At 32.7% G+C, this 72,089-nt stretch overlaps 1 protein-coding gene, 1 non-coding gene and 1 pseudogene across 2 annotated transcripts; 2 read left to right on the top strand and 1 right to left on the bottom strand.

Moving 5' to 3' along the window:
- Positions 1-5,751: 5,751 nt before the first annotated feature.
- Positions 5,752-6,053, top strand: LOC127557116 (biogenesis of lysosome-related organelles complex 1 subunit 2-like; annotated as a pseudogene).
- An 8,406-nt stretch (positions 6,054-14,459) lies between these two features.
- Positions 14,460-52,779, bottom strand: ARSF (arylsulfatase F). The gene is made up of 10 exons (XM_051990562.1): positions 52,745-52,779; positions 52,409-52,558; positions 50,778-50,899; positions 31,612-31,743; positions 26,819-27,242; positions 25,428-25,564; positions 23,453-23,587; positions 17,778-17,940; positions 15,544-15,665; positions 14,460-14,855 (listed from the first exon to the last, which is right to left on the bottom strand). The coding sequence occupies exons 1-10, from the start codon at positions 52,777-52,779 to the stop codon at positions 14,494-14,496; spliced, it is 1,782 nt and encodes a 593-aa protein (XP_051846522.1). The 3' UTR covers positions 14,460-14,493.
- LOC127558404 (U4 spliceosomal RNA) lies at positions 47,789-47,929 on the top strand. Its single transcript, XR_007952801.1, has one exon. It is a non-coding gene; the product is annotated as a U4 spliceosomal RNA (small nuclear RNA).
- Positions 52,780-72,089: the final 19,310 nt, after the last annotated feature.

Raw genomic sequence — 72,089 nt, forward strand, 5'->3', positions numbered from 1 at the left:
GTAAGAACAATGTCAAAAAGACTTAAAAAGGGAAATTTTGAGTCCAGTCAGGAATATTGGACACAACAAAAAGTTTGGATTTTTTGTCTTTGTTTTTCTTTATTTTGCCATGCTGGAGAAAGGAGGAATATTAAAGAAGGGGTAAAACTGCTACTTGAGGTTAAAAAGGGAAAAAAGGGAAAATAGTGATAACAAGAAACAGGGGAAAAGCATAGTTGCCCAATGTTTATTTAATTTCTTCTAAGGAGGAGAACTTTGGACTGGAAAAAACAAGACAAAACAGAGTATTAGGAATTACAACAAAAGCTAAATAGAGAAATTATAAGGAAATACTTCCCTGTCTTTCCTAAATTAAATATTATTAAATGTTTCAGTGCTGAAGAAAACAAATGTCTTATTTTTTTTTAAAAAGGAAAGATAATAGTTTCAAACAGTAGATGAATGATCTTGACTTTTTTTGATGCAAAATTACAGATTGCAAAATCTAAGTGATGATTAATAAACACTTTGAAAAGGAAGTGGTAATCAAACAATAGATAACATTTCTTTTAATTATAAAGTGGCCCATGTAATGCAATAGATATATTTACATAACAATATATACATATATGTATGTATATTATTCTAAGGTTTGAAAAAAAAGCTTTATATTTTGATAAGATGTCTCACAATGCAATACCCCCATAGATTGTGGTTGGACCTATATTCTTTCACATTGTTATTGATTACTTGTATAAAAATGCAATTTGCATTGTCAACAAGTTTGCCATTGACATAAAGCTGGAAGAAATAATTAACATGTTGGATTGAATACAGCAAGGATTTTTTTTTAAATCCTGAAAGGTTATAACATCTTAGTTGAATTTAGTGAGATAGGTTTCAATAAGAATATATGTAAAATATATTTCTGAGCTAAATTTATAAATTCAAAAGTACAAGATAAAGGATATTTAATTAGAAATTTATCTGGGGGGAAAAATGATGTGGGGATTTAGTGTACTTCAAGCTGAAGTTGAAGCAGTTCTTAGTTAAAGCAGCCCAAAATGCTAATATGACCTTGGTTCTACATTAATAAAAGCATAGCTTCCAAGAGCAAGGAAATGAAAGTCCCACTGTACCCTTACCCACTTAGGTTTGACTATAGATGTTACTGAGTCTTGGAGGAATAGGACCTTTTATAACAAGAATATTAACAAACTGTAATTTTCTAAGAGAGAGAAACCAGGATGAAGTAGGGACTTGAATGCATAGCCTGTAAAAGAGAAAATTTGGGGGACATCATAATTGTATTAAAGTATCTGAAGGACTCTCATGTAGAAAGAGAATCTAATTCTCTATTTGTCCACAGAGTAAGAAACCAATGGTTGCAGTTGGAAGATGCACAGAAGGAAATTTGAGTTTGCTATCAGAAAAAAAAAATATGTTGAGTTAATACAAAAATTAGTACAAAAGCAGTGTACTTGATGGGAAATAAGGGAAATGAAACATGATGACCATTGAAGCTCATCTACAATTCTGTTATTCTGTGGTCTCCACAAAAATAAAAAATAAAAAATAAATGGATTTATTTGCAATTAAATAGATAACTTCTTTATTGTAAAAATAAAATTGGCTACCAGGGTCCCTGGTCATTTCCATGAATTAGGAAGAAAAGATAAATTGACCTTTAAGATAGGTGTTTTAAAAGAAAACTTGCCAGAGTTCATATATTTTAAGCTTCTTCCAAACTCTATGCTTTTTTTTAAATTATGGAACATAAGTATGAGAAAACAAAGAGCAGAACTCACATTTCCTAAGAATCTAGTTTGCTTCTGATTCCTTAGACAGATGTTATCCTTCAACTTAAAGTTTCATAATGAGATATGCTTTGAATAATCTTAATTAATAAGTTATTAATTAATAAATCCAATATAGAAGTTCCATATAAGTAAACTCTAGAATAAAAAATTTGAATATAGAAGATTATTCTCAAAACTTAACTAGCCAACCACAAATTTTCACAAGAAAGCAGATAATATCCACTAATTATGATAGTCAACTTTTCAAGAATTTGAGACTTGTTAATTAGCAAGACATAGTTTTCAAGAATTGACCAACAACTCTGTATCAAAAAATGTAGCATACACAAATTACCTTATGGCCCACAAAACATATTCATAATTAATTTCTGGATTGGTCCTGCCTTGGCTCATATACCTGACTTTTGTGCCATGATAATTTCTGAAATGAAGAAAACACTAATATTGTAGTGAAAAAGAACCATGATTCTTCCTTTGAATTAGGGAAAACCCAGAGAAATATCTTTCAAGAAAAGTTTTACATAAATGAGAATTTTTTATTTTGATAGGGAGTTCTTTCTGTAATGCTTTAAATTTACAAGATAAAACATCAAATCTTAATGAAAAGTTGAAGCAGATATCTCAAGGAAGATACATTTTCTGACTGTGCTCTTCTCCTAAGGACATATTTCCTTTACTTTTTTTTTTAATCTCTTCATTTTTATCTGAATAGATTTCATGCAACTTAGAACTATTGATTCTTAATTGCTCCATTGGCACAATTATAAGTAAAGATTTGTCTGAAACTGATGAAGTTATCATAGCACCAAGATATAAGGAACTCCACTGGAGAAAATATGTTTGTTAGGATACCAGAGGTCAAGTTAAAATAATAAACTACAATGGGTCAAAAGCTATGGGAAATTTGCAGTTTCTCCTACACTCTCAGAGTTTCATCCAGTTATAGCTTGACCTTAGATTTTTAGTTGTATGTGATTCTTTCATGTTGTAAATTATAAATCTTTAGGATCTCTAATTGATATATTAGATTTTTATTATATTCTTCAGAATATAAAAAGAAAACAGGGAGTCCTGTTATTTATTTTTTTCTTTTCTTCACACATTTTAGTAAAAAAAAATCCTATCATTATAGATTCTGACAAACTCTGTGTTTATTCCTTAGAATATAATTTTCTTGATCTAAAATGTCTGTCTTTTTAAAAAATTCCCCAAAGATTAGACAGCACTACCTCTAAAATGTATATATCTATGCATACACATTAATATGTTTTTTAAAAGGAGATTTTAAGTACTTTCTTTTTTTAATTATAGCTTTTTATTGACAGAACACATGCATTGGTAATTTTTACAACATTGTCCCTTGGACTCACTTCTGTTCCAACTTTCCCCTTCCCTCCCTACACCCTCTCCCCTAGATGGCAGGCAGTCTCATACATGTTAAACATGTTAAAGTTTATCTTAAATATAAGATATGTGTATAGATCCGTACAGTTTTCTTGTTGCACAAGAAAAATTGGATTCAGAAGGTAAAAATAACCTCAGAAGAAAAATAAAAATGCAAGAAGTTCACATTAATTTTCCAGTGTTTCTTCTCTGGGTATAGCTGATTCTGTCCATCATTGATCAATTGGAACTGAATTAGATCTTCTCTTTGTCAAAGAGATCCACTTCATCAGAATACATCCTCATACAGTATTGTTATTGAAGTGTATAATGATCTCCTGGTTCTGTTCATTTCACTTAGCATCAGTTCATGTAAGTCTCTCCAAGCCTCTTTGTATTCATCCTGCTGGTCATTTCTCACAGAACAATAATATTCCATAACATTCATAAACCAAAATTTACCCAACCATTCTCCAATTGATGGGCATCCATTCATTTTCCAGTTTCTAGCTACTACAAAAAAGACTGCCACAAACATTTTTGCACATGTGGGTCTCTTTCTCTCCTTTAGGATTTCTTTGGGATACAAGCCCAGTGGTAACACTGCTGGATCAAAGAGTATACACAGTTTGATAACTTTTTGAGCATAATTCCAAATTGCTCTCCAGAATGGCTGAATCCATTCACAACTTCACCAACAATGCATCAGTGTCCCAGTTTTCCCACATCCCCTCCAACATTCATCACTATCTTTTCCTGTCATCTTAGCCAATCTGACAGGTGTGTAGTGGTATCTCAGAGTTTTCTTAATTTGCATTTCTATGATCAATAGTGATTTGGAACACCCTTTCATATAAATAGAAATAGTTTCAATTTCATCATCTGAAAATTGTCTTCATATCCTTTGACCATTTATCAATTGGAGAATGGCTTGATTTCTTATAAATTAGAGTCAATCTCTATATATTTTGGAAATGAGGCCTTTATCAGAACCTTTAATTGTAAAAAATGTTTTCCCAGTTTATTACTTCCCTTCTAATCTTGTTTGTATTAGTTTTTGTACAAAAGCTTTTTAATTTGATATAATCAAAATTTTCTATTTTGTGGTCAATAATGATTTCTAGTTCTTCTTTGGTCACAAATTCCTTCTACCTCCACAAGTCTGAGAAGTAAACTATCCTATGTTCCTCTAATTTATTTATAATCTCATTCTGTATGCCTAAATCATGAATTCATTTTGATCTTATCTTGGCGTACAGTGTTAAGTGTGGGTCCATGCCTAATTTCTGCCATACTAATTTCCAGTTTTCCCAGCAGTTTTTGTCAAATAGTGAATTCTTATTCCAAAAGTTGGGGTCTTTGGGTTTGTCAAACACTAGATTGCTATAGTTATTGATTATTTGGTCCTGTGAACCTTACCTATTCCACTAATCAACTGGTCTATTTCTTAGCCAATACCAAATGGTTTTGGTGATCACTACTTCATAATATAGTTTTAGATCAGGTACAACTAGGCCACCTTCATTTGATTTTTTTTTTTCATTAGTTCTCTTGAAATTCTTGACCTTTTGTTCTTCCATATGAATTTTGTTGTAATTTTTTCTAGGTCATTAAAATAGTTTCTTAGGAGTCTGATTGGTATAGCATTAAATAAATGGGTTAGTGTAGGTAGTATTATCTTTATTATATTCGCTTGGCCTATTCAAGAGCACTTAATATTTTTCCAACTGTTTAGATATGACTTTATTTGTGTGGAAAGTATTTTGTAGTTTTGCTCATATGATTCCTTACTTTCCTTTGGTAGATAAGATTCCCAAATATTTTATGTTATCGACAGTTATTTTGAATGGAATTTCTCTTTGTATCTCTTGCTGTTGGATTTTCTTAGTGATGTATAAAAATGCTGATGATTTATGTGGATTTATTTTGTATCCTGCAACTTTGCTAAAGTTGTGGATTATTTCTAATAGCCTTTTAGTAGATTCTCGGGGATTCTCTATGTATACCATCTTATCATCTGCAAAGAATGATAATTTGGTTTCCTCATTACCTACTCTAATTCCTTTAATCTCTTTCTCAACTCTTATTGCCAAAGTTAGCATTTCTAACGCAATATTGAATAGTAATGGTAATAGTGGGCAATCTTGCTTCACTCAGGAAGTCCTTTTAAAAAGTTTTATTGATACCTTTTGTTTTTTATAGCATAGATTTTTCACATATTTGCTATCTTGTCATAAGTGCATCCTTATAACAAAACCAAACAAAATAAAATTAAAACCAAACCCACCAATACAGTAAACTTATTTGACAATGTACACAACATACTACACCTATGGACATCCCCTCCCCGATATTTCTACTGAAAATAGGGAAGTAACCTTTATCAACTTTTTTTTTGAAAATTATCTGCTTCAATCCCTCTGAGTTTATCTGTGTTTTAAGACAGAGACATCACCTTTTTCTACTCTCTCCTTTCTTCTTCCTCTCTCATTCTCACTGTGTTCTCCATCCTTTCTCCTTCTCTGGACTAGATGATTCAGTGATTACAGAATCCACCAAGATTGACATCATGGGGTTATGTCAGGTCATCATCTCCAAAATGTCTACTTATCTGACAGACAAGCTGAAAATCACCAGTGAAGACTGGGAAATATGAACCAATTTACTAGATCGAAGTATCTGGAAATGAAAGATACTGCATTAAAAATAAGTTTCTGGTTTAACCAAAAATATGCTACACTTCAGCCTTATCTGGATCAGATCACTTTAATTGAGGAGCAAGTAGTAGCTCTTGAGCAGGCAACCTACAAGTTGGGTGTATATTCAAAGAAACTAGAAGCAAAGTACGAGCAGCTAAAAAGAATTTTTTAAACATCACTAAACTTAAACTAAAACTTGAAATTTAACTACAAGAATATTTCATATGAGCTGAAATACACAAGATGGAATTTTTCAATCTTTTTGCTTCAGTTCCATAAAAGGTAATTCTGCTGATGATTGCAACTTCACCTTTGGTTGGGGTATAACTTTGTTCATTCCTTGATGTTTTCCTAAAATTGTACCCCTTGAAACTCTATCTTATTATGTGTTTCAATTGCATATCCTGGACCAAGGCTTGGAAATCAGGATCAACCCTGGCTAGAGCAGACACATAAGAGAGGTTCTGGTCTCCCTGTCTTCTCCCTACATCTTTGACTTTTTTGTTCTGAATGTGCCTTTTTCTTAGCCTGTTCTTAAATTTAAATAATAAATGCCAATTTGTCATACACACACACACACACACACACACACACACACACACACACACACACACAAAGAGAGAGAGACAGAGATAACAAATACAAGGCCTATAAACCATCACTGGGCCCATAACAGGGCCTGTATACATCCCAAACCAATTTATAAAGGTAATTGGTAAACATTTAACAAAACAAATAAAAATACAATAGAACAAATGATTTTAATATGTGGGGGTTTTATATCAAGATGTAGCATGTGAAGATCTTTATGTACCGTTTAAAAGCCTCAATTTCTATTTGAGTTTGACATCACTGATTTTAAAGGTTTTTAATTTACATTATCATCATCAAGCATTATGTTTCTCTTGGTTCTATTTACTTCACTCAAACTTAATTCATGTAAATAATAAAATATGTCTGATTTCTCATTTCCATAGATGCTCTTTTTTAATTTTTGTGAACTTGACAATTATTAAGCAACCCAAACATTTCAATACAAAAAGGAGTCATATAAAAAAACAAAATCTCTGCTATATCTTTTTAAAGAAAAGCATAAATAGATATGTATATAAGCATTTGAACATATATACACTGTTATATGTAAGTATAAACTGTATATGCAATATGAAGATATACATACTTAGATAACATGTTTATTATATCAGTATGCACATTATATGTGCCCATAACATAAATATATGTATATGTATATGTATACATACATATATATATACATGAGTGTGTGTGTGTGTGTGTGTGTGTGTGTATTAAAGAGGTAATCACAAATTTACTCTATTTATATCCTCTTGTACTTCCAATTTGTTTCCGGTTTTTGATGGGATCTTTTTTCCCTGTTCTTTTGTTATCACATAAAGTTCTGTTATGAACACTTTATTATAATGGAGACCTTTCTGTTTTTGATATGTTTGAGTATTTATGCCCTATGATTCTTTTCATAGGACCATAAGTTTAGAGTTAAAAGAGAACCTAAATGCTGGCAAGTACCTCATTTTGCACTGAAATGCCTAGTATTAAATGACTTGATGTAGGCCATACAAGTAGGATATTAAGGAAGCTGAGATTTTAACTCAAAACCTTTTGACTAAAAATCAGTGTCCTGTATTTAATGGTACAACTATACACCTATGAGATTATTTGGGGATTAGACCTACCCACAAGATGGACTAGTAAGAAACAACTGATGACTGTCTCATGACTAGTTGAATCTTCTAGGTTGCCCAAGAATTTGTGGTGTCAGGAATGTGAATACTTTAGTTTCAGTCCAAAAATAAAGATTCAGAAGGTGTTTAAGGATGGGGAATAAGCTTTTTCTTGAGTCCCTAAGAGCCTTATCTATCCCTAAGAAGTTGCTTTGAAATGACCTACTATCTGTGTGGCTCAGATCAACAAGAGAAGAACTGGGTATCTCAATATATCCAATTGAGTAGGACTAAGGTAAAGTCCAAAACTATAAAAAGGCTTGAAAGTCTACTAGATTTCAGGATAACTTGGCTGTCTATGAGTAAGATAGTGTGGCCAGCTGGCAAAACTCATTGCATTTTGGGAAAGGTCATGACAAATGAGATACAGCAACACCAAACTTTGGAGAAGTATACTTGAAAAAAGGTGTTAACTCAGAGAAGTTGATAAGACAATGGTTATTTAGTTTAGCATAGTGATTAATAGTTCTCTAGTTCAGTATGATTGATTTAATCTTACCACAAGGTGTTTACTCAGTGGAATTAATATAATGATTATCTAGTTTACAAGTATTTAGTACTTAGTATAGTTCTACAAGTTGACACCTTATTCTACAAGATTGACACCTATGATGATGTACTTATAATAGAGTATATAAGAGCTAAGAGATCTGGGAGGAAGACAGATGCTAAGATAAAGTCCCTCCTGGTGGCTCTCCTGCCTCCTATATTCCTCCACTGAAACCAAGACCCATTCCGGAGGATCTCCAGAAAGCTAGGCCAGCCTCAAGCAAAGGAGACAAACTGCGAAGGAGATAATAACAGACTGTGAAAAAGATAATAAAGACTTTGGACTTTATTCTTGACTATTCTTATGGTGATTATTCTGCTCAAACCAAGGTAAGTCCAAAGGCTCTCCTGAAAGCTAACCAGAACATTACAGACTTAGAAGCATAATAGAATAAAAAAGAAGAACACTAGAGTATCTGTAATATTTTCTCTTCCCTCAACATTTTAGTTTCTATAAAAAAAATTTTTACATAATGTACAAATACCTTTAACCCTACAAAAGATGAAGACCCAACAGATTATCTAACTTTTCAGAACTTCTCCCTCTCTGTTTTTCCTTTCTTTGTGAGCAGATAAACATTTTACTCTTTCTTTCTCTCTCCTCCTCTCTGGATGCAATTTGAATCATCCTTTCCATGAACTCTTATGTCCATAACAGTCTGAACCACAGCCTGACTCAGAGTATCTCCAGAGATATTCATGCATTCACTATGTGGCTTTTGGATGAATTTGTATATTGTAGTCTTTTTATGAGCAGAGAGACAGATCCTCATTGTAAAGTGACACCTCTATGCTTATTACAAGTAATTAAACTTACCATTGAGCAAAATCACAAGGGGGTAATATCCTTGGAAACTTCTCATTCCCCTGCATCCCAAGTTTATAATTTCAAAAGATCAAAAAATGTAGAGAGGAAAGGACTTTATAGAAGTAATCCAATGTCCTCATTCTGCCTAGTGACCTGCCATCAAAAGAAATTACTTTAAGTATTTAGTAAATATGATCCGATTCTGCCTTAAAGAACTCCTACTTTCTCTATATTTATAAACTTCTTTACAAGTTTCTTCCCATACGAATCTTGAATCAAGCAAAGATTCATGTAAATCAATTAATTACCTTTCACAGATTTTGACTACAACAAATAAGGTTGTTTTTTATAATGACTTGTTATTATTTCATCAAATATATTACCTCTTCTAAAGTATCTATGGGTCTGTTAAATAATCAGTAATCTGATCCTTAGTAGTAAATGCATCATAAAGATAAAATAAAATTATTATACAGCAAATTCTGACTTTAAGATTATGATCTATAACTATAATAGGCTGTTTACTTCTATTTAGGGTAAATAAATTAGCAGATGAAAAAGGAGGGGGAAAGGATTCTTGAAGAATGTAGTATTTACATTGAGTTTTGAATTGGGAAACCATTGATTCTTGAAGGAGAAAGTGAACAGGGAAAGCTTTTTAGGCACAGGGGATAGCCAGCACAAAGTCACAGAGAGCAGATGTATTGGAATTGCTGTGTATAAAGTAGCCGATATGGTTTCACATAGAATATGTGAAGTTGAAAAAATGTTAAAATACTGGAATGATAAGAAGCCAGAGTATAAAGAGCATTCAATGCCAAAAAGAGAGATTAGCTACAATTTTTTTTTTAAGTTGGGTATTAGCAAAATTACTTTGGCTAGAGGAAATGAGAATTGAAAATAGAAAAGTCATTATGAGACTGTAGAGAAGAAGACTATATGAAACATATTATGGAAATAAGAACAAGAAGACTGAGTAACTGATTGGTACAAGGTATCCTAAAGGTCTTAGTACACTTTTAAACTACTAATACTTAAAAGTACACTTAGACTTTTAAGATACCAAATACATAGGGTAAGAATGTTAAGGATGATGCTGAGGTATTAAACATAGATGATTAGGAGGATAAGGGTACCTCAGATGGTAATAGGGAATTTTGAAATACCAATGAGTTGGGGAAATACATACATACATATACACACATATGTCTTTATGTGTATGTATATATACATATATACCTAACTTTAGTGATATGTATCATATATCATAAATATGATATGATATCACACATCATATTATATGTGTGAAATATCTTTCTTTCTTCAAGATGAAGTTCAAGAATCATCTTTTTCATGAAGTACTTTCTGATTCTCCATTAGTTCCTATCTGTCATTATCCTTGTTGCATTAACTACTTTGTATTTATTTAAACATAAATGTTATATATAATGTATACATTTACATAAAATATATTCTAGTAAATATAAAATTTTAAATATATAATTGATGCTTATATATGTTCTTGTTTGTTTCTTCCTATAAATTCATTAATGGTAAGAATAGTTACATTCTTTGTAATTCTGTCCTCAGAATTTGGCACTGCATGACACATAGTAAATGCTTGTTTGATTGATTGATAAAGTTTTACCCACTGAAGTTAATATAAGAGCTAAAATAAAATATTTGATGGAATAAGCTATCTAGTGATATTTATATGTACATATATATATATACATACTCTATATAGGATATTTAATATATATACTTATATATGAGACCTATATATGTTCTCTTTCTACATATATATTTACTTCTAGAGATTCATAATTAGATACATAATACATCTATTTATATATCTGATAAAATATATGTAAAAAATGTGTATATACATATATGTATTTCATCAAATATTGAATTCCATTAAAAATTTTAACTTCTCAATAGTCTATTCATCCACCTTGATCTACTCCTCTGCTTATACACAGTATAGGCTTATCCTTTATTTTTCCACTTGCAAATGTTCCACTTCTATGTCTACAACCTATAAAATTCCTATTACATTTGGGAATATATATATGTATATATCATATACATATATACATATTTATATACATACACACATGTGTATATATGTGCATATATGTATTTAGAATGTGGGACACTAAGAGGGAGAATATAATAATTTTGGAGAATCAGTCCAGATAGATTTGTAATGAATAGGTAAAGGTAGACTGAGGTAAGTAAGCTATCAAAAGATTGAATATAATTCCTTCTTTTTGTGGATACCTTCATTGTGTGTACTGTGGAGACTCAGGATGCCCTCTTCACAACATACAAAAGCAGGAACATATATGTCCTGGGGATTGGTAGCCAGGAAAGAGGAAAGAATCTGGCATTTTCTGTATACAACATTGCTTAGAGATGGTTGAAAATCAATAATGCTGTTAAAAGGAATTCAAGCAATCATCCTTTTCAACTTTTTGCACTTAAAAATAAAGACACTAGTTAGAAATGATTTGTTCAATGTTTGTTGTTAGTTCGTGATTCCTACTCAGGTACTTAATCCTTTGATTTTTAAATTGTTAATTCTTTTTACTACACCATAGATATCTCTCCAGTGATCTACCAGTGTACACAAAAGCATTTCATGAAATAGGTGAGGGAAAAGAAGGTTCTTTTGCATAATTTTGTTTCAGGAGTTTATAATTTAAATGTAGAATTCTTGATTAAAAAGAAAACAAAAACCACCTTATGTTTAACAGATCTCCCTTAAGTATATTGTGCCATTCTGCCCTCTAGTGATAAAGTTTGTTAAAACTTAACTCCTGTCTAGTTCTATAAATTACATTACACCATAGCAAACAGGGAACGTTTTCGGAATATATGTTACACGAATAAAATATTTTATACCTTCACTCTATGTGATAATATACTAATAATAATGAAATTAAAAGTTTGTTTTTAGTGAAGAAGAGGTAATATAAGACAACAGGGGAGAAAGATTGTAAAATTCAAAATAGTGTAACGGGAAAGGATTGTTGTTTAAAATAGTGTAACAACTTATTGCAATGGGGAAATATACTGATTTATTTGAGAATAGTATGGAAACATTTTTGTACATATGCATAAAAATCATTCAATCATTATCTGGAAGGAAATACAGAGAAATCAGCTTTTTTTCCTCCTCACTTTACACATGAGAAAGCTATTGTTCTCAAAGTATCATTATAATCTGAGAGCTAAAAACAGAACCTCAGATATCATTTAGTTTAACCTCTTAATTTTAGAAATGAAAAAGAAAAGCCCTGGAAGACTTAGTGACTTTTCCAAAATTACACAGGCAATAAGCATTACAGGCAGTAGATGAACCCAGATCTTCTAACTGGAGAACTGTTGCTCATTTGACTATATTTACTCTCATTCCCACATTGTTTTGGCCATGTAAGTCAGCCATTTGTTAATAGCAGAGGTGAGATTAAATACCAGACCCAGATCTATTAATTTTCTACTAAATGATATTGCTGCTAAAACAATGAATACTAAATTCAAGTACATTGTCCTAGTCTTGTTTCTTCCACTTACTGATTGTATGTTCTTGAAGAAATTACTTTGTCTGTCTAGACTCTAGTTTCTTCATCTTTTAAATAAAGAGGTTCTAATTCAAACACTCTATGATTATATAACCCAGTTAAATTGAAGAAGAAATAAGAGAAAACATTCAGGACAAACTAAAGTTGCTTTTGACAGCTTAAAAAAGTAGAAGAAATGATTTAGTCTATACTCTTTATTCTTTCTATTCTCAGTATATATAAATAACTCTTTCATGCTTTCACTTGGCAGAAAGAAAATCTCTTTGTCCATGGTAAAATATGTTCATAACTTAAAAATTGTCCCGCAAATGGATATTTATGTAAAGTACCTTTTGACATGACATTTCAGTTTGTTAGCAACACCACTATTTCCTAACATCGCTGGGGAATGGCTGTATTTTTTTAAAACTAATTTTGCATTGCATGTATTGAAGATCTTTTGGGGGAAGGTAGCACTCAGTCATTTGGAAGATGACTTGGAGTGGTGTTGATTTTCTATGATTCCTTTAAATATTTTGTAGTAATAGTGTTTGTGTCTTGCTCATTGATTGACTCTCTCTTAATTGCTTTTAATCTTATTTATCTTCTTAAAACTTTCTACAATACTCCATCGATGAGTAGTCTGCATAGGAGACACGCATACACCCTAGAAATTCTTACACCTTTTGAATTCATCACATTTTTAAGAAAGCAAAATAAAAAGTCTAATAACTATTCACTAGTGGGATCCAAAAATATCAGTGAGTGAACAGAAAGTCACATCATCATGAGATCATTGATTTTAAACTGGAAGGTTCCTTGGAAAGCATGCAGTTTAATGTGTTGATTTTATAGATATAGAAACTGAGGCTCAGAGAGGTTGAGACACATGACCAACACCATATTTGTAGTTAATGGCAGCCATGAAATGGGAACTCAGTCTCTTAACTCATAATGGACACTTTGTCCATTGGATCATGTTGTTCCTGAATTTTAAAGCTATTGACTAAATCATCACTTTACTGGAAGACTAATCATTAATCATTAGCATTTAATTGTTGGTGGAGTTGTGAACGAATCCAGCCATGCTGGAGAGCGATCTGGAATTATGCCCAAAAAGTTATCAAACTGTGCATACCCTTTGATCCAGCAGTGTTTCTATTGGGCTTATACCCCAAAAAGATACTAAAAAAGGGAAGGGGACCTGTATGTGCCAAAATGTTTGTAGCAGCCCTGTTTGTAGTGGCTAGAAACTGGAAAATGAATGGATGCCCATCAATTGGAGAATGGCTGGGTAAATTGTGGTATATGAATGTTATGGAATATTATTGCTCTGTAAGGAATGACCAGCAGGATGAATACAGAGAGGCTTGGAGAGACCTACATGGACTGATGCTAAGTGAGATGAGCAGAACCAGGAGATCATTATACACTTCGACAACGATATTGTATGAGGATGTATTCTGATGGAAGTGGATTTCTCTGACAAAGAGACTTAACTGAGTTTCATTGGAGAAATGATGGACAGAAACAGCTACACCCAAAGAAGGAATACTGGGAAATGAATGTGAACTATTTGCATTTTTGATTTTCTTCCCGAGTTATTTTTACCTTCTGAATCCAATTCTCCCTGTGCAGCGGGAGAACTGTTCGGTTCTGCAAATATGTATTGTATCTAGGATATACTGCAACATATTTAACATATATAGGACTGCTTGCCATCTTGGGGGGGGGGAGGAGGGAGGGAGGGGAAAAAACGAAACATAAGTGATTGCAAGGGATAATGTCGTGTAAAAATTATCCTGGCATGGATTCTGTCAATACAAAGTTATTATTAAATAAAATAAAATTTAAAAAAAAAATCATTAGCATTTAGAAAGAAACTGTTTTTTAATGGTAAGCATCTCATTTTATTTTTAGTTATAATTACATAGTATAATTTCCAACTTCCTTATCACAGAGACAGAATGGGAAAACACCACAGCATGGCCTCAGCCATAGTAAATCCTTGTTGTACAAAGTAAGCTGCTCTGGGACACTTGTGAGTGTCTTTTGATGGTTCTTTAATGCTTTTTCTGCTGTCTCTATTACTGTTTTATAGAAAGGCTCAGTGTCTTGGGAAAGGGGCTTAGATTCAGAAGGATCCTTTGAGAGGTCAAACAACAAAGGTGGATCATGATATGCAACATTTTCTCCTACACATTGACAAAGTAATTTATCAAAGCAACCTATTTCTCCTTTGGGCTGGAAAACTGGAGTCACATAATGGACCTTCCAAACAGCATCACCTAGAGATCAAGGGGAACAAAAACCATATATATTTTGTTAGAGAAACCACATCTTACATAACCTACTCCATTTTTCTAGGTATAACACTAGTATTCCTTTGTTTATATTACAACAATTTTTTCACATATCTCCTTTCCAAAAATTGATGAAATGATCATTTCCTTGTTTCTAGAAAATCATATTATCATTTCCTTCTTTGTGGAAATAATACTTTGATGCAAAGCTATAACTCTTTTGTTCTTTTCATTTGCTTTCAAAATAGCATTTTATTTGATTCATTCATCAAAATAAATATTATTTAAAATTATTTCCAATTTCTTGGACACCTTTCAGAAAGGCATAAAGTTTAGGAAAGGATTTTCAAAAGTTTTCACACATATTTTTGTTGTATTGCATCAGATAATATTGTAGAATGTTCAAACTTAACAAGACTTTAAAGGTCAACCAATCCAAACACCTTTTTCTGAAGTGAAAAATAAATAAATATGTAATGTATAGCTATATAAATTTGCATATGTATCGTCTTTGGACAAGTTTTATTTGTGTGTGTGTGTATGTGTGTGTGTGTGTGTACATAAAACTAGCCCCCATAAAAATAACATATTCAAGGTCACCTATCCAGGACTAGGACTACAATTCTGATACCACTTTAGTCCATTTTCCACTGAATGCATATTTTATACTCACTGTTCTTTGGTTTCCACCGCATAGCATGTAAAAATGGGCCACAGTAGTGGTACATGAATTCATGCTCTGAGTGTTGAGTTTCTCCCTTCAATAAGGGCATTAAATCTTGTCCATCAATCACTCTGAGATAATAAAAATAACTGGTTTTATAATCTTTAAAATATCAAAATGCTACAAAGTAATTTTAGAAGATTACAAACTATTGGAGAAGTCAAAACATAGACATTAAAAGCACAAATTATAGAAACCTACAAATATATATGTGATTTTTAAAGACTAATACTCAGTAGTATCTACTGTGGCAAAGTTAAACCATACATTAATATCCATGTTATTTGATTTTTAAGCGAGATCTTCTGCCTTAATTAACTTAGTAGGTATTAATAAACCCCAATGTGTTTGATTTCCCATAAAATCATCAAATTTCAGAATTTATTTCACAAACAAAACTTTTATATATTCCTATGCCTGTGACTGAAACAGCACAGAATTTTAAACTACAAGTAATTTTTTTTGTTCAATTAATTTTATACAGTGCCCACTTCTTGATGCTTGCCATGGTATCAATCTTTTTAGTGTGACCTCCCAGATAATTATATCTGCCTTGGTGATGTCATCACACCTGCCTAGCCTGTACATAGCTTGCTTCCAAACTGTACTTTCCCAGATATTTTGGCCTGCTCAATCTGCACTCAGTTTGCAGTAATTTGTGTCATTCTGATCTGGCACAAACCCCCACTTCATTTTGCTCATTGGTTTTTTTTTCTTAAAAATTTTAGTGCCATTCCAAATTCTCTCCCTTTCTTCACTTCTGCCTCACCCATTAAAAAGACAAGAAATATGATAAAGATTTATTTTCTATAAAGATGCTTATGATTGATGAAGTCTATTTGTAATTAATATTCTACAATGTCTGAAGGCTAAATTTGGAACCAGAATTTACATTTTTTTCTGAAACCTTAAGTATTCCAAGTAAAATTCTGCTTTTCTTTTATGTTTCAGTCCTAGTAGGAATAATGTACAAAGAAAACAAACAAATCTAATTTTAAAAAATTATTCAAGTAAAATAGGATCAAAAACAGCTCATGACTGTGAAATTGCTCTCTCTCTCTCAACCAGAGATAGTGTTCTAAATAATGGCTGTTACAAATATCCAATGATCCCATATATTCCCTTATATTCATCTTTGAAAGTTTTATCAACATATTTATAATTTGTGTATCTGAGGAATCAGTATGATTCAGACGAAAGAGTATTGTCTTTAGAAGTAAGATGATAGGTTCAAACCTTAAAACTCATGATACCAGCTCTAATCTTTCTATGAAGTCCTATTTTTAGGCAACTATGTTTGATTATTCCTTCAATATTCTGAATAGTAGCAGATAGGTTATGTGTATTATGTGGTTTTATAACCTTTAAAATATTTTTTTAAATACTGAATCTAGAACAATGTACCTACTTAGTGGATTAGAGAATTATACAATTATTTTTATTAAATACACCACTATAAGTAGTAATTATTTTATTAAACCAATTATGATTTAACTTAATAAAATAAATACATATTGAATGAATGAACACCCTATTAACAAAAATATAACCTATTTAATTTTTTCCTTTGTATTCAGATAGGTACTAGCAATACAACTTCCTATGTTGAGTAAAAAACAAATTTAAAAAAAATATCTCTACTTTCACCTGGATTCTATGTAAAAGTCAGGGATATATGCAAATATTAATAGATCGGCTTTTTATTTGGACTTGCAAGGATTATAAAATAGTTTCTACTATGACTTAAAGCACCAACTTCAGTGAACAGGAATAACCAATTGTTAGTGCCAGTGGTCATTAAAATCACCCTTTTTCTTATTTTATGATGGCTTTGTATCTTGAACACTGAAAACTGTAAGAAAAAATTATCTACCCATATAAAAGAAGTTAGTCTTATTTTCTATAGTCACCTGTCCTATTCTTTCACGTGTTCATAATAATTCATAAAAATATGATTATTGAATCAAGGTTCATTTATGCAAAGCTGCCTTACATTGGTGGAAAGTGATGTACCTTGCTTGACTATATAATCAAAAGATATAACCATATGTAAAGGAAAAATAAGAAGATATTTGAAAAGGAGAATTCTTTGCAAAGAGAACTGAATTTTTAAATTTTTTATTTCCTTTTATAAGAAAGTAAAAATGATGAGTATTTGTTTTTTTTAAATAGTATTTTCTTACCTATCCTGAGGTAAAGGTGCTCCTACTAGTGCAGCTAGAGTTGGGTAAATGTCCATCAAACTTGTAGGTTCCTTGATAACTTTTCCAGCTGGCAACACTCCTGGCCACCTAATAATACCTGGGACTCGAATTCCACCTTCCCAACCTGCCATTCCTTTTCCACCTATATGTTAAGAAAAACATATCACCAAATCCATCTAAAATATTCTTAGCAGGGATAATGCTTATAAAGCAGCATCAAATTTATAAAGACGTATTAAGTGTTAAGTATTAAGACTTTTAGAGCATTCAATATACATACATATATACATATATGTATAGGTAAATACATGCTTGGTATAAGCTTGTGTGTGCATGTATGTGCTGCATGTGTGTGTATCCAAATATCAGTCAGCTAATAAGCATTTATTAACCACTTACAATGTCTGGCATAGGACTAATTGTTGGGAATATAAAACAAGACAATAGTCCCTGCTTTCAAGGAGTTTCTATTCCAACTATACCTTTACAATTTAACTTTTTCCTACCTTTCCAGTCACCTTATATTTGAATTACTTCCAAATACTCTATGATTTTGCAAAACTATTCTTTCTGTAGTCCATTTCTTTTCACTTGACCTTTGCCTGGAATGTTCTCCTTCCTTACCTTTACCAAATGGCTCCCTTAGCTTCCTTCAAGACTTAATTTAATTTCAACTTCCTCAAGAAGTCTTTTTTGCTCTTCCCTCACTGCTAGTGACTTTCCTCTTACATTAGTTCCCATGTATCTGTATCTAGTTTGCTTGTACAAAATCATTTATATACCTCCTCAGTTGGAATACTGAGATAGTATACAAACTGAATTTTGCAAATTAAAGAGAAACAATTTTCGATGTGCAGGAAGGAGTTTAAAGAGAATATCGGCTTTGGGCATTGATGGTGGGGCATAGTGCCTTCTTCCCCATGGGTCCTAGGAAGGAGTTTTACCTTCATAGCTGACTTACAAGGTTAGTATTTTAGTTAAATTACTTGGACTCTTCACTTAGGTTTTAATATATAGTTTTCAAATAAGCCTCCAAGAGGCATAAGGATGATAATTAGGAGGAAGTAGAGCATAGAGACCTGTTGGCCAATAATAATGAATGGTTGTTCTACAAGTTGGCCTCCAATTCAGATAAGTGTGACTAGATTGGCAGCGAGGATTCAGAATAAAGTTTGGGATACTGATGTATTTAGCACATATTTATATTTAGCACAGTTCATATGCTATTTCTCCCATTAGAATGTAAGTTTCTTGAGGATAGTTTTTCATTTGTGTTTTCATATTCCCAGTGCTTAGCACAGTTTTCAGCATAATCCCATAATTCATGCTTATTAATTGATTAAATTTGATTCAATAATTCCTTTCACTCAGTTTAATGACATGTATAGTTTGGTGTTGAATGCTAAAGGAGGTAGAAAGGTGAATAAGACTTGGTCCTTAACTTCAAGGAACTTAAAATGTCCCTCCTTCCTTGAAACTTTCAAGCTATTCTGACCTCTCCATGTAGCTAATTTTCTATTATAATTGTGTACATGTTTCATTCTTGTTCACTCCACATTAGACTGAAAAAATGCTTGAGAGCAAAGAATGTGTCTTACCCCACTCAAAACTTGGAAGAGTGCCTTTATCACTTTTAATAAATCTTTGTTTAACAAAATTGACTTGTAGGGGGATGATAAATACTCAAATCACTATAATGCAAGGAACAATGATAATAAAATTAATAGATTAGCATAAAATTTTAGAGCATTTCAAAAATGGATAATATCCTATAGGGAACAATAAAGACTTGATAAAGGAAGTAGGATTTAAGTTAGGCTTTAAGAATTAAATAAGACTTTGAAAGTAAAGATGAAGGGATGAAAAGGGCCTCAAGGCCTATTCAAACAATTGATAATCCAATAGAGCTTAAATATAACATAGGGAAGCAAGAGGGGATGGAGGTAAATAAGGTTAGATTGGAGCCAGAACATGGAGAGGCTTAGATGCTAAAAAATAAATTTGGATTTAAATTGTTAGTTAATTAAAGATCTTTCTGCTGAGTATTCATACCATCAGAATTGTTACTATTCTTACAAGGTGCTAAATCAATGGAATTGAGGAGACAATGGTTAAATCTAGTTTAGAACTGATTTAATCCTACAACAAATAATGGTTTCCTAGTGAAATAATGATTGGTGTATACTCAGTGAGGAACATATAAGGAGAAGCTGTCAGGGCCATAAAGGGCAAGCCTATTAGAACCTCCCACAGGAGGAGACAGATTCATTCCATCTTCCACCTTTGTGCTGGCTGGAGTCTGAAACTGGCAGAGGCAAAGGACTAGTGGCAGGAGCTCTCAGAACCAAGAAGAGAGATAAGCCTCTAAGAAAACTAACTGGGCCCAAGGAAGGAGGCAAGACTTGAAAAGAGACAATAAAGGATTTGGACTTTAACTCCAGGCTGCATTTGGGATGATTACACTGAACTGAAACTAAAACTGCCTCCAGAGGCCCCCTAAGAAACCTGCTCCCAGAGAATATTACACTTTAGAGAAGAACGTGATTAGGAAAATTAAATTTTGATTACTGCAACCAAAAGATTACAAAAGGAATAGAGCAGAGATGGAGAGATTGACTAGGTATTGCAATAGGACCATGAAAGAAAAAAAAAAAAAAAGGTACCACTGGCAGTAGTGAGAATGGAAAAGAAGCATTATCCCTGAGGGTACTTGAGTGGGATTATCCCTGCAAGAACCCAAGTCTAACCAAGTGAAAAGTCATGTCCCCACAAGCTTTAGTTCCTTAAGAGACAGCATGTTCATGGCAACTATTATTAACTGAATCTCCGACCTTACAACTACTAAGGTTTTTTTCTTTTTTGAGTGAGTTGCTTTAAACTCCACAAACTCAGTAGATCTCAGGACCTTTAATAGATTTTGCCATTTTGATATATTAGCTTAAATTAAGTAAGTAATGGTGTAATTAAGGAGTGATAAACTAGGAATTTGCAGCCCACTATTGAAATTCTGGCTCAAGGGTTAGCCCAAATTTCCCCTTAACAAAAAGACTTATTATATTATTATTGTTGTTGTTATTGTCATTCAATATCATACATATAATTATACTAATAGATAGCATTTAATTTTTACAAAGTATTTTACAAATAACTCTGGGAGCAAGGTACTATTGTTATAACATTGTTATATCCAGAAAAACTGAGTATAATCCTTCAGGAGACAAGGTGGACATTAATGAAATAGAGGATTTTTAAGCATTAGTGATGAAAAGACCAGATCTGAATGGAAAATCTGATTTTCAAAAACAGGATTCAGGAGAAGCATAAAGAGATAAACAGGAATGGGATTTCATAAGTAACTTTATAAGGCTTATCTGGTTACATTCCTACATGAGAGGATGATACTTGTAATTAATAGAACTTTCTCATTATTATGGCAGTTAGAAAGAGTATATATAGACAGAGGGCACAGTTGTGAGTTGAATAGAAAGAAGAATATTTAAAAAGATAAAATTAAGGGATGAGAAAGAAATGTACTGGGAGAAAGGGAAAGGAAAACATGAAATGGTATAAATCATCTGCCATAAAAATAGGCAAGAAAGTGGAGGGGTAGAGGAGGAAACAGGGAATGAGTGAACCTTACTCTCATCAGAGTTGGTTCAGAGGCAATAACATATACTCTCAAAATGGATATAGAAATCTTACTCTGCAGGAAAATAGGAGGGGAATGGGACACAGAAAGCAGGGAGGGTGATAAAAGAGAGGGCATATTGAGGGAGGAAGTGGTCAGGAGCAAAACACTTCTTAGGATGGACAGAATGAAAGGAGAGAAAATAGAATAAATTGGGGGAGGGGAAATTCAGTTCACAATAGTAATCATAAAAATAATTTTAAAGCAACTTTCTTTGATAAGGCCTCTTTTTTCAAACACAGAAGGAACTGTCAAATTTATAAAAATAAGAACTATGCCCCAATTGATAAATGATCAAAAGATATAATCTATGCCCAAAGGGATATAAATTCATGCATATTCTTTGACTTAATAATACCACTACTAGACATGAATATGAAAAGCGATTTTTTTAAAAGAGAAAGGGTTTGTATGTCTATATGTATATGTACAAAAATATTTATAACAGCTCTCTTTGCCAGGAATAAATTGGAAATTTAGTAGAAGCATATCAATTGGAGAATGGCTGAATAAATTGTGGAATATGATTATGATGGAATATTATTGTTTTATGACAAATGATGAGCAGAATGCTCTCAGAAAAAAAAAAAAAAAAGCCTGAAAAGTCCTCCATGAACTCAAAGTGAAATGTACTGAATAATAGCAATGTTCTGGTATGAGCAGTTGTAAATGACTTTGCTATTCTCAGCAATACAACGATCCATGACTATTCTGAAGGACTTACAATGAAAAATCCTATCCATACTCAGAAAAGGAACTGATTGTGTTTAAACACAGATTGAGGCTTTCTGTCCCTCCCTTCCTCTTTCTCCTCTCTCTCTCCCTCTCTCTCTCTCCCTGTCTCTCTCTCTCCCTGTCTCTCTCTCTCCCTGTCTCTCTCTCTCCCTCTCTCTCTCTCTCTCTCTCTCTCTCTCTCTCTCTCTCTCTCTCTCTCCCACCTTTTATTTTTGTTCAACTTTTTTTGTTGTTATTGTTAGGGTGGGAGATTTATGTTTTCTTTCACAAAATGACTTTTATGGAAATGTTCTGATAACTTTACATGTGGTTTCTTAATGGGGGCTAGGAATGAGGATAAGGGAAGAAATCTGGAACTCAAAAATAAAAAAAACTGTAAAAATATGTTTTAAATGTAATTGGTGAAATAGTTCATAAATAACTTAAAATGAGAAAAAATTGAAATGTATGTTATAGGTAGTTTTTGTTCATGAATATGCATAAATTGAAATATCTATTAGTGTAAATAATTTACAGGATAAATTTGTTTGATTTCAGGTACACAGCCCTAAATATTCCCTAAAGGTCCCAAATTTTACCATTAAATAACATCTCAAAAGGAGATAGGGAGAGAAGGGTGGATGATTGTTCTATTTCCAAGCCATTAACATCAAACATTAAGAATTTTGCCTTAAAAGACAACAAAATAATAACAATATACTTTCCAGTGTATTTAACTATAGAAGTTAAAACCAAATTAAACACTTTCTCTCTCTTACTTAATGTTTCCTTTCCAGGACTCTGATTTTTCTATTATCACTAGAAACTAGGTCAAGTATTATACCTAATCATTAGAGGCATCTGCAGACATCATCCCTACTAATTCCTTTTACTGGATCCTCTTTTTTACTGTTCTTCCTCTTTTCCCATTGTCTGGTCCTCTGCTTATCTTCCTCCACGTTCTTTACCCTCAATATTTCCTAAAGTACAAAAATAAAATGTCTAAACTAGAAAAATCTCTTTTATAAACAAATGTTTGATTGTCCTTTATACATTCTGAAAGCAGATTAGAAAAACTTTGTAACAAACCTCTCCAGAATTGCTTTGTTTTATTTTGTTTTTCCATAGCAACATCAAGTAATTTCAGTCACCTTGTTTTAATATCTGCTTATGTTGTTGACCAAACGGAACAGAACATCAAAAAACTTAAGCCTAAAACAGTCCTCCAATGTTGACTCTTCACTCTTCTTACCTTTATATATTCCATTAAAGCCCCCTGTATGAATCTTTCCACTCATGATCTCCAGATGTCCTCCATGGTCTGAGGCAAAGTACACAATTGTGTTGTTTCGCAATCCATTTGCATCAATGGCATCAAGAATTTTGCCTTTAAAAAGAAAAAAAAAGATACAAATGTAAATGATTGCATCCATAAAGTATAAAACTTTATGATGACCTAATTTTGTTTTGTAAAGCTATAAAAAGAATCAAGTATACAAGTATCTTCCCTCTTTTAATTATTTTCTATATATCTTATATATTGCTCACTTTGTATAGATTTCGTTGCATGCTGTGTACCCCATTGAATTGTAAGCTCCTTAAGGGAAGAATTGCATTTTCTTGTATCCCCAGCACTAAGCACAGTCTTGACATATAGTAGATGCTTAATAAATGTTTATGGTTTATCATATAAATGACAAACCTTTCTACAAAGGAAAATTGTTTACAAAAGTCATCTCTATTATCAAGTGACAAAAAATGAAACTTCTTTTGAACCTGTAAAGTCATATTTTATTGAAACTGCTATAAGGCTAATATATGTATACATGTATATGAATTATCCAATCTGATATGAGATAAAAATGATGTTATGCAGGACACACAAGATATTCTACAAAATATCATTACTATATTACTAAGTGAAGATCTAACATTTACAAACTCCCTCAGCTTGCTAAACTGATGCAACTACTCCATGTGTTTAGCTGCCCAGATTTAGTTATAAATTGTTCCCAATTATTCCACAATCTCTCTAATGCAATTCATTTACATGTTAACACAATTTTCCTGAAGTAGCTACCCATGGTCCTTCATTTGGAATAATAACATCAACTAAGCAAGCTGTATCAGCTCCATTATACTTAGATTGGTCATTTCTTTTCAAAGTATAAATTCCACTTTATAGTGGGGGTTGTTGTTGTTTTAATTTATGGAACTCCTAGGAAGGAAATCCCTCTTGCCAATATGCCAGCTTATGTGTCTTGCAATTTATAGACTGAGTGTTGCCCGGGACATTAAATACCTGAGACATTAAATAACTTGCCCAAAATCACAGAGCCTGAATGTGTCATAGACAAGACTTTCACTCAAGTCTTCTTAATTCTGAATTTAACTCTCTATTCCCTTACCCCCTTCCTTCCAATGCTGTTTGGCAGCAAATCCATAAATAGATGAAAGATAATTGTGCATATATTTTAAACCAATATTTTAAACAGCCTACCAATTATAGAGAGATGAAATTAAATTCTCTATACAAAAAAAGATGATCTTAGTGATTTTTTTATTTTATTAAAAAGCTAATGGGTTTCTAATATATAGGAATGAGAAATGAAAAATCAATTTTGATAAGTAAGGCTATAAGGAAACATTGAGAACAAATGGTAGTCCCAAGTTCTGGTCCTGTTCCAAAAAAGGACACCCCCTGCAACGTAAGGCAATAAAATCATATGAAAAGATATAGAGATGAGAAGCAATAGCATACTAATGAAGACTTTTTTTCCATACTTATGGAAATTATTTCCATAATTTTCAATAATTATGTTTGGGTAAATTTTCACTTTCAGGCCAACTAATTAAGAGTTTTCATTATATATCTTATCTACTCTCATGCTAATTGATAGCAAGTCAGTGTCCATGGAGAACAATTATCTGTCTTCTCTTTCCCTGCCCTGATACAACCCAGAAATCAGAGCAGTGATATGAGATGCAAAGTGTCTCTTGCTATTAAGGATTCCCTATAGCCACAACTAATACTCCCAAATCCTCAGAAACTTATTCAGTCTCTCCCTAATGTGAACAAGGGGGAAAGGAAGAGAGAGGAGGAAGATGCTGGGAAGAAAGAAACAAGAAGGAAGGGAGGTCTTTTCAAGGCAACAGATGCGAAGAAGAAGGTGACTGACTGCTGAAGGGAATCTACCTAATTAAGTCATAGGTTTTTTTTCACTTACCCACCAGAAAGTCCATCTCTTCTACATTATCTCCATAAAGGTGATTCTTGCTAATGCCAATAAACTCATTTGTTGTGGGAAGAGGTATATGGACATGCAAAAAAGAATAAAATAGGAGGAAAGGTCTATCTTTGTTTCTAAAAAGACAGAAACAAATGGAGTTTTGCATGAGATTTTAAAACCAGTTTAACTACATTCTTAGATTAAAATATTGTCATACATACATTATAAAACTGCGATTAACATATATTTTTTTTTAATTCTCATATTCACATCTATTATATTCTTTTTGGTTTCCCTCTTATAATTACAATAAAATTTTATATTAAAAAATTGGGGAAAGACTATTGATCAACATTTATTCCATAGAAAACTGAAAAACTTTGGAAAATTCTTCTATTTAAGGATTATAGACAAACGTCAATAAAAAACCTTTCTACAAATTGTTCATATTGTAGGAATATGATGATAGTGGTGATGTAAATACAGATTTTAAGCTTGCAAAGTGATTTGCATATATTATCTTAGTTGAGTCTCACAATAAACTGTCACACCATACAAGCAAGATGTGGGGATTTTCCTACTGATTCTTCCTTCTTCCTTCAGAAGGAAAACATGGTCAATCTATCAAAGGTAGATTACACACCTTTCTTGGTATGCCTATGTCTCAAACTATTAAAATTATAATCATCTGAATTTAAGCAAAGCGCTTAAGGGTTGTGCCCTTGGTCACGTAGCTAGAGTTTGAGGTACGATTGTTATTTCAGGTTCTCCTGGTCATGGAACTTTCCCTAAGCTACATCCTCATCCCTTCCCTCACAGAAAAATAAAATAGAACCAATCCTTTGTATCTTCTGTAGTGCTTATCACAAGGCATTGCATGTTGTTCTTCAATAACTTGAAATAACTGTCATAATCATATGTCATAGGGAATGATACCAAACTGGTCATCAGGGACACCTGGATTCATATTTGGCCATGAATTTCTACTAGCTATGTGACCCACTTAACCTTTCTTATCCTCAATTTTCTGATCTATCAAATGGGTATGTTTATAGCACCCCCTCACAAGATTGTTGTGAGGTATGTAGAATTCTATAAATTTAAAAGCATCGTATAAATGTCAACTTTTATTAATGTGAATATCACTTGAATGTTAGAAGATCAAAAGATTGGAACTCAAAGATAAATTTAAATTTAATTAATTATGAAATCAACAAAAAATCCTATGCTCTTTTTACAGGACCACAGAGCCATTCTACTTTCACAGTCAAGGGAGTCAGAGAATTCAAAGCCAAAGTAAAAAACTCATTATAGTAAAGAATCTAAACTAAAACCTGAGTAAGCACAATGCCAAGGAAAGAGACCTCTAAAAAAAATGTAATTGTTACCTTTTGATAAAAGAGACTGCCTCCTTTAGCATAATTAAGCCAGCTCTTTCAGCCTTCATAGGTTGTTCTACAATTTCTTGTTGTCTCATGAGAATGCAATTCCAGTACAGAGAAGTGTCAAAACTGGAAAACCAAGAAAAGGCCAGAAGGATGCCAAATAAAATAATGCAAATAATAAACAACCAGGGGATGGAGACCAAATGAATTAGTTTTCCCACAGTCAGTGTAAGCACAGCAATGATGATTAGCTCCATGCAGAACCAAAGTTTATTTGCTATAGCTAATTCTGTGTCACGTGAAGGATCTGGCCAACAACTCCCAGAGAGTGTATGTGGCATACCATAGAAATAGTCAAAGCCATAGTGGTTAGGATGATGGCAGTAGTCATTTCGGTATTTACAATTTAGACCTTGATGCCATTTACCTAAAAGTAAAGATAGAAAAGAGAAAATATTATTAAAGGCATTCTTGGTGAATCTTCCTTTTCTTGAAGACAAAATAAGAAAATGGAAATCATCAAAAACTATATAATTAGGCATTCAATAGGCAATGAATAAATGTCTATTAAATTGAATATGTGCAAAGTCATTTGTCTCCTTAAAAAGCTTTCCTTCAGCAGATTCATTTATTGCAGTGTTTTGTTTTGGGTTTTGCTTTTTTCTTTTGTTTCTGCTTGTCAGAACACATGTTCTGACATCAGAAAAATGTGTCAGGACACATTTTTGATGCAGTAATGGAAAGAGAACTCAATAGAAGAGAGATTAGAGTATTTCACAATCCATCATGTAAATAGCAACTTCTTATTAACAATTGTTTAAAATGTTGGTGAAAGGACCACTACATAAACATAAACATGAATACCAAAAGAGATTCAGAAGGAAAAAAAGGAAAATGACCTATATATACAAAAAAGCAGCTCTCTTCTTAGGGCTAAAAGAAATGGAAACTGAGGGGTATAAAAAGTAATAGCAAAGTTCTGGAATGACCAGCTGTAGACTGACTTTTCTATTCTTAGTAATAGTCTGAAGGACTTATGATGAAAACTCCTATTCTTACCCAAAGAAGGAACTGATTATATCTGAATACAGATTGAAGCAGTCTCTATTTTCTCTCTCTCCCTTTCTTTTTATCTTAATTTTTCTTGAGGATTTTTATTTCCATTAGGATGGAAGACCTATATTTTCTTTCACATCTTGACTTTTCTGGAAATGTTTTGCATAGCTTCATCTGTGGTTTCTTAATAATGGATAGGGGTAAGGGAGAGAACCTAGAAATCAAAAATTTTAAAACCAAATATTAAAAAAATTGTTTGTTTTAAATGTAATTGGGGGAAAATATTTTTTTTTAAAAATCTTCAAAAAAAAAACTTTGGTTAATGACACCAATTCATGTTTCAGCAGAATGTGAGTTCTGTGGAGAGAGGGGTAGTTTTCATTTTCATGTTAGTTAGTTAGTTAGTACCCATTACATAATATGTGTTTCACTAAGCATTGTTAATTTGAAATAAGAATCAAGATAGCACATATTTCAAAGGACAATGGACAAATACACGGCTAGGATTAGTAGATTGTAGGATATTTCTAATAAAACTTATATAAATAACATAAATTTATAAAAAAAAGTTATATAAATAAAAGTTATAATTGAAGAAAAACATCAGAATGGAAGTGGTCTTATCAAGAAATAATTTTATTTTTATACTAAACTGGATTTGTTAATTCATCTATTTGGGAGTGCCCTCCAATTATGCAAATCACAACCTATCCATGCACATATATCTTGTAAGACACTTGTTCATGTTGTTGCAAACATTGAAACTAAAAAGAGTAGAGGACATTCCATAGCTTATTTTTTATTCTGGCTCATATTAATTTGCATGCTAAACCAAAGGATTTTGGGGAAATGTCTATCCTTGAGAGGATAGTTATTTGCCTAGGTATACAACCTAAAGAAAATACTTAATCAAACCTAGGAGCACTCTCTCAGCCTTTTGTTAGCTGGCACATGGTAGTTATGATCAAAAAGTTATGAGGCTACTTTTATTTAAGAGAAGTCCTTGTCACTAAATCCTATACTAATGAGTAGACTTGAACTGAGATAACTGACAATCCTAAACAGTTAAAGCTAAAAAGCTGATAGCAGGAAGCAATTCCCAGCAGAAACCATGAAAGTGAGACCAATGGGATAATACTTACTGAATACCAATGAAGCAATACTTAACCAAGTTTACATTATCGCATTCACCAGTAGTCATCACAAGACCAGTAAGGATAGAAGCAATAAGATTTTATACTCAGTATGGAGCAGGTTCAGTGAGGGCAATGTGATGACATTACCAGAAGAGTGAATTGTCATATTATAAAGATTATACATTATGCCATTCTTTTTAACTACACTATTATAAGCCTTTGCAGTGAAATAGCTTTGTCATCTGACTTCTTAGAGGAATTTAAGTATATCAATGAGAATTTATGAGCTATAATTTTCAGTGGCCACATAATAACTTGAACTTGGGATAATTGTTCTGGGGGCCTCTTTTGAAAGAAGGGAATTATAAAAAGATAAACAAAGGCACAAAGAACTTCATGGAATTTCCCCAAAATACACAGGAGGGTGAGTTTTCAATAGAATTAAGAGTCAAGAACTCCAGTTCTTCCTCTATATGATATGCTATATGATAAAAAGTCTTCATTTCTTAGAGAAATATAATGAAATACTGCAAAGAGACCATAGAGACCATGTAGCCCACTCATCATAATTTAACAAAGGAAAAGCCTTGAGACCTAAGTGATGAAATGTCTTGCCAAATTCATCCAGGTTGGGACTTGCATCTAGATCTCTAGCTTTCCAAGTAGTTTTCATTTTCTACTCCTCAAAGATTGCTTTGTTATTCAAAGGTAACAGTTGCTGAGTTGCTTGACTTGGCTTTATTTTTTTCCTTTATTGTTTTTTAAATGGACATTGTATTGTCTTATCTAGCTTGCAGGGATTTTGGTGAGGATTAAGTAAGAATAATTAATATTAAAAGGCTATTTAACAAGTGTTGTAGAAATGCAAGTTGTGTTTGTACTCGTTCCTATACTTATTCATATATAGATAAACATTAGCTAACTGAAAGACAAGAGACATAATTATATATATCTCACATATCTTATGGATCTATCCAAAGAATATTGTGAAAGGTATAAGGAGGCTGGGAAAGCAGGGAAGAGAGTAAATTATCACAGTACATCTGGAATGGCTTTCTTTTCTAAAAATCTGTGAATAATAGTGTGATATAATAAAAAGTGTAATTTAAGTATCATTTTTCCAGTAATAATCTGTATAACCTTAGATGAGTTATTAAGCCTCTCTGAGCTACAATTTCTTTTCCTGTAAAATAAAAGAATTTGATTAGCTGACAGCTAGAGTCCCTCTCAGCTTCAACCCTTCAAGCTTTCGTTTTCATAGAGGTAAGATTTCATTGAAATTAAAAAAAAAAAAAAAACACTTTTCTTCTATGACAGCATGGGAGAAATGGAATGGGAAGGATTGGTTGGCTCTGTAAATAAATTAAATACTATATTGGTAAGACAGGTTATCATATGTGTGTGTCTTTGTGTATAATTGTGTGTGTGTGTGTGTGTGTGTGTGTGTGTATGGGGGGGAGGGGAGGGAGGGAAGAGAGTGTATGTGTGTGTAAGGACTAATGATCTTGTCCCAATTCCTGATTCTCAGAATCAGGATAGAGTAAAATCCTTCATCAGGTAGCCACCTTTGACTCTTGGAGATAGCATAAAGCATCATACCATCTACAATCCATGTGTCAATGAAGCACATATCATATTGTAGGTGCAGCAGAGAAATCAGGTGGAGCTGTTGGAATATAAGGTTTCTTAAAACAAAAGAGCTTTGATCCTGACTTCAAGACAAGTGATGAATTCAAATGGGCAAAAGAGAGGGCATTTAAGAAGTATTAAAAAAAACAATGTCTGGAGCAAAGAGAAAGCCTCATGAAGACATTTTAATGTAATTTGAGCCAGCATTTGGGTTAATGAGAGGTACATGGTGAGTGTGAGCAGGTTATAATTAGTAGTTACAAAAGAAAATGGCAATAAAAAACATTCTCAAAGAAATGGATAAGAGAAAGTGAAAGTGCAATTTTATTTGCTTGAAGGAAGGGAGAATGTATTCACATTTCTTTGCTTCTTCTGGGCTTAACCCTATGCCTGTCATAATTTAAGTGAGAAATAAATGCAATTGACTGACAGGTTATGTGGTAAAAGTGTGGGGATAACTGACTATTGTCGAGCACATCAACCAATTAATCAATAATGAACTTTACTGAAATAGTCAGATGCCAGGACAAAGTGAGAAATGCCATCAGGACAATGGACAAAACTTCTGAATCAAACTGATGAAAGGTGAAGAATAATGATTATCATAGTGAAAAAGTATTAAAGATTTAAGACTTGCATAGTTATAGGGAGTATCTACAATGAGGAGATCTCAATTGTATATATTTTTAGTGTTTCTAATGTTACACTAAAAGAAAACAAAGAAATATTTTAAGTTAAACCAAGATTACATATTTGATTATACATTTGCACACTCCTAGATAAATTGAACAATTATTTTCCATTTCTCAATTCATTAATGTCAATCAGCCCTTTTAAAATAAATGGTCTTCCTGGCATGCACAGCCTGCTAATAATAAAATCTCCTAGCTCTCATAAAGTTTTTGGAAGAGTGAAAGGACTGGGAAGAAGAAATGGAAAGAAAAACCCATTTTGAAAAAAGTGATTTCCACATACCTATTAGTGCTGTGCTGTAACCATACTTCTTCAGGGTGGCTGCAAACGTGGTTTCATTCCGAGGGAGCCCTCCACTGACCCCAAGTGAATTAAAGACACTACGCTTACGTGAAACAGTTCTAGAGACCATCCCTGAAATTAGAGTAAAAAAAATCATGGTCAGCCCAGCCATGTGACCACAGTTTTTATTAATTTTTAAAACTTTTATCACTGAAAGATCATCATCACATTTAATATGTACTCTATCTAATATGTTGTTTATATTCACACTGGCAGTAGAAGCAATCAATATTTCATGATGCATTTGGATGAACCAGAAAGTTTTTCCTCACCCTCCTTCCATTCCTACTGCAAATTGCATTCCTTTTTGATTGTTTTTTGTTTGTTTTTAATTTGTTCAGATTCACTCAGCTGAGAACTTATTCTTCAAATGAAGATCAGCTAATCTACAACTTGTAGTCTTAAAAGAATTTGAAATGAGAGGTTAATTGCCCCCAGATAACACAATCTGTACCTTTAGTGGTAGAATTGAATTTAGATCATTTTGACTGAGAGACTGGTCTTCTATCAGTATGTTTTTTTTATAATATAGATGAAGGATATATATATCCTTCCAAATCCTGATAGTCCTCATAGTATTAGTGACATTAGTGACTAATTAGTGACACTAATTAGTGATAATAGTCACATTAGTGATACCAATTAGTGACATTAGTGACAGTAACATGTCATTAGTGACAAAAAAGCTTTATTTCTACCAAAAGATCAGTTGCAAAGAGATAGGAAAAATATGGCTCTTAAATATCCTAGATATTTCTCCACTTTCTCTTTTTACTCTCTATCTCCCTCCATCTGACTTCCTTTCTTCCTTCCTCCTTCTTTCTCTTATTTCATTCCTTCTTTCCTCCCTCCCCTTTCTCTCTCCATTTTCCTCTTCCCTCTCTTCCTCCCTTCATTTTGATGAGGTCAGGGTAGCACTTTTTAGTTCAAAATAAACATATGATAAATTTACAATGACCATCCTCTTTGCCAAAAGGTAGATTTTTTTTTTTTAAGGAGGTAGGTTACAGATAAAATAAAGGTAAAATAGGCCTCAGGAGTGGTAAATATGAAATAGAGCTGGGAGAGAATATAGTTAGCAAGTAAAAAGCAAATTCTTTGGGGAAATCACAATTAATCAGGAGAAAGGAAATACTCTGTGAGATGGAAGTAAGTCACTGACTGTCAGTTTAGATCCATAAAGAAGCTTAGCAGTGTAGAGGGCTGAAACTATTGGGTTGATGCATTGAGGTCGGGACTGCTGAGCGCTTGAGGTTAACTACTGATTGGACAATACTCTATGGGCATATGCTTGGAAAATGGCCCTTTCCACTATCTGTATTGGCTCAATGATTGGTATATAGAGGATTGTAGGAGGGACTAGGGGGTGGAGTAAAACGACCTAGAGAGTCACTCTTGGTGGTAGATGAGGGAGAAGGCAGTTCTGGAGAATCTGCTTCCTTTCCATCCTGTTCAATCCTGCATCTGGGGACCGAGAATAAAGATTAAGGACTTTTGCTTATCCTGACTTTGGCTGATTCTGGGGTGTCCTGGGTGCTAGCGTGGTCGACACATAGCATACTAATTAGAGTTAGCTAGAAAAAGAAAAAAAGACACTGTGGGGAACAGATCAGGTGAAAGACCCCCTTCCCGATCCAATTAAATAATCAGAGACGTCATAAAGTATGAAGAGAAAGCATTTATTTAATCCCTGCAGGAAGAGTCCCAGACATATTTGGGAGCCATCCCATGCTTCTGTCATATGCTCCTGGAACCTGACCTGCTTCTGGCTTGTCCAGGGTTTAAAAGCAAAAGACCTGAGCCTTCTCATTGGATAGAAGGACATAACCATCCTTGACCAATGGTCACCAATGTTGGCTGCCTCCCACAGGGCATGTCACTTCTTGCAACTTCCTGCATCTCCAGGTTCAAAGTTCATCCCTCCAGAGATCAAATGACCTCCCAAGGTCCATTCTGGGAACATGAGACAATACTGAGAAATACTTCATCCCATTAGTCCCATTCAACACCATTAGAGGTAAGGCACTATGAGCAGTGAGAGAGGGAATAACCTCATAGTGGGCTTAGTCCTGAAAAGGATTTATCAAAGAGCTTCACCATCATCTTTTATAAGGGAAACACAGCCTTGGGGTTTCTCAGGAAAACCAAGGAAGTAAAGGCAAGAACTTGGAGGAAGGGATCACGTTGGAGGAAGATTAAAGAGGAGCCAAATGGAACACCTGGCAGACCAGGTCCAAACCTATCTAAATATATGCTAATCAATATCTCAAAAGGTTGTTTAAAGAGGTTGAGTGATGGATAATGGAAGCTGACAAAGAGTTACTTTCTCACAATTGCTCTATCCAAGTAAAATAGTCTAAGAATTGGTTATATCTAATCATAATCATTTGAACTTCTTCCTGACAGGGAAGAGATTAAATCCGCATCACTTCCTTCTTTTATTTCTTCCTCTCATGTTTGCCCTCATTCTTCCCTTTCCTCCTTCCCTTTTTTCTTTCTTTCCTCATTTCCTTTCCTTTTTTTCTTCCTCCTTTGCTTCCTCCCTCCCTCCTTCTCTTTTTTTCCTTCTTCCTTCTTAGCTTCCTTCTTTTTTTCCCTTTCTTTCTTCCCTAAGGAAAGTTTTGGAGGTTTCACATATGAACCAGAAATAATTTCATCAGTAAAGGAAGCATTATTTAACAAAGATTGAAAATCAGCAATTTATCTACAATCTAGAACTTTGCTTCAGATATCAGATGATTTGTCCCTGATCACAGAGTTAGGCTATATCATAGTGATGAGATGGGATTAGCAATTCCTAGTGCAAAATAAACATGTGACAAATTCACAATGGCCATTCTCTTTGGTAAAAAGGTAGATTTATTTAGGGATTTAGAGGAATAGGTCACAGACAAAATGAAAGGATACAGTAGATACCAGGAATGGTAAATATGAAATAGAGTTGGAAGAGCATATAGTTAGATTAACCAGAGTTAGCTAGAGTAAGGAGAAAGGTACCATTAGAAGTAAGACATTCCCTCTGAGAGTACCTCAGAGCGGGTTTAATTCAGAAAACAATTTAGCAAAGATCTTCATCAGAGACATATCTTTTTATGATAAATATAACCTTGAGGGTTTTCCAGGCATAAAGGCTTGTACTCAAGAGGGAGGGGAATCAAGAAGGAATGGAAGTGCTAGGAAACTCAAAAGTAAAGATCAAAGAGGAGCCAGATTGGAATGCCTGACAGATCAGATCTCAGACCTGTCTAAAGATAGGCTAATCAATATCTCAAAGGGCTATTTAAAGATGAACAGAAGTTTGAGGACTATACAAAATAGTTCCATCCTCACAATCACTCTATTCAAACAGGATAGTCTGAAATTTTGTTAATAATTATTTGGGCTTTTTTCTGACAGGGAAGAGAGTAAGTTTTAGGGTTATATGATTAATAGGATTATAGATCTAGAATTGGAAGGGAACTCACGGGTCATCTATTTGAATTGTCTAGCCCTCTCATTTTGAATATGAGTAAACTAAAGCACTGGGAGATTAAGTACCTTGCCCATGCTCACACTGGTAGGAAGTATCAGAGGTAACATTTGAATCCACCATCCTCTAACTATAAAGACAATATTTATTACACTTATCAAAAGGATTTTGTTGTTCTCTGACTCCAAAGTCTTTTTCTATCTGCTACACTGTGATGCATTTTCCTTTGACCTTCTTGAGTGAGTCACAACTTAACAACAGTATCTCATACTCACTGATTTTATTCTGCTTCTCAGGGAATGGAAGCAGAAATAGCCATTGTTTTACCACATGTCAAGACAGAATAGCTCTCACATTTGGAAAAACATCAAAATATTCCCTTGTAAAGCAAACACACACACACACACACACACATACACACACACACACACATTCATTCATTCATTCACTCAACAAATTTTTGTTTGGTCTTTTTCTTGTTTTTGGTTCTGGAGTAGCCCCTATATGCTCAAAATGTTTGAGAATTTTCACTAACAGAAAATAAGATCTGGGATTTGAAAGAACTGAAAAAAAAATATTATTTCAAAATAATAATTCCTCCTTTCTATTAATTTGAGCAGCCTGGAGTCTGTGTCTTAATAGCCCTGGGGCGGGGAAGGATGGACTAGGGTACTGAATGTTCTGTCCCCTATTAACACAAATGGTAAATTATATGAAGTACTTATAATGAAGAAATATTCTCTTATTGACATAAAAAAGATGAGTAAACTTCAAAATCTAAGAATATTTCTAAATTTAGTGACAGTACCTTTCCCACATCTATTTACCTTTAATGATTAGGTTGGGACTTCTGGGTTACATGAGTAACTAGAGTAATAACTAAATATTTTTTTTTAATCTCCATGACTTTTTAAGCCTCTCCAAAACAGAAATTATACACCACAGATAAGGCAACTTTATCTGTTCCTAGCTCTAGAACCATCTAAATCCAAAAGAAAATTAAAAAAAAAAAAATCTAAAAACCCATGAACTGATGTTCACTTACTCTTCACTCATTTAGTACACCTCCCTACTAATAGGAGAAAAGCTGCACTAGCAGTCCCAAGAAACTCACAGAAAAACCCAGTCCCATACCCTAATTCATCCTTTTTTTTTTTCCCCAAGGACTGTTAAGTCCCAGACTCCAGGCTGCTAGGACAAATGGCAAGTGCTGTCTCAATCTTTCAGAAGCAAAACTTTGCTGGAGATTATGCTGCAAAATACTGAAGTTCTGGTTCTGGGGAGGGCAACTTGCTAGCACCAGAGTAGAAGCTTTCTGAATTTCAGGTGACAGGCAAGAGAACTAAAAAACAAAGGAAATTGAACAGAACACTTTTGGATGGGGATGCGAGAGGCGAAACACTCCTATAAGCCAGAGAGAAAGAAAATGGCAACCACTTCTCATTAACCAGAAGTCACTTGGGGGCGGTGATTCAGCTGGAAAATCTGAACTGCCAAAGTGAGAGAAATCTGAAATACTGAAATTTAATCTGCAAGGAAACCACCATCCGAAAAGAAAGAGTCCAAAAGTACAGAATCCTGGAAAATAGGAGGGAGGGGAAGAGAGAAAGAGAGAGAGAGAGAGAGAGAGAGAGAGAGAGAGAGAGAGAGAGAGAGAGAGAGAGAGAGAGAGAGAGAGAGAGAGACTGAAATCACCAACAATTTTAGGAAGAAAAACTAAAAGAACTTTAATATAACAGAAATATCAACAAGGAAAACAGTAACAGAAGGAAATACAGGAAATACAGCCTCCAGATTTAATAAACAAATTCAATAATCTGTGAATAAATATTGTAAAATAAAGGAAAATAATTCATCACTTTATGAGATAGAGGACTCTGTGGAAAGTGAGGAAAACCTGGAATCACAAACCTATTCCTAAATGGTTCAAAAGAGAAATGAGAATTATGAAAGCAAAATTTATGACTAGCAGGGCAAAAATATTGAGCAGAAGAGAAAAACTGGAATCTGTGATGGAAAATCTCATCAAAGAAATGAAAGAAAAAACAATGAATTGGGAAAGCAAATATACAGATATCAAGAATAATCTAGTAGAAATGATAAATTATGAGTGAATCAAGATTAAAAAATCACAATAAAACAACATACCAAAATTTCTGGGATGCAGCTAAGACAAGGAAAAAGTTATATCCTTAACAAAATAGAAAACCAAAAAGGGGGGGGGGGGGAAGGGGCAGGGGGAGGGAGGAAAGAGGATTGATGATTTTAATGGATTGTGAAAATTATAAAACAAATAAGTAAATTTAATGTACTATATGTAAAAGAATAAAAATATAAAAAATAGACAAGATTTTTTAAAAGCCCAAAGAAATGATAAGCAAAACTAAAAGCTAATTCTTTGAAAGAACTAGTAAAATTGATAAACTTAGTAAATATGATTAAAAACATCAGAGCAGAAAATAAGATGAACAAAATGGTAAAATCAGAAGAAATAAAATGATTAAATAGAACATATGCATAGTTTTATGCTAACAAAATTTTAATAAAACAAGAGAAATAAAGGAATACCTTCAAAAATATAAAATATACCAATTATTAGTAAAGCAGATAGAGATTTTACATAATCCAGTTTCATAAAAGAAGTAGACCTAGCCAAAAAAGAAACTGGTAAAGGAAAAAAAAAACCAACCTTCTGTTCCTGTTTCAGCAGAAAAATTCTATTAAAATTTTTAAAAAACAATTAGTAATCATATTTTACAAATTATTTTCAAGACTTGAGAAAGTATTCTATAAAAATCTTTTTATGAGATAAATGTAATCTTAGTACATAAACTAGAGAATGATAAACTTATTTAATATTATACAAAAATCTACAAAAATCTATCAAAACACAAACATAATATGGAAAAGACATACACAAGAATTTTCTTTTAATAAATATGGGAGTGAAGCAAGGATGCTTCATGTGATACTAGAAATGACAGCAACAACAATTCAACAAAAGAAAGACATTAAAAGCATACAGATATACAAAGAGAAATTAAAACTACCCCATATTTCCTGATGATATAATGGTTTGCTTGGAAAATCCTATAAAATGAACAAAAATAATAACTGAGACAATTAGTAGCTTCCACAAATTACAAGTTACAAAATAAATCTTTAAAAATCAGCATCATTTTTATGTAATAAAAACAAAACACAAAAATCAATAATAGAAATGGAAATCCCACGACAATTATAATACAAAATGCATGAAATATCTCAGGATCAAAGGGACTTATGTAGATTTAATTTCAAAATGCTCCTTAAAAAATAACTTTGGAGGCTTCTGGGAAGATGGTAGAATAGGTCATAAAATTCAGCTCTTAGGATTTCCCCCACATACAGACCAGTTGAAAACAAATAAGACATGGGCCAGAACAAGGGTCTTCCTAGGACAGCCTGGAGAATACGTGAAGAAGAAAGACCCCAGAATCTAGGTTCAACCCCAGAAAAATGTAAATATCTCCAAGCTAACTCCAGAGAAACTGCAAACTGGGAGTCCTGGGACTAGTTGGGTTAGGAGGGAGCCTCAGCCTCAACCACAGGAACTTTGATTTCTCAGACAGGGTGGGTAGTCCCAGTCTAAGTATCAGATAATTGAACCTCTGCTCTTTAGGAATGGCAGATGCAGCCCTGGGCAATAAGGAACCAGCACACCTGATGAGTAAATGCAGAAGCAGTGAGGCAAAGATGCTGCTGGCTGTGGACACTTGCAGAAAGGTGGAGTTCTTAGTTTGAGATTCCAGGTCAGGCAGAGAGGTAAAGTGAAGCCAGAAACACCATCACCCACCCACCCACCCAGAATTAGAGGTATTTACACGAATAAGTTCTCATTAAAAAAAAAAAAATGAACTGGCAAAGAAGAAAGAATCTAGTCATAAAATATGGGAATAAGGAAGACTGTGGTACATCTTCAGAGGACAGTGAATTTTGAAAAGCCTCTCCTATTCCAAATGAATGAGATGAGGTGAGATCTTTCAAGACAGTTGTAAAAATCGAGTAAGACTTCATCTACTTCAGAGGTTGAATAGGCCTGAAGGACTTTGAGCATTAATCCAAAAGCATACCTAAATCCTGTTCCTGCTATCCTCCCATGATATCATTTTCTCCCTATTTCAGTCAAATATGGGCAACTATGTACTTATTGGTCAAGTTCAATTTTGGGGGTAGTTCCCGTGTTTAGAATAAGCTCCTCAGCCAATGAGAGTGGGGGTCAGTGGTAGGAGGGGATATTTGTGTTAGGGATTAAAAGGGGTAAACCTGTCCCAGAAGGTGCTTCCTCCCTTCGATTGTCTGCTAGATAGATGGGACACCCTTCTCGAGAGAATGTATAATAAACTTGGCTTTGCTTCTAGAGATCTCTCTAGCTTTTTTTTTTTATTAAATGGTGATCCCTCACACACACACAAAGAGTAATATTAAATGACTACCTGCCCAAAAAGTCTTTATAGAAGAGCTCAAAAAAGACTTTAAAAATCAAATGACAGATTGAAGGAAAACTAAAAACTAAACTAGACATCCAAATCAAATATCCAAGAAAACAATAAAAACAACAACAAAAAAAAATTAACTAATTAGAAAAGAAAGTCTAGAGTCTTAAAGAAAAAATAATAATAATACTTCAACAATTAGATTTGGGTAAGGGGAATCCAGTGAAGCTGTATGAGATCAAGAAATAACAAAATACAAAGAATAAAAAATTAGAAGAGAATGTGAAACATCTTATACAAAAAACAACAGATCTAGAGAAAACACAAGTTATTGGACTGCCTGAAAGTTGTAACCAAAAAAAGAACCTAGACACAATGATGAAAGAAATAATCAAAAAACATTGTCCTGAATGTGTGTATGTGGTATGTGTGTGTATGTGACTGTGTGTATATTTGCATAAATTTATATAAAATATTTATATAATTTACACATAATTTTCGTATAATTTATATAAAATTTTCTATAAAATATTTCTATAAAAACATATACAAATATTTATATAGATAGATTTTATGGGTGAAGGGATGAAGGGGGAAAAAATAAAATACATAAATTATGTAGCAGAGAACCCAAAACAATTTACAAGGAAGAAAAGAAAAAAGTGGATATTCATGAATATAATTTCTTCTACTAATATATATACTTTCTTGATCTGGTAATTTATTGTTATATATTTTGAATTCTCCCTGATGTTCTGCTAGGTATATGACAACATTCTCTTTTTGTTTTGCTTTATTTTGTTTTATATTTCTTTTTTGTTTTTCTTTTTTTCCTTACCTTGTTTTTTTTTTCCCAAATAAAATAAATTAAAAAAGAAAAAAGAAAAGAAAATTGTCCTGAAATAATAGAACAAGAAGGGAAAGTAGAATTTTTTTTTTAAATCCACTGATTACCAATCTTAAAGAGACTCTACAAACAAAACACATAGGAATATAACTATTAAATTTTCCAAAACACCAAAGCAAAGAGAAAATTCTACAAAAAACAAAATAAACAACAACATCAAAATTCAAATATATTGAAGCTACAATTAGAATTGTACAGGATTTGTCAGTAGCTACAATAAAAGATCACAGGTCCTGGAATAATATATATGGACAATCAAAAGAATTGAGGCAAAAATATCCTATCTAGCAAAACTAACCATAATAGTGAAAGGGGGAAAAAATGGACTCATTAAATTCACCAATTTTCAGGACATTGTATCAATGAAATTTCATTTCAATAAACAATTTAAAGAAGAGCCAACATCAAAGATTAATCTCAAGTGATTCAACAAGGACAAATTATTTGTTTTTCAAACTGAGGTTTGAACTATGTGTTTAAAATCGACATCAATTATTGGATAATTCAAAAGGAAGATTGGGACAGAGCTGAGTATGATCTGTCTAGGAAACTGTATAGGAAAAGCAAAACTATCTAGGTAAAGGTAAAAATAGTAATCATGCTATTACAAATGAGGTATAGAGGAAGAAATGATATAAAGGAATTATAGTAGAAAGGAGGGCCAGTAGTTCTGAAAACTTACTCACATCTAAAATGGGTTAAATAGGGAAAAATACATACACACCCATCTATATCTATATCTATCTATATACATACACAAACATGCACAAACATACACATATGTATATATGGTATCTATGTGTGTGTGTGTGTGAAGATATAGCACCCTTCAGAATCTATAAAGAAATAAGAGGGGAGGGAATAGGTAAAGTGGGGTATAGAAGGTTTTGTAGATTAATGGAAAGGGGATAAAAAGGGAAGGAAAGGATGGCATAGGTTAATGTGGGATACAGAAGGAGTAGCATTAGAGTACAAAAGTTAGCAAGGACAAAAAAATAAGAGATATACACAAACACTACAACTAGGATCAGGAGTAGAACTTATTAGGGAAAAAAAGTATGGCTAGAAACTGTTAATCTCAGACAAAGTCAAACTTAAAGATTCAATCAATATACATTATCTGTCGACCATAGTAATAGTTTTACATGCATGTCTACATATGTGCATATGTGTGTGTATGTGTGTGTCTATGCATGTAGGTGTGTGTGTATAGACATATGTATTGTGTAAGGATGACTATATATATATATATATATATATATATATATATATACATATGCATGTATATATATATATATATGTGCATAACTGTAGCCTGCATGAATGAAAGTGGAAAAAAATAATGAAGTCAAAAGTGCCTAGCAGAAAACAAAGAATTACCTCCAAGGAAGTTAAGAAAAGATGAATATAATGTCTTCTATTATTATATATGCTTTCTTGAAATGGAAATTTATTGTACATATTTTGAATCCTCCTGGTGTTCTGGGCACTCAATAATATTTTGTTCTGGTTCATTTTCCTTTTCTGTCTTTTTATATTTTATTTTTCTTATTTTATATTTAGTTTTAAATAAATAAATATTAAAAATAAACAAAAGATATGAACAAACATTTCTCAAAAGAATTAAAGAGAATTCACCCATATCAAAGAATATTCAAAATTCCTAATAATTTGAGTAAAACTTAAAACAATCCTGAAATTTCCTTTCACACCATGAAAATTAACAAAAATTATCAATATTTAATTGTTGAAGTTGAAGAAATATTTGAATAGTAGATATGCTAATATGTTATTGGTGAAACTTCGAAGTGCCACAACCATCTCAGAAGACAATTTGGAATCATGCAAATAAAATGACTAAAATTATCCATATCTTTTGAGCCAGAGACTTCATTACTAGGCTAATATCTCAAGAAAACAATCAATTAAGAATGTTTTCATATAATCCAAAATACTCATGGTGGTACTTATTTTGTATCAGCGAAGAACTGGAAACAAAGTAGATCCCCATCAATTGAGGAATGACTAAACAAATTGTGTTACATGAATGTAATATAATATCACTGTGTTGTAAGAAATAGTGTGTGTAATGAATAGAGAGAATTATGGAAAGATCTATATGAAATGATATACAGTGAATTCAGCAGGGCCAAGAAAATAATATACATTATAACTACAACCATATATATGGAAAGAACTACACACCAAAATATCAAATATAAATGCAACAAAATAATAAAGATCAAGCAAGAATCATTCCCCATTACTCCTATTTTTTCTCCTAATAAGTTCTACTCCTGATCATTGTTATTATGCTTGTTTATATCTCTTACTTCCTATCTCTGTTCATTCTTCTACATCCTCAGTGCATTCCTTCATGGAGGTGAGATATACATAGGTGTTATGTACTGCACATATTTTGGTTTTTACTTGTATTGCCAATGTATTGTCAGTTTTGCTGGGAGAAAAGGGGGTTACTCTCTAAAAATATTTATTATATGGAATGACTCCCTAGAAGGAGGAGGGATATTTGGAATAATTATCATGATGCAACAAACAAAATATATCTATAAAAACTTATTTTAAAAGCAAAACACATGATTAGTTCATATTTCTTTACCACTTTGTGATTTGCCAACTCTTCCCAATAGCCCCCAGAGTTAAGTATTATTGGGAAAGTACATAAAGCATCAGACTTTAAGCACCAGAATTTGAGTCAAGAAGCAATGGGTTTAGATCTCTCCTCTTACAAGCTATAATAATTTAACTTCATTTAACCCCTCATCTTCAGATTCACCATCTTTTAAAGAAAGCAATAATATCTGCAAAACTTATAAGGAGCTGATATGGATCAAGTGAGGTCACGGTGTCAGACTTACAGCCAGAAGGAACCTCAGAGGTCATCAAGCCAAGAGCTTTCATTTTACATATGAGGAAATAATGATGCTAAGGCCCAGATAACATGAAATGAATTGTAAATACTCTCTTCCAATTCAGAACTTTATGCTACAAGGGGGGGGAAGAAAGGAAATAGTCTCCTCCCCATTCCCGCCATTCTAGCTAAACTGTTCCATCTACCTGATGTTCCCTATATATGCCTATCCATCTCTTGCCTGTTTTTTTATTTTTATTTTTTTTATGCAGGTTATATACATTTTACCTCATCCCTCCTTGCCTTCTTTTCCTCTATCACCCCACCCCACCTTTACTCCAAAGTTCAGTCTCTCCCTATCTTTTTTGTTGTTTTTCAACCATTTCAGCCATGTCTGATTCTTTGTGACCCTATTTAGGGTTTTCTTTGCAAAGATAACTGAAAGTTTGCCATTTTCTTCTCCAGTTCATTTTTAATGTATTCATTTGAAATTTAAATGCAAAATAAGTAAAAACCAAAATAGAAAGAGAAAGAAAAAACACTGTCATGTGCACAGCAGAACATCAAGGAGAATTGTGTGTGTGTATATATATATATATAATATCCATTTTTAGAAAGCATATATAATAATAGGAAATACCATATTCATAACTGTCCATCTTTTCTTTGCTTCCCTATAGGTTTTCTTTTGTTCTCCATTGTGTACTTTTTACTTTCTTTTTCCTCCCTTTCCTCTCCTCCCCAAAAAGGCACCAATATATTTAAGTATATGTGTTGTGTGTATGCATACATACACATACACACTTATACACCCACATACACCCACACCATATATATTTGCACATACTTATACCTATATACATACACACACATATATACTCATATATATACATACACATACATCTAAAACAATATTAATATGGCTGACATACAAAGGATATTTCTTTTTTCAATGGATCTTTTTTAAGTTTGACTTTGTTTGAGATTAATGATTATTACTCCTATTTTTTCTCCTAAGTTCTACTCTTGATCATTGTTTATCATGCTTGTTTATATCTCTTACTTCCTATCTCTGTTCATTCTTCTACTTTACTTTGATCAGTTAATCTGCCTTGCTATTTCTTAATCTTCAGTCCCCTGACCATGAATCCCTCCTTTATCTTCTCCCCCACACTTTCCCTCTCTCTTTATTCCATTTCCATTAATCTATATAACTTACTCCATTTCCCTTAATGTACAAACCTTTCTGTACTCTACCTCATCTTAATCCCTCCTTTCTTATTTCTTCACACACATACACACACACACACACACACACACAAAATTGTTCCCTTTTTAACCCATTCCCAATATGAGTGGGATTTCAGAACTATTGGTCCTCTCCCCATCTAATTCCTCTGTATAAGTTCTTACTCTTGCACCTCATTTGTATAGAATAATTATTATTTTTATCTTTTTCTAAATAGTTTTTAGGGTCACATCATACTTAGCTCTACTCTAATTTTCTTTTGGACTAATTACTATTGTGAATCTCAAACATATAGAATATTAACAGTTTGTTCTTAGTGAATCCCTTGAAATTAATTAGTCTTTGTTGTTGGTTCTTCTATATTGCATTTTCTGTTGACTTCAGGTTCATTTAAAACAAAATCCTGAAAATCTGAGAGTTCATTGAATGTCCATTTTTAAATTTGATATTATGCATAATTTTACTAGATACAATATTTTTAGTCAGCATAGTTCTCTTGTTCATTTTATCATTGAGAAATTAAGATAAATAGTGTTAAGTGAGTTGCCCAAGATCATATAGCTAATAAGTATCTGAAGCTAGATTTGAACTCATGAAGATGAGTATTCCTAATTTCAGGCCCAATGAATTATTTCCTGTGTCACCTAAATGCACTTTTCCTATATTTCTTTAAATGACCTCATTAGTTCCCTTTGGTTAATTATCTCTTATACAAGGAATTTATAAATGTTTATCTCCAGGTTAAGGCTTTCCTCTACCCTTCTCTTCTGTATTACTAATTGCCTATGGGACATTTCAAATTGAATATCCTGAGTACATCTCAAACTCAATAACGTGCTTTTAAGGTTTAAAAAATACATTAAATATGGAGACATATATATATATATATATAAATCCCACTTGATCATGATACCTACCAACAAGAGAAATAGGAATATTAGAAGTTTAGAAGACAATCAAAATTCATTTTTCCATACACCATCTCCTACCATGTAGATATATTCCCTATTTCTAACTTCTTCTTTTTCCTAAATGGTATCACAATCAAATAAATAATGTATACAATGTACTCTGTAAACATTAATGACACCTATTATTATTCTTATTGCCATTTGCCATTTTTGTAAGCTTGACCTTATTTTAAAACCCATACTCTCCTTTCCTCACCTTGCCTTTCCAATAAATTGTCAATTGCTGTTATCTCTTATCTTTATCTTACCTTATCTCCTTTCTCAAGGCCACCAATTTCCTGGCTGCACTGACATGGTGCACAAAAATATGTGACAAAGAATGAGATAACCCCTATTTAAAATGTTTCATGTACACATGGTTAGAGTAGTTAAGTGGCTTTCTCAAATCCTACAGGCCTCTTAATTTTTTTGGTCCAGCTATTTTAATGCATCAATGAATAATTAGGTAAGTGCTTACCATGTGGTAGATGCTATGTAACAGTGTTGGACATACAAATAAAAAAGCAAAAGCTATTACCAACTTCAAGAAATATGCATTCTAGTTTGAGAAATATTTCCATGTATAGATATTTACAAGATATATGAAAAGTAGATAGGAGTTTAATGTATAAGGCCTCCTATAGAAGGTGACTTAAATCTTATAAAAATATAGGGATTTTAAGAAGCAGAGATAAATAGGAATTATATTCTAAACATAAGGGGCAGCTAGTGTAATGGTATTGTTCTTATAACTTTTAATTCAATTTAAGTCAATTAACATATATTATCCTAGGAGATAGACATGATTATAGTACCATCCCATTTCAACAATTAAAACTTTGAAGGTTCTTTAGCCTAAGCTATAGAATTGGCTTTCAGTAGATCACTGACTAGAATTCAGGTTTATAAACTCTAACCATCCAATGTTTGATGTAGTTGAGTGTGCAGGTAGAAAACTTGAATTGGAATTCAAGTTCTGATACATGTAAATTTGCTAATTAGGAAATCATTATTTTGAATCTCTTAACTTGAATTCTTGATGTGTAAAATGAGTATAATTACAACAACAGTTTAACAGAATTTTAAAAATTTGCCAAGTATTTGGCCTACATTATCTCTACTGAGTCTCACAATAACCTTGTGGAATGGGTAATTTTATTACCATCTTATAGATGAAGGAATTATACCTTAAATGATTTACTATCTTTAATATCAAACAGCTAATACACTTTAAAATTCTTTTTAACTTTAGATCCAACTTGCTATTCGTGATGTGACACTGCCTTTCAATAATCCTACCTCTTTCAATGGATTGTTTAAAAAAATGCACAGAAATGGAAATTATCTTGCTGTAATTCCAGTGGTCCACATTGCTATTAGACATGGCTTGGAAAGTACATAAAAGGTCACTAAAAGAATGGTGATATTTAGGGCCAGTGATAAACTCTATTTAAGGACAAGTATATGAGAAATAATAGTTTTATCTAAATTTATTCATGTTCTAGGTGAACTTTATCCTGAGGTGAAAAAATGCATGAATATTCTTATTTTGGAAAATAACATATGAATATCAACGAAAATGTCTACAGCACTGAATATTAACATTGCAATAAAACATAATGAATATAGAACCATAAGGGCCAAAAGTATTTTCTCTTAACTCAAAGCTTCACTACTATACTAAATGGTATGAGGACATAAACATTACTCTCCCCAGAGAACTCCTAGCCTAATTGGTGAGGTAAGACCATACTTGTCAGGCAGCCATAAATCTTTAACATTGCTACTTATTGCTTTGCCTGAGCTATTGAGTTGTAAGATCTGACATAAGGAATATGCTCATTGTTAATTTGCTTGTTCAAGTTTGATTGAAAGATACATGAACATAGAGAAAATTCAGTAGTTTCTAATGGTTGGATATACTCAGCACAGTTCCATTAGGCCAAGAATGTCTTGATATGCAGGGAAATGAGATAGCCCCTTGAATTTATACAGTTGTAACTGAAACGTCTATTAGAGTTAAGGAATCTGTTCCCTTGGGAAAAGAGGATTCTGTCTTTTAAAGGTGTTTCTAACAGAGAATTATTTCAAAATGGAACTTTTCTTGAGTTCTTGCCTAAGTAGTGTAACATGAGCACTTGAGAGTGTCCTCAGAATATTACAAGGATAGAGCCAGGATGAAAAAACCTATATTGAGCTTTGCACAGTGGCTGTATTGCAACTTACTAGGTTTAACCAAGGTTCAATTATTGCTAATTGAAAAGCAAAAACTATACTCCCTGACCTCCCCAATCAGGGTATGAGTTCTTTGGGGTAGTAATTCCTATGTCCTCATACTATACAGTATGGTAGTGAAATTTGATAAATACAACTTGATTGGAACATGCAAATTTAGAGGTCCCAAAAAGCCAAACCTAGCCAATCTCCTAATCCCTACAAATACCTTTGCCATGTAGTCCTGCACATTGAGCCATAATACATCATGAATAGAAACTAAAACATAATCTATTATGTATTAATTTTATATAAAAATGTACCCCAGGTGGGAATATCATAAATGAATTACAGAAATGCAGAAAATTTCATATCAGATCAGTGAATAGAAGAAAAGTCCATGCCCAGACAAATAATAAAGATGATCGAAGATCATAAAATAGATAATTTTATTACATAAAATTAAAGTTTTACATAAACAAAATGGAACTGATTAAAAGGCAAACAACTGGGGAAAATCTTTGCAGCAACATTCCCTGACAAAGATCTTATTTACAAGAAAATAAGGAACTTATTCAAATTTATATGAAAAAATGCCATTGTTCAATTGTCCAGGTTTATGAATGGGGATTTTTCAAAGGAAGAAATCTAGTTTAGCTATCTATGGTCATATGAAAAAAATATCCCAAATCAGCACTAATTACAGTAATGAAAATTAATACATTTCTGAGACTCTACCAGTCAGGGGTCCTCAAATTTTTTAAATAGGAGGCCAGTTCACTGTCCTTCAGACTGTTAGAGGGCCAGACTATAGTAAAAACAAAAACTTTGTTTTGTGGGCCTTTAAATAAAGAAACTTCATAGCCCTGGGTGAGGGGGTTAAACTCAGCTACTGCAATTGGCCTCCAGGCTGTAATTTGAGGACCCTTGCTACCTCATACCCATCAGATTGGCTAAGATGTTAAAAATAAAATAATAATAATAAATTTTGGAGGGGCTGTGGGAAACAGGCATGTTGATGCAATATTGATGAGCCTGTTAATGGATATAACCATTCTGGAAAGCAATTTTGTATTATACCAAAAAAAGTTTATATACCAACTATACCTAAGATAATAGAAATCAAAGAGAAAAAAGTCTTTTAATTAAAAATATATTTATACGTTTATTTTGTAGTGGTGATAATCTGGAAATTAAGAGGATGCCTAACAATTGACAAATAGTTGAATAAGCTGCATACTATGAATGTGGAGTCCTATTATGCTATAAGAAATGAATGAGAATAGGTTCTTTAATGTAAAGACTTATATGATGCAGAATGAAATAGGCAGAACCAGAAGAATTTGTATTAAAATATCAATATTATAAAACTAAGAAATTCTGAGACTTTTATAGACTACTCAACAATAAAATAAGTATAAATAAAACACTTAAAACAATAACAACACTGTAAAAAGAAATAACTTTGAAAACTTAAGAACTATGTTCAATTCAGTTATCACACATGATTTACAAATATCAATAATGTATTATCCATTATAGAGACATGATAGATGTGGGTATATAAGCTTATACATATGTTTATAGGTATACACATATGTACAGATTTATATATTATATATTTTGCATACAACAATTAAGGGAATTTGTTTTCCTTGGTTATTCATAATTGTTAGAAGAAAATTGTTTTTCTTTTCTTCTTTAAGAAATTGGGATGAGGGGAAAAGAAAATAATTTTATGTGATTAAAAAATGGAGAGGTATGGGTGTATGACAGATATAAAATATTTCATTATTTTCAGATGAGGTCTTAGTTTTGTTAGTTTTACTCAAATGTTTTAATCTGTTATAAGAAGTTTTGCAAGAATAGGGAGCAATATGTCAGTATGGGTAATGTGAAAACAAAACATACCTATAATACTTTAAAAATTAATTTTAATGATCCAAAGGAAAGAGTGGATTTGAAATTATAAAATCTATGTTTGAATTCTATGTTTGTCATTTCACATCTGTGTGAGCTTGGGAAAAAGTCACTTAGCCACTTTGGACTTTATAATCCTCATTTGTAAAATGAGGGAATTGGACTAAAATTCTTTCCAGTTTTAAATCTGTGATCCTGTGGCATAAATAAGTATAATAAATATTTCTGGAGTGGTAGATACATAAGGTACATAACAAATACAATATCTTTGTTCCTATCAGTTTTAGATGATGTTCATAAAAGTTTGATAATGGTGATGATGATGATAGTTAACATTTATAGAGAATTACTATATGTCAAGCATTTTACAAATATTACTTCATTTGGCCCTCATAATAACCCTGTGAAAAATGATTATATCCATTTTCTAGATGAGGAAACCAAGAGGGAAGAAGAGATTAAATGACTTGCCCAGAGTCACACAACTACTAAATATCTGAGGCAGGGTTTGAATTCATCTTCCTGATTCCAAGCTCAGTGCCCTAGTCATTGTAGCACCTAGCTGCTATCTATTGGAAGTTATATTAGAAGTGGTCTAGTCCAACCCATTCTTTTACAGGTAAAAACACTGAGGCTCAGGGACTTTAAATGATTTGTGTCAGAAGCAGGATTTAAACCAAGGTCCTCTAATGCCAGCGCTAGTACTCTTTCAACTTTCACCAATGAGCCACATGCTCATAAATATTGAATGTTATCCAAATCAGATATATAGTTGTGAATATTTAAATATAAATATAAAAATGAATAAATAATTATAAAATATAATTGTGAAGTAATTAACAAAATTATTTAAACATTTAATTAAACATAGACAACAAATTTCAAAACTAAATCAATATGTGGCTTGTAGAGATCCTTATGTACCAGTTAGCAACTCCCATTTCTCTGAGTTTGACACTACTGCCCCATTAATTTTTTGTTATTTTCTGATATTCATGGAACAAAATACCATAGGCAATTAATGGCATAATACTTTAAAGATCTTCAAACCTGTTCGAACTGGATATCTGCCTGTGAGGAAAGCTGATCTGCTGGGGGTACACACTGACTCTGCAGCAATATTCTGGGTGAGTTTTATACCTTCTTTGCAAAGGCGATCAATATTAGGAGTCCTAAAGAAGTAGAAGGGAAAAAAAAATATTTTTAAGCTAACTAAAGCTACATGAGAATGTGCAGTTAAGGTTCAGATTCACCGAACAATTAGACTACATAGATTTTCTAGTAGTGCTTTTCTCTCCTACCAGTGTGCTGGTAGGGAATAACTTAAGAGACAAAAAGCCAGGATCAGAGTGTTTGGAGTTCCATTTTTTTCAAATTCTTAAATAGCCACAAATTTATTTAAATGCATTTTTTACCAATTAATAGAGTATTAGCTTATCAAAGTTGAGAGGAAACATTGATTAATCCAGCTTCTACCCAAACATGAATCTACTCTAAACTATCACACAAGTGTTTATATAGCATGTATCCAAATACTACCAGTAATAGATAATTTGTTAATCTCCAAGGCAATTTATCCAATTTTTTGGAGCCCTCTAATGGACAGAAAGTACTTTTTTGAGCTTACATCTCTCTCATGTACCATCTATCTACTGATAGATATTCAAATTCTTGAATAAAATAAAATTTAAAAATAAAATATTTTTTGTAATCTTGAGATGACAGTCCCACAAAATCCTTTATCTCCCTTTTATGTCCTCTCTCTTCCAGTATTTCCCAATTGTTTCTGGATTCATTAAACTGACACTGGAACATAGCATTGAGATTAAACAATCATGTTACTTTTAAATCCTTTATGAATGTAATTTTAAAAGCTTTGTTAAGTTATGTATTGGACTACCTGCCATTTAGGGAAGAGGGTGGGGGTAAGGAGGAGAAAAGTTGGAACAGAAGGTTTTGCAAGGGTCAATGTTGAAAAATTATCCATACATATATTTTGTAAATAAAAAGTTATTTAAAAAAAAAACTTTGTTAACTATACAAGATTTTTTTTTAATCCTTCTCCCCCCCCCCAAAAAAAAAATACTTGGATGTTTTCATAAATCTTCCTTTCATCTTTTAACTTAGTAGCTAAAAATAGCTGACATTTTTACTGCATCTTCAATGTGCTAGAAAATATAATAGGTGCTTTACAAATATTATATCATCTGATTCTTAGGACAACCTGGCAAAGTAGGTTATTTTATTATACCTACTTTACAGTGGAGGAAATTGAAGCCAACAGAAGTTAATAACTTACTCAGTATTTTACAGCTAGAAAGTATCTGAGGCTATATTTGAACTTAAGGTCTTCCTGACTCCATGTCCAGTGCTCTATTCATTGCACCACCCATCTTGCATTTATTTCTGTAGATATAGATTACATGATTTACTGAAACTATTAACATGATCATTTTGGTCAAATTGGTATGTTAATTTGGTCAAAACAAAGTTTTTAAAAAGTAGTACCAACAACCAACAACAAATATATATATATATATATATATATATATATATATGTGTGTGTGTGTGTGTGTGTGTATATATATGTGTGTGTATACACATATATGTATACATATAGTCATAGAACTCATCAGAGCTTTTAAGCAACAAAACAAAATAAAAATTTGCTAAGTACCTACCTAAGTGTAACATTGCCAAAGCAACCTAAGTCACCCAAACCTAGATCATCTGCTAATATCAGTAGCACATTGGGCTTTGAATCAGATACAATCAATGATCCACACACTTTCATCAATAGACCAAGTAGGGACAGAATGATCAGGGAGTGCCTGTGGAGAAAAAAAATAAAGATTATACTTTGATGAATTAAGAATTTATCAAAATAACTTTCTGATAATAAAAATTTTAAAATATTATAACTGGTTCCCTCTTTCAAGGTCACTTTTGTGCTAAGCCTTAATTTTTACTGAGCAAAAGAAATCTTTGCATCCTTTTAGAGATATTTCAGCTATTACTGAACAAGGGAAGGATAGAAGGGAAATACTATCATTTACTACATGGTAACAATAAACCTAAACCTATTCCTAACTCATCAAAATAGATTGATACAATAGCAATGTCTACATAAACTATAACTCACTAATTTTTCTAAGACAACTGGAGCCAAAATAAAAATTAATCTGAAAAGTGAAATAATTCCCAGTCCAACAATACTGCCAGGGACACAGGTGTCAATTATCAACCTGATTGCATTTTCGAGTTGCACAAACACATTTTAAAAAAAGGAGATGTAAAAGCAATTTGTGCAATCATATTTTTGCTTTGAAATCTTGGTTTCTTTAAGAATGAAGGATCTGAAGGAAAGAAGTGAGAAGTAACTGTTTCAGGAAAACTATCAGAACCAGGACCAGTCTTTCTCCTAATGTCACTTTCATATAGCTGATTCAAATGCTATATAAAAATCTCGTCCTTTGGATGAGAAAGTTGGAGAGGAAAAGATTTTCAAATGGCATTGTCTCTTACCAGTGTTTCATCATGTATTTCCAGTTTTATGTATTCATATATTTCTTTTCTTTTTCAGAAAAGGAAATAACCACCTGTAAAAATCAAGTAATAACTAAAGTTAAGCTTTGAGGCTTCTAAGAAATTTCCACTAATTCATACAAATATGAAATGGTTTTTAGTGGCCATATAAAAATAAAACAATGTACAGTTGACTAACAGGTTTTTTTTATATATTTTTTATTTTTCCTTTAAGCATTAGTCAAATGCTCTGATTCAAATATATAAATCTATGACAACTTTAGAATCTTAGGGCTCCCCAAAATACTTTAAGAAATTCTCATCTGATATGTATTCAAATCTTCATAATCCCCCCCCAAAAAAATAAAAATAAAATGAGTGTCCCTAAAGGAAGGAAAGATTTCCAAACTCTTGGAAGCTCAGAAAAAAAAATCCTGCCAAATAATTTTGGAATATCAGGACCTTTCTCCATTTTCATTATGTTATTATTCTCTCTTTGGTTATTGTGGCTTCCTGAAGTTCCAAAGCTATTGAAGGGTTAAGGATCATTAAGTGTCAGAGTGCAGCTGAATATAGGAACTCTCAGCACAGCACCAAAGAAGTATTGTCAAACCTCATTAAAAGACTCCTCCCTTCCCCCCTCCTCATTGCATACATACACATTTATACTTCTAGTTTCACTTTCTTTCATTAATATCTAAGAGCCCAGTCTTCCAATTTTCATCCCAATGAGTATATTCAACAATATTATATACTGAGTGTACCCAACAATATTAATTCATATCTAAGAGATTATCTACTGGGAATTTTCTCCGTATAATTTTCCTCCCCCGACTAAATTGCATTGAACTATATTTATTGAGAGACTACTGGCCTTTTCCTCCTCCTGTATTTCAATGTGATATCAATAATTCTTAAGAACATGCCAGTGGAGCTTTACCAAGTTAAATACTTTTGTCCTCTCTATCACAACCATAGTCTAAATTTCTCTAGCAAAAAAATATGACATAGTCAAATGTCCCCAACTCACCTTTTTCAAGCTTTGTAGAATAGGAACCAAATAGACACTGTGTAGAATCAATTTTTCCTCTTGAATCTGATCAGAAAAAAAAATTAGTTTTCCAGATCTTTAGCACTGTACCAACCTCCTTACATTATGTAGAGATAAGGCTGGCCAGAGGTGGTATGTCTGATTCAGACACAAGTATGTGTGTATCTGATTTGTATCTCACTGCAAGTCCAGAGTCTAGGCCCCATCCCAAGGCCCCACCCCCTTTCTTTCTTTGCAGGAAATATAACATTCTTCAATTAATCATATAAGACTCAGTTCCTAAATGATACACCCAAACAGGCAAAGCCTGCTCCTATCCAAAGTTTGAATCAATCTTGCCAAATATATAAGAACATAGATGTCATACATTTAAAGCCAGCAGAATTGCTATTAATCATGGAATCCAGTCTTTTCATTTTACATGTAATAAAACTGATGTTCAGGAATGCTAATTGGCTTATCTGAGGTCACACTGCTAGCTATTATTTGAGGTAAGGTCTTCTGAAAGTGACTAAGAAAATTAATAAAAGCTAGAAATAATGCTTTTTTCTAAGACCCTAGGCAACTAGGAATGAGTGAAAATAGCTTAACAGAAGCAAATGGATGTCCTCATCATCTTGGGAAAGTAGGATTTCATTTGCTACTGCAAGAATGTTCATGGATGGGTAAGGCAAAATTAAAAATTTTAGAAAAAGTTTATGAAGAATGATATAGGAAATCCATCTGTATTAAGCAAATCAATTAGAACAATTAGTGAAGTGATGTAGATATAATGATATATACATGTTGAAATAAACACAATTTGTTGAAACTCTTCAGGGACATTCAAAAATTCAAGAGTGAGAAAAAGTTGAAAAGGCAAGAGGTATTGCTGTTTGTTATCTTAAATTTGATTAGCAAGGCAGACAAGGGAAAGTAATTTCATTAGTTAAATGTACAGTGTTAAACAGTACATTTCAAATCATATTAGGAATGATTACCAATCAATGTCATAAAGTTATATCATTCATTTCATGCTCATAGATTTAGAGATGGAAAGGACATAGAAATCATCAGATCCAGTACCTATAAATGAGATAACTGAAATCTAGAAAGTTTATCATTGTTTCTAATTCTTTTTAAGGCTCCCCTCAAAATAACTTAAACATACATTATCACAGGGCCCTTGATGTATGACTATAAAATGGAAGAACAATGCTTAATTTTCTTTCTGTATTATAGCAGCCAGCCATTTCAGTACATATACAAGAATATGGAAGTTATTGTAATTTTCAGAAGGAGAAAACATTCTCAGAGAAATCAGAGCAATGAAATTATCACCTCTCTATTCTGTACACTCTCTTGATTCATCCTAAATTCATAGTAGATTTTTTGACTATGTTGGCTCATATTGAGCTTATAAATTCACCAAGACCTCAGACATTTTCCATATGAGCTTCTGACTAACTGTAGTCTCCATTATCTATTTGTGACCTTGAGTTATGGAACCATGTTGGAAAAAGTTTATACCTCTAATATATTGAGATCTTTTTACATTCTGGTGTTTTCAGCAAATATTAAGCCGATAGATGACACTGTGAATAAAGTATTCGTCCTGACATCAAGAATACCTGAGTTCAAATCTGCCTTAGTCACTTAGAAAGTATAAGATGTGAGACAAGTTACTTAACTTCTGTCTCTATTTCATCAGAGGTAAAATGGAAATAATAATAGCCTTTCTCTCAAAGTTATTGTTAGGATGAAATGAAATTATATCTGTAAAACATTTAGCCTAGTAACCTATTATATAATAGGTCCAATATAAATAGCTATTGACTAATCTTCAGAGTTTCTTCTCACTCTCAAGTTTGATGATTAAGTCTTCTATTACATTGATAATATTGATAAATAGGACTCTGTCTCATCCACAAGGATATGAGGAAATATGTGATCAAGTCCTTTAGTAACATGTGTTTAAATTATGTCTGTGACAAATGAGGTTAGTCAAACATGATCTGTTCTTTTTATTTTTTTATAGCTTTTTATTTACAAGATATATGCATGGGTAATTTTTCAGCATTGACAATTGCAAAACCTTTTGTTCCAATGTTTCCCTTCCTTCCCCCTACCCTTTCCCCAAGATGGCAGGTTGACCAATACATATTAAACATGTTAAAGCATAAGTTAAATACAATATATGTATATATGTTCATACAGTTATTTTGTTTTACAAAAAGAATCGGACTTTGAAATAGTGTACAATTAACCTGTGAAGGAAATGAAAAATGCAGGCAGACAAAAATAGAGGGACTGGGAATTCTTTATAGTGTTCATAGTTATCTCCCAGAGTTTTTTCACTGGGTGTAGCTGGTTCAATTCATTACTGCTCTATTGGAATGGATTTGGTTCATCTCATTGCTGAAAAGGACCACGTCCATCAGAATTGATCATCATATAATATTGTTGTTGAAGTATACAATGGTCCTGCTCATTTCACTCCGCACATGATCTGTTCTTGAAGAAACCATGTTGTCCCTTGGTCATCACTATTTCCCTTTCTCAATGCTTAAATCCTTTATTTTAATAACATATTCGCCATTTTTTCTGCAAAAAATTGCAGTCAAATCCACCATTCTATAGTTTATTAGATTCTCTTTTATAAAGTGAGAAGGCAATTCTTTCTTTCAGGCCTGTGGTACTTTTCTATTTTTTGATGATCTTTCAAAAATCATTGTCATTGGCTCAATGATCATATTCGATAGTTCTCTGAATTCCTTGAGATGTAATTTGTTTGTGGTTGGTGAAAAACCAACTGACCTCAGTGAGATCTACTAAAAGTTCTCTTTCAAGATTTTCATGAATTTTTGAGTTTAATCTCCTATTACCAGTTTTATTCAGAGAATCAAAGGATCCTAATATTTAAAGGAATATTTGTAGTCATTGAGTTCAACCCATACCTGAAGCAGGAATTACATCTACAACAGGTATCATAAATGACTCGCCATCATCCATTTGAAAGCATTGGGGTATAATGAAAAGAGTTTTGGAATAGAGGCATGAAATCCCATGTGGGATATGAATCCCACTTTCTATAACAATCATTTGGGTAGTCATTCAACCTCTTTGAGCTACAATTTATTCATCCATAAATGGAAAGAGTAATTCCTATAGAAACTGCCTTATAGTATTAGACAATCTATGCAAAGAACTTTAAAAACCTGAAAGTGTAGTACATATCAACTTTCATTACTAATATAGACTGAAGGAAGAAAAAAAATTCCTCTCTCATCCTTCACAATCTGAAAGCTATTCTTCTTTATAGAAAAAAATGATATCCATTTAGGCAATTTTTTATGTCTGTATTTGATAATAGAATAATTGTCAAATAAAGCAACATAAGAAAAAATTTTGATTCATCCCAAATACAAAATAGAATCATATCAGTCGAAGTTTCAATATTATTAACAATCTTATGTTTCAAAATTAAAGTATACATTAAAAATGTTTTTAACTCTCCAAAATATCAGAACTACTTCTTTAATACTGTTTACCATTGATAATTGTGAAGATATGCCTACAGTATCTTTTTATAAAAAAAAATTTTTTAAAGCCTAGTAGATACTGGAATGCATTAATCAATAATACAAGCAAAAATTCTCAAAGCACACGCTTAAGCTACACTTAAAGTCACTTAATAAAATGACTATTGCATAGCTCTATGACTACTCGATTTTTGGATTTGATTATTTGACAATCAAGACTGACCAGCCAATCATATTACTTCTGAGGATGAATACAATCAATTCATTTCATAATGATTCAAAATAACCAGATTTCTGTATTTTATTAGGTATGAGGGGGAGTTCCTTTGGGTCTCTCTATCCTCTATTCTATCCTTTATGCTAGAGAAAGCATCTCCATCCTCAATATCTAATAGTTACCAACCAGTTGGTTTAAAGAAATATGAACTTCAGATAGTTTCCAAATGGACTGGACATGATTGATCCAAAAGCCATTTTTAAAAAATGTAAACTATGCAGTAATCAATTGTAAAAATCAAAATTTCACTGTATTTTTGTGACATTTCTATTAAAAATAAACCTTTTGTTGTCATTCAATCATTTCTGTTCTGTCCAATTCTTTATGACTCAATCTGGTGGTTTTTTGGCAAAGATACTAGAGTGGTTTGCTATTTCCTTATTTTAGCTAATTTTACAGAAAAGGAACTAAGACAAATAGGGTTAGATAACTTCTCCAAATTCACATAACTATTAAGTGTGTGAGGCTAAATCTGAACACATAATTCCAAGTCCAGGTGTCTAACCACTATACCACTTTCTTTATCTATTACTAAACTGTAGAGGGGAACCATAAATTTTCTGTTAGCATAATTATGAAGCAAATGTAGTATCTGAATTTGACTTTTTTTTATTTTTTAAATCAGTCTCATGATATTCTTGTACAATCAGCCCAAAATAAATTTCATAAGTAAATTTTTATTTTCTTTTTTGAGGAATTTTTTCTAAAATTTTTGCCTGACATCTTTAAAAGCCACTATTTAAAAACCTTTAATAGCCTACCATTTAAAAAATTACTTTAGTATAAACATATATGAATAGAAATTAGATTGTTATTCTTAACATTTCTTATGTGTTGTGACAATCATATGATGTGCTTCTTCACCTTTCCCCATTAAATATATTACAGAATATATTCTTCATGAAGCCATTTATATTTCAAGACTATCATATATAGAATTTAATATGGTATTGTACTCTACAATTGTACACATTATGGATAATAATTATAGTAAAGACAATGATTTGAAGTTTGCAAATTCTTCATAATTATCATCTCATTTGATTCTTACTACAATCCTGGGAGTTGAGTCCTATTATGAGCCTCAATTTACAGTTGAGGAAAGTGAGACAAACAGAGGTTTAGTGACTTACTCCAATTACAAAGCTACTAAGTATTTGAGGCAACATTTGAACTCAAGTTTTCCTGATTCTTGATCCAACAAGCTATAAACTGCAAACTTAGCTGCTTAGAATAGTTTTTTTTTATATAATAGTGTTACATATTATTGTATCTATTGTATATTAATTATAGCAATCGCTTATATCTGTGTATATATGTAAACATTCCACTGAAATCTTATTCTGATATCTCAACTTGGTGTGGAAGTGGCCCTAGATTCTTCAAGACAATGCTGGTAGTGTCATAACTGTATCAAATCTTGCCAAGGTGAAAAGGATTTTGAATGAGAACAGTGACAGATGATGTAGCAGTTGACAGGACCATGAGACTTCACGTAGGTGACATTGTTCTGCCCCAACTAATTAAAACTATTAAAGTTTTAAAGTAATTGTAAACTGTTTTAGATGTATTTAGACTAATGAAATCCAAATTCAGACTAATGAAATCCATATCCCTGAAGTACTAAAGTGAGCTACATTATACATACATATATATGTGTGTGTGTGTGTGTGTGTGTGTGTGTGTATATATATTTAGCAAGAGAAGGAAGACAAACAATTGGAACTCAATATAGATGAATTTAAAGAACAATTGAAATTATTTTTTCCTCAATATTTGCAGAAAAATGTATAAATGTTAGTGCAAAATATTCTACATAAAGAAAATATATCATAAAACAAAAATAATGATGATTTAAAAGTATTAAATATGTTTATAAATGGAATAAATAAATGGAGTATTTAAAATACATATGTATAGAGATATATCCAAGCTATTATCAATATATATTTGAAAAATATAAACCATTTTTACTAATGTGTTTTATATATATATATAAGTAATTTATATATTGAAGTACTTGCTGGAGGATAAATCTAACTCTAAGTGATCTGCTAGAGTATGTATTGAATATATTTGTCAGGGTATTTCTTGGAGTACAAGGGAAAGAGATCCATAAAATGAGTGGTTTTGAAACAGGTTGTGGTCCCTTTAAGAAACTGTATTTCCTTTTGATCTGTGATCCCTTTCAGATTCTCAACCATTCCTGGGAAAGGGATATCCCCCCAGATAATTTATCTTTCCGGATGCCAGAGTCTTTGATTCAATTAGAAATCCTGGTCAAAAAGCACCCTTTGAAGTATTGTTAATTCCAATAGGATATCCAGGTTGTCCCAGTCCCCTACCTGGTCTGATCTATTTGGGCTGTCCCAGCCCCCACCAAGATGCCCAATATAACAGCTTCCCTCAACCAAGGTATTTGCAGATGGCCCTGGGTAGCCTGAGATCTTTGTCACTCTCATCTGCCAGGATCCTTCTGCCCACTGAGAAAGTATTCTCAGCACCAAGACTCCATTTCCCACTAGAAACTGATTTCTATCCAAAAATAAACTTTCATTTTGCAGCTAATAATTCAGAAATGAGTGAATTTTTTCACTCTAAACCTGCAGCCGATTTAAAGGGGATTCCTAACAAATATCTTATTGCCGCTAACCTCTTGACCACCAAGAATTGAGACCACTCAAACTGCATCAGCTCAAATGGGTGATAAGTATTCAGAGCAGCACCCATATTTATGAAAGCCCTGTCTTTCACCTTAATCTTGATATTTCTCTAGGTTACTATTGTCTTGTCCTTCAATCTTTCATTTTTACCTGTAGTCCTAAATTACCTCTCCATCCTACTATCACTATAGCACTTTAGATATTTCCTGCCTTCCCAGGCCATTATTCTCCTCTGTCCTTCCTTTTCAGCCTTAAAAATCTTTGATTTTATGGTTACTTCGTCAAGTTTTAAAGTGCCTTCTACTCTTAAGTACCTTATCCTTTTGTTCTGTAACTGCTTTCCAAAACCCAAATCCAAATTAATCTCACAACTATCTTCTCTGCTCTTAGGTGTAAAAGTAAGAGGATAAATATGCAGACTCTGCCCACTATAAATTCACATTGCTATACACCAATATTACTCATTCCTGTTTGTCTCTCAGTTCCATTCCTCTTAAGAACTGTTTCAAATCTCTTTGAATGGAATAAACTGAGTGAATACCTCTCATAAAAAGGTGATCTTGACCTATGCCCTGATTATAACTTGGGACTTTGCAATAACTAATTGTGTTATATCCCAAAGCCCTAGGTGTTTGATTAGATTAGATAAACATTTATTTCCCTCCTGTTCCCATTCCCCCCTTTTCATTAAGGTATTAATATGATAAAGAGTGTCATTGACTAGTATTCTTTGTTTTGGGGTTTAGATTAGAATGTAAATCTAGACTCCCAGTCAATGAGAAAAAGGGTCAGGAAGTCGAGGAGGTGGGTGAGGGGAGGTTTCTGCATCAGAATCTATATAATCCTGTATTTTGCAGTTTGCACTTTCCACTTCTCTACTAATGATACCATGTCTGTCGAGAGTTTTCATTTCTCGGGATATTGTATAAATCTTTTTTTTGCTTTTTTACCTAGATGTAGCCCTTATTCTGAAAAAAATCACCATCTGATCCTACCATCTCCTTCAGCTACTATCATATACAAGATATTCCAAAAGTTTTAAAATTTTAAAATAGCACTAAAACTTTTGAGACAACCTACATAATCTCTGTTTCACAAATTCAAGGAAAAACTATCTACATTTAGCTTTTTTTTTCAACTCCTACTTATTTCTCAGATCTCATTGCCCAATTGCAACTGATTTCTTTTATTGATTTTCTCTTAATTAGCTTTTATTGTTGTTTCTCAGTCCTTATAATTATTTTTTTTGCTTTTGTAGTATTTGACAATATTTTCCAGGTCCTTCTCCTAGATACCTTCTCCCCAGGGTTTTAATTCACTTAGTTTCCATTAGATTCTCTTTCTAAATTTCTGGCAACTACTTTTCAAACTCTTTTGCAATATTATTATTCTTATTGTATTCACTATGCATATGTGTCACAGTATTTTGTCCTGGGCTAGCTTATTTGTTTCTCTACATTCTCTTTCTTTCAGTCATCTGATCAACTCCTATATGTTGTACTATTATGTCAATGCTAATGACCCTAGAACTTTATAATCTTAATATTTCTCCCGAACTCTACTCTTGCATCATCAACTGCCTATTGATGGCACAATATATGATGTGCTGAGATTGGAGTCAAGAAGATATGAACTCAAATACTGGCTCAAATAAATATTAGCTGTATAATTTTGAGCAAGTCAGTTGACCTATATCTGCTTCAGTTTGCTCAGTTTAAAAATAGGGATAAGAATAGCACCTGCCTCCCAGGACTGTGGCTATGATCAAATGAGATAATATTTGTAAAGCACTTAGTACATTACTTGGCACATAGTAGGCTAGGCACATAAATGCTTGCCCCCCCCCAAAAAAAATCTTATTGGATTTCTCCAACTGGATATCCTATAGGAATATTAAATTTAATTTATCTAAAACATAGTTTTCACATATACACATCTCCCTGCTTCTCCATTTTTTGCTGTAGGTATTATACTGTCAGTCACTGAAATACTTTGGAGTCTTTTTGACTTTTTGACTTTACTTGACTTTTCTTCTTCCTAATTCTTCACATACAACCATTTCCCAAATTTTATCAATTCTGTCCTCACATTATCTCTTTCACCTGATCTCTTTTCTTCACTCAGATAGCTACCACCCTAGCTCAGATTTTCATTCTACATCTTGTGGATTATTTCCTTAGCTTCTCAACTGATTTGCATGCCTTCTGTCCTTTCCCTCTTCCATCTTCCACACAGATGTCAAAATGTTTTTCTTAAAACATAAGTGTGAGCAGGTTATTCCTTTGCAAAAGATATGCCATTTACTTCCTTTTGTCTTTAAGCCAAAATACAAATTGGTTTTTAAAGCTCTTTATAATTAAGTCCTAATTTACCTTTTCGTTCAGAAAATAGTGTTCCAACCAACTTGGATTACTTGCTGTTCCCATGATCTGTACACTGACCCCTTTAAAAAGCATTGCCTATTTTCTTCTTCCCTGTATAATTTGTAGTTTGTTTCAAAAAATGTGACCTAGTTTCAGTTTTTGTAAGAGGTTGAGGCTCAACCCTCCAGTTACTTAGAGAATTATATTGCCTCTATCAGTTCCCTGAAGGCAAGGGTTTTTTTTGTTTGTTTGTTTATTTTTATAATAGCACTGTATAGTCAAGTCAAGTATATATTTATTATATTTGAATAAACATCCATTGGAGTGTGTATGGGGTTTGATCAGGGAAACTTTTGCTTTCATAGTTAAAGTATCTCCCACCTATGAACCTGGACATGTACTTTGATGAGAATAATATAGAAAACTTCAAATTGATGCCCAGTGACTCAAATTATGATGATGATTATTGGTGACTGAGAGGCAGGAGGATGAACTTTGGTCTCAAGTTCTTTCCTGTCATGTAATTTAGGAAAAAATGGTAGTACTGATTATATTACTATCTGCAAAGTAAGATGTGGAAAGTGGATTAAAGGGAAGGAAGTCTTCTTGAACATAGCAACATAATTAGCAAAATATCTGGTATGGATAACTTAATAAGAAGTGACCCAGGGTCTAAAATTAGCTAAATATAATAGGTTAAGTGACTTTTCATTCATTTACCAATTTGAAAAGCTCAGGCCCAGGATAGAATTAGAAAGCCGAATGAATTAATTAACTTTCCTGAAAAATAAGAGCAAAGTCCATGGAGGTCTTGTCCAGAAAATAATGTTACAGGTGAGAACAAAGGAGAGGAAAGTGGGGCAGGTGGCTATATAGAATAAATTAGATAGCTAGATATTCATACCAATATCTTGCTCAGGGAAATCTTCAAATTATAGCTTCCAGAATTCTACATCTATCAATTTCTAATACAAGGAGCAAAGGAAAAGAGAAATTGGGGAAAGAGTAAGAGACCTTAAATATTACCTAGATCAACTTCATCTTACAGAGGTCTCTTGACCATGGCATACTAAAAACCAAGGTAGTCCAAAAACCTTCAGTTGTAGCAGAATTCTTCTTCCGTTTAACAGGGTATCAAGTGGATCCAGTATATAAAATGCTCATCCAGAATGATGTGCCCATAGACATCATCTGGTCTAAAACCTTCATTTTGCAAGTGAGGAATTTTGAGATTTAGTATTAGTAACTGAGGTACCACAGAGATATGAAATAGCAATGTCAGTTTATCAGCCCCAGTTTTCTTACTCCAAGTTCAGTGTTTGTTTCATTGTAGCAGAGCATACTCATAATGGAGCTCACCATACAGAGTGTTTTTTGAGTTTTTACCAGTAACTTCTTCAAGATCCTTACAATTCATATAACTTTTGAGTATCACATGAATAAATCTATTCAGAGCATTTTGTTGTTATTGTTGTTGTAGTAAAGAATCAGAAAAAATGTGAGTGCTTATGAATTGAGGAATGACTGAACAAATTTGGATATATTAATATAACAGAATACTGTTTAGCCATTAAAAATAAAGGGAAAATGTTCAAGAAACCTAAGAAGACTTATGTGAACTTATTTCAGAGTTATAGCAAAAAGTACCATAATGTGGGCAATAGCAACAATGATGTTAAAGAAAAACAATTACAAAAAATTTAAGAATTATTATAGATTTAATGATTAATTCTTTACCATTAAATTACCATTAAATTCTTTTAAAAATTCATGACAAAACATGCTTTCCAACTTTCAGCAGAAAAGACTAGAGGTGCAGAATGAAGTATACATTTTAAGAGATGGATGATTTGTTTTGGGTTTTAAAACTGGCTGATCATTAGTATTTATTTATCATTAATGCATGATGAGTTGATTGAGGCTTAATAAGTCTATTTCATTGGAATTAATCATATACTATTTCAATTGTTCCTATCATTGTGTGAATTTGAGCACCCTTAAACCTGTAACTTCAATTCTATACTCCACTTTGTAGAGTATTATCCACATCCTGAAAGCTGCCTGACAACTTTAGCTACTGAGTAGAAAAACTCTAGATGATGTATTCCTGGTTCTCCTTTTCTCAGTGCTCTCTAACTACAGAGTCTAAATCTATCCATAAGTATACTAAAATGCAGACCACAAACTTCTTTTCTCTCCCTAGAAATTACCAGCCACAAGGCTTTCCAAATTCATTTTTGCATATCTTAGAACTTTCCAGAGGATGTTAATCAGGTGATGTAAGCCTACTTGGTAAAGAACTAATATAAGAAGATGCCAATCAATTAAAAGTGAGATCTGTCTAAAAATAGTAACTGTGCAAATGCTATTAAAACAATCATAATGCCTGTCAGTTTTGTCCTTGGTAACTGAGAAGCCTTAGATTTCTTTTATTAACAATTGCTATTCTTGTTAATAAAATGATCATGCTCAGAGGTCGATGTCTCAGTTTCTCTTTATCTCAGATTTTTTTCAGTTTGCAACTCACATGGGATCTGAGTGAGGGATTCCACCCCACCCCACCTCTGCAATAAAATTTCCGAAATTGTACTCCCCCTTAAGTTTAACACAAATTCTCCTGAGTTAAAGTAAGTGGGAACCCTCATATTATTAGGGAAACTTTAAAAAAAATTTCCTTCTACTTAGTTTATTTATTTTTAATACACGTTGCTTTATGAATCATGTTGGGAGAGAGAAATCAGAGAGAAACCATGGAAGAGGAAAAAAGAAAAAAAACCAAAAGAAAGAAGTAAACATAGCGTGTATTGATTTACATTTAATCTCCATAATTCTTTTTCTGGATGCAGATGGCATTTTCTGTGCAAAGCTTGTTGGGATTGCTTTAGATCTCTAAATCACTGAGAAAAAACAAATATTTCATAGGTGATCATCAAATCTTCTTGCTGTTATTGTGTACGATGTATTCCTAGTTCTGCTTGTTTTACTCAGAATCAGTTCATGTAAATCTTTCCAGGCCTTTCTAAAATCAGCTTGTTCATCATTGTTATAGAACAATAATATTCCATTATCTTCATATTCCACAATTTATTCTACCTTTTCCCAATTGAGGGGCATCTACTCATTTCCCAATTCTTTGCCACCACAAAAAAAGAGCTGCTACAAACATTTTTTGCACATGTGAGTTTTTCCCCCTTTTTTATGATTTCCTTGGGATACAGACCTAAGTGTGGCACTGCTGGGTCAAAGGATATGCACAGTTTAATAGCCTTTTGGGCATAGTTCCAGATTGCTCTCCAGAATGGTTGGCTCATTTCACAACTCCACCAATGATGCTTTAGTGTCCCAATTTTCTATTGAGAAAACTCTTAAAACTTCCAACTGGGGAACTATCATTGTCTGGATAGAGAAAGTCCTTCCCTAAAAGCCTAAAAGATCACCTCAAGGCAGGTAAAAATAAAAGCCCCTTCCAGGGCAGAGTAAGTTCTTCCCATTGGGAAGATCCTTTAAGGGAAATAGAAGCTAACCTATAGTCTCCAAATTGGCAGAGTCTAGAAGGGTACAGACAACCTTCCCAACTAGCAGAAACACAATTACTACAAATTCCCATAGGTTAAGGAAGTCTTATAATTTTTTGTTTTCTCTGGGGTTTTTTGGTATGAATCAATCTGTCAATTGCAAGCTTCTTCCTAGTGAGAGTTAGGTTAAGGGGAAGACTTTGTTAGTGGATATTTAAGGGAGGATTTTGAAAACAGGTATTAGAGCAAAAAAGTCAGCTAGCAAATTTCATGAAATTGTATATGAGTTCCTAATCTGACCCAAAGGAAGAATTTTTCAGTTACTAAAAACTAAAACTTTTAGGTTGCTCCTAAACTTTTTGAGTAAACTGATCAGAGATAAGAAGTAAATACAAGTATGGGTCTGTTTATCTGTGTCCATCATGATAAGTAAATTGTTTCCTGTGGTCTGATCATGGTATAGAAAATAAAAACTTTCTGCAGAAGTTTTAAAAATCTTTAAAAGGAGTGGAGGACTCTATCTCTGCCTTTCTGACTTTGCCTAACCAAAGCCAAGTGGAAGGGAGTGCAAAAGAGACACATTTAAGAAAGCAGGAATCTTTGTTACCAATTGCAGAAAAGTAAGTGATTTCACAAAGTAATTAGAGATCAAAAGTTGTTTCCTATAAATTTCCAAATTATAGTTTGCCTATTTTTATAAAATTTGCTTTTATCACTCTTTTCTCAGAGAGTGTCCACTGATTAGAGAAAGCAAATTGGAACTAATGAATTCTCATATTATTGAAGATAGAATTATACAAGAACATAGCATTATAGAAAAGTATAGGAATCAATTAAATGTATGCTCATTTAATATGAAAGTGTTCAGATTAGAAAAGATAAAATTAAAGAAGTATGTGGCTTAAAATATTAATACAAAATGTAAAAGTTTTCACAGCAATTTTTTCAAATTATTTCAAGATATTCTTTAACTCATTGATTTGGGTATTAAACTAAATGATTATTTTATGAAATACCATTAGGAAGCCTACAATGTAAAACAAATATTTGCCACTTAGAAGTATAATCATACACTTTCCAAGTTATAAAACAAAGTACAGAACTTTAAGAGAAAACAATCTGCTTTACTAACAAAGAGATAGTGAAATTGACTGTAAGTTTGTTATGTATAAGTAAAGGTATTAGTAAATAGTATGTGTAAATCAAAGGTATTGTGGTTTAATTTACATTAGGGTTTTTTTTTTTTTTTGACTTTGATACTCTTTTTTTTAAAAAAAAAATAACTTATTGACAGAACCCATGCCAGGGTAATTTTTTACTGTATCTCTTGCACTCACTTCTGTTCCGATTTTTCCCCTTTCTCCCTCCACCCCCTCCTCCAGATGTCAAGCAGTCCTATACAATTTTACATTAGTCTTAATTAGAACCAGTATTGTAATGTTCTCTCTAAAATGTAATGTTCTAGACAATTCTCAGGTGAAGAAATTGAAACTATTTATAGACATATGAAAATATGCTCCAAATCATTATTAATCAGAGAAATGCAAATTAAGACAGCTCTGAGATACCACTACACACCTGTCAGATTGGCTAGAGTGACAGGGAAAGATAATGTGGAATGTTGGAGGGGATGTGGGAAAACAGGGACACTGATACATTGTTGGTGGAATTGTGAACACATCCAGCCATTCTGGAGAGCAATTTGGAACTATGCTCAAAAAGTTATCAAACTGTGCATACCCTTTTATCCAGCAGTGTCTCTACTGGGCTTATACTCCAAAGAGATACTAAAGAATGGAAAGGAACCTTTATGTGCCAAAATGTTTGTGGCAGCCCTGTTTGTAGTAGCTAGAAGCTGGAAAATGAATGGATGCCCATCAATTGGAGAATGGTTAAGTAAATTGTGGTATATGAACGTTATGGAATATTATTGTTCTGTAAGGAATGACCAGCAGGATGAATACAGAGAGGATTAGCGAGACTCACGTGAACTGATGCTAAGTGAAATGAGCAGAACCAGGAGATCATTATATACCTCAACAATGATATTGTTTGAGGATGTATTCTTTTTTTTAATATTTTATTTTATTTTATAATAACTTTATATTGACAGAATCCATACCAGGGTAATTTTTTTTACAACATTATCCCTTGCACTTGTTTCTGTTCCGATTTTTCCCCTCCCTCCCTCCATCCCCTCTCCTAGATGGCAAGCAGTCCTATATATGTTAGATATGCTGCAGTATATCCTAGATACAATATATGTTTGCAGAACTGATCAGTTCTCTTGTTGCACAGGGAGAATTGGATTCAGAAGGTAAAAACAACTCGGAAAGGAAAACAAAAATGCAAATAGTTCACATTCGTTTCCCATTGTTCTTTCTTTGGGTGTAACTGCTTCTGTCCATCATTGATCAATTGAAACTGAGTCTTTGTCAAAGAAATCCACTTCCATCAGAAATCAAAGGATGTTTTCTAATGGAAGTGGATCTCTTCGATAAAAAGAGCTAATTCAGTTTCAATTGATCAAAGATGGGCAGAAGCAGCTACACCCAAAAAAAGAACACTGGGAGATGAATATAAACTGCTTGCATTTTTGTTTTTCTTCCTGAATTATTTATACCTTCTGAATTCAATTCTCCCTGTGCAACAAGAAAACTGTTCGGTTCTGCACACATATATTGTATCCATGATATACTGTAACCCATTCAACATGTGAAGGATTGCTTGCCATCTGGCGGAGGGGGTGAAGAGAGGGAGGGGAAAAATCGGAACAGAAGTGAATGCAAGGGATAATGCTGTAAAAAAATTACCCTGGTATGAGTTCTATCAATAAAAAGTTATTTTAAAAAATAAAATAAAATGTAATGTTCTCTTTTGAGAGTTTCTTGGGGTCTCTAGAGGCAGCCTTCATTTCAGTTCAGTGATCACCACAAGAGTAGCCAGGGATTAAAGTCCAAATCCTTTATTATCTCTTTCAAAGTCTTGTCTCCTTCCCCCCCCCTTCCCCCCCCCCCCCCCCCCCCCGGCCGGTGAGCTTTCTTAGAGGCCTATCTCTTTCCTTGATTCTGAGAGCTTGAGCTCCTAGCTCCTTTTCTACCCTATGAATCTCTCCCAATCCAAAGGTTTGTGCTTCAGCCTCCAGCCACCACAAAGGTGGACGATGGAATGAATCTGTCTCAGCCTCCAAGAGCTTCTAGTATGCTTGTCTTTTCTGGCCCTGAGAGCTTCTCGTTTATATGCTCTACACTGAGTATATGCCAATCATTATATCACTAGGAAACCATTATTTGTTGTAGAAGTAAATCAATGCTAAACTAAATTTAAGCATTGTCTCCTCAATTCCACTTAGTACCTTGTAAGCATTCTTTGTTTAAAGTTCAGAGTTCTGGCATGTAACAAGTGTGATATTTACTGTTTGTTATAGCTCAGAAATTATTATCTCAACATTACTTTTCAATTTGTGGAATTCAGAAACTTTGTAATATATATATATGTTTAAAACAGGAAATTCTGATAAATTAAAGCATAAAGTAAAAATAATGTAGTCTTTGAAAAAATTCCATTTAAGTATTATCATTAGAGAATATAAATCTGAATTTGATTTTGCCAAAATTTTGTCCTAAAACAAAAATAGTTGTGATACGTCAGAGAATTTAATCAGTCTTCTTTATATTTAAAGGGACTAATAAATAATAGCACCCCTCATCCCTGGGTTGTTGGAGAAATAAAATCATTCTAAAGTGTTTAACATTGTGAACACCATATAAATGTTGACTATTTTATTGGGTTTTGGATAAAATGAATACCAAAGGCAATAACATGAGTAATTTTCTAAGAAAATTTAACTTAAGAAGGGCTTGAAAAGTTTGGCATTCTGTTTTTTTTTTTTTTTTTAAGGTTTTCTTTAGGCTTCTTGTTTTTCTTGTATCGTGGAGTTGCGAAGAATATCAGATATGGTTAGAAACATGAATTATCTTTTATAAGAGAATATGTTTTGAACTACATGCTATGATTTGAAATTTCTCCAAAAAATTACAAAATTCTGTTAGAAAAGTCACTCCCTGCTGAGTTATTAAAATGAATGTGATAACAGTCTTTGTAAAAATTTTAACAATGAAGTGCCCTTTGTCTAAAAATGTATAACTCTCATAATTTAGTAAGAGGTTTAATGACCCACCCAACCAGAGATCTAAATTTGTAATTGTGTTTAAGTGAGCAAAATTATAATATCCTGTCAATGCTAAGAAAGAATATATGTTGCAAATGTCTAAAACAATGAATGGCTACTTTGAAATTGATTAAATTGATGCCATTTGACTAAAGTAAATTTTATATCTTATGATTGGAACTGTTAAAGGATAGTAAAATTATTTTAAAACTATTCAATTTTCAACATTTTATTTTTCCCTAACTAGCTTTCTAAAGGGAAAGACTTTAGTCTTGCTATTTATAACTGCTTTATAATGTAAATTAGCAAGTGGTTCAAATAATAGCAAAGAAATTCATAACTAAACATTCTAAAGTACTACAGAAAGGAGGCCTCTAAAATCCTTTAAAGTAATCCTTACTTGTTAGAGTATTTTGTAAATACTGTATAAATAACCTATCATAACTTATTATAACTTCTTTAATTAATTGTAATTACTCCATACTGCATAATTTTATACTGGGTTTTAGATGTCATTAGGTATAATAATAAATAATAAAATAATAATAAAATGCCAGTGATAAACATACATTTCCTCTATAACATAATTTTAAAATCCATTATATTGGACTGTTTTCTTTTAGTTAATAATAAGTTCCATATTTTAAATCCATGCTGGTAGTTTAATATTTAATGACATATTTTTGTTTTGAATTTCCTTTAAATTAAGAAAATAATAATAATAATAAATGATTTACCTTTGGAATAAAGCAAGGGATATTTGTATATGAGACTTCTTAGCAATGTCTACTTCACTTAATTTATAAGATTTTACCAGCCCTGTTGACAGTATGTTGTGAAACTCTAAGGTGCTGCAATTTAATAGGACATCTTCCAGCCAAAGTAGAAAAATTTATGAGTTAAAGTTCAAATGATGAGCATTTCTTCTAAGATTTATTTAGAAGATCATTTAATTATATCGGTTAATAATTAGTAGGTAGTGAAGTTACATTTTTGAACTATTAAGTGAATGAACTGTATGTGTAGACTAGTATTCACTGTATTTGTGTAAAACTTTGGAATGTGATATTTGTGCTGCTCATTCAATTTATCAAATATTTAATCATCTTGTCCCTCCACCATTTCCTTTATATCCATATAAACACCTATACATTGATTTTATATGTATGTCTATATCTAGTCACTATAAAGTCTCCCTTCAACTCACTTGAGGGGTTGAAGCTTTTCCTAGAATGTAAAACTCCTATTGAAAAGCTGTACTCTAAAGCATGCCTAA

The sequence above is a fragment of the Antechinus flavipes genome, chromosome 3, assembly GCF_016432865.1.
Source record: "Antechinus flavipes isolate AdamAnt ecotype Samford, QLD, Australia chromosome 3, AdamAnt_v2, whole genome shotgun sequence".
In the NCBI taxonomy this organism is placed as follows: domain Eukaryota; kingdom Metazoa; phylum Chordata; class Mammalia; order Dasyuromorphia; family Dasyuridae; genus Antechinus; species Antechinus flavipes.

What these genes read in the sequence shown, in the direction of transcription:
- ARSF (XM_051990562.1), bottom strand. Translation starts at nt 52,779, where the DNA reads ATGATAGTATTTCCCTTCTATCCTTCCCTTGTTCA. An exon ending in TTCTATCCTTCCCTTGTTCA is followed by an intron (nt 52,559 to 52,744) that starts GTAATAGCTGAA and finishes TTTTCTCCACAG; the next exon opens with GCACTCCCTGATCATTCTGT. An exon ending in GCAGTCTCTTTTATCAAAAG is followed by an intron (nt 25,565 to 26,818) that starts GTAACAATTACA and finishes CTGTCTTTTTAG; the next exon opens with AAACAAAGATAGACCTTTCC.